General features: G+C 36.5%; 1 protein-coding gene across 1 annotated transcript; it reads left to right on the plus strand.

Moving 5' to 3' along the window:
* The first annotated feature begins 32269 nt into the window (after positions 1 to 32269).
* Positions 32270 to 33477, plus strand: LOC116105337 (nitronate monooxygenase-like). The gene is made up of 3 exons (XM_031391770.1): positions 32270 to 32440; positions 32585 to 32797; positions 32999 to 33477. The coding sequence occupies exons 1-3, from the start codon at positions 32306 to 32308 to the stop codon at positions 33074 to 33076; spliced, it is 426 nt and encodes a 141-aa protein (XP_031247630.1). The 5' UTR covers positions 32270 to 32305; the 3' UTR covers positions 33077 to 33477.
* Positions 33478 to 72089: the final 38612 nt, after the last annotated feature.

A 72089-nucleotide genomic window follows, 5' to 3' on the forward strand; every position in this document is an offset into this window, starting at 1 on the left:
ACTGTATTCAACTCATCCTTTTCGCCGATCTCATCCCAATGTAGTGGAGACCTATATCGTCTACCATACAAACCCTCGTAAGGTGCCATCTTAATTATAGACTGATAACTATTATTGTAGGCAAACTCCACCAAAGGTAAATTTCATGCCATGACATTCTATAATCCATGCAGTAGGCTCTCAACTATTTCAAGCACATGATTTGTTCTCTCTGTTTGGCCATCTATCTGAGGATGATAGGCAGTACTGAATGTCAAACGGGTATCCAAATTCCTCTGTAAATCATCCAAAAAGCTAAAACAAACTTGGAATCTCTATCTAACACATTGTCTTGGGCACACCATGCAACCTGACTATCTCCTTAATATAAATCTGAGCCAACTGATCTGTAGTAGTGTTCTCCTTTATTGGAAGGAAATGGGGTGACTTGGTTAACCTATCCTGTAACGCCCCACTTGAGGTATGCAGCTAATGTTCTTATTTTGCTCTTATTTGAGTCGGTGTATTATTAGTATTGTTTGGTTGGCCCTTAGTTGAATGGAGATATTGGTTTGGTTAAGTGTTTGCCCTGGAAATATGAGGAATTGGCAAAAATTTGGGTTACAGGCTTCGCCAGGGCAAAGAAGAAGCTTTGCCATGGCGAGAAGAGGTGTTTTGGCCCGAGGTGAGTTGCTGGAGTGTTTCGCCGCGGCGAGGGTCGGCTAAAAAATTTATGGAAGTTTAGATATTTTCTTCCCTAAAGGCAATTTGACCATTCTAACCTAATTAGTGGGAAACGTTGGAGTAAAATGTAAGGAACTTTCATGGAAATATGTGGTATGAGGTGTGATTGTGATGAATTACAGGATATAGATGGAATTCCCAAGGAAGAGTAAGGGCAATATGGGAATGCTGCCCATAAGTTGAGTTTAAAGGATTTAAGTAATTGCAAACCTTTCATCTTCTTCTCCACTGCCATTCTCTTTCCTACTTCCTCAACTCTTCTTTCATTAGTCAAGGATTTTCAGAGTGCTTTTGGAGTGATTGGAGTAGAAAATCAAGCTAAGGCATCCGAAGGTAAGGATTCTTGCTTTGGATGTGAGGTTTGTGTATTTGTATATAAAGTTGTATGGTTTTATTGTTAAAGGGTAGAGAAAAGTTAAGTAAGCAAAGGAAAGGAAATACTAGTGAGAGTTCTCCATTACAAGGTAAGTAAAATCCCCACCCAAGTTGAGATTTGAGAACTTTCTGAGTAGAGATTTAATAGCAATTATGTACGCATTGTATATGCTATGAAATTGAGATTAATATCCATGTTGTGATTGAATACACTTCATTTAAGAGAAGTGTTGATATGTGATGAGAAGATGTGGTTGGATGAGGATTTGAAGGTTTTGAGTAAACCTTTTTAGAAGTGTTATTCCTTGGCAGGATTTATAGCTATGTGAGGGAGTATTCTCCATTTGGGATGGTTAGAGAAAGGAATAGAGCTATTGTTATGTAAGTCTTTAATGCACTTGAGTTGTTTGATGAAATGCCTAAGAGAGGTTTAGTTAGAGTAGTAAGCTAAATTCTTGCAATATTGCATGTTGAATCTCATAAGTGCATTAGGGGAAATGAACCATCCATATGCATTAATTGTGCATTGAGGAGTGACTTAAGAAAGAGTAGAAAACTTTGTGAATGAACTACTCTAAGAGTAGAGAGAATGAGAAGTGCTAGTGCTAGAGGAGAGTGAATGAGAAAAGCACTAAAAACGGGTAGGTGCTTTGTGATCTCCACCCGATAGCTATGAGAAACGGGTTGACGCTTTGTGATCTCCACCCGATAGTTATGAGAAACAGGTTGATGCTTTGTGATCTCCACACAAAAGTCACAAAGAGTGGGTTAGTGCTATGTGAACTCCACCCGGCCGTGCCTCCGGTAAGATGAGGCCATGACATATAGTAGAGGTTAATAAAAAGAAAGCTGTGTGAAAGAGAAACAAAAACAGAAATAGTGTAAGGAAAGAATTAAGAGAAATAGTTACGGGGATAGACAAGTAGAGGACTTACTTACTGAGCATTATTTTGTGCTCACCCCATTATTTTTCTTTTGTGGTTGCAAGATCTAGGTGACGTTGCAGTCAGTTGGGCGTCGGCAAGCGAGGAGCAATAGCCACACTGTCCCCTGTTTTGAATGGCATTTTGTAAATGATACTCTTTTGTACAAAGAATGTATATACATAATACAAGAAAATTTTTGGGCCCATTTACTTTTATTATTGTACATGTATTTTATTAGTATACAGCAGTTATTACATATCCACAATCACCCATATAGCATTATAACCTCTCTGTACTCTGGGGAGACCTATAATAAAATCCATTGAAATGCTCTCTTGCTTCCATTCTGGAACACTAAGCGGCTGAAGCAACCCTGATGGCCTTTGATGTTCTACTTTCACCTGTTGGCAAACCAGGTACTTAGCTACAAAATCCACAATATCTTTCTTCATACCTGGCCACCAATAGCCTTTCTTTAAATCTTGATACATCTCGGTTGCTCCAGGATGAGCAGTGTATGGTGTGTCATGAGCCTCTGCAAGAATTTTCTTCCTCAACTCATCACTTGGAGGAATACATAACCTATTTCTGAAATAGAGCACACCATCCTTTAAATAAAACTCTGATGTCTTGCCCTCATACACTTGCTAAACTATTCTCTGACACCACTCATCGGCCACTTGCTTTTCTTTAACTTCTTTCAATAAAGTAGACTAGATCTCTAACCTGGCAATCCATCCCGGGATTACTTCAATCTGCTCTCTACACAACTCTGCTAATAACTCTTTCTGCTTAGTGAGCCGGGACAAATAAGCTTTTCTACTTAGGGCATTGGCTACTACATTGGCTTTCCCCGGTTGATACTTAATCTCACACTCATAATCTTTAACCAGCTCTAACCACCTTCTTTGTCTCATATTCAGCTCCTTCTGAGTGAAAACGTACTTTAGACTCTTATGATCAGTGTAGATATTACTCTTGGCACCATAAAGGTAATGCCTCAAAATCTTTAACGCGAAGACCACGGCTGCCAACTCTAAGTCATGCGTAGGGTATCTCATTTCATACTCTTTTAATTGCCGAGAGGCATAAGCTATCACCCTACCTAACTGCATTAACACAGCACCAAGTCCTTGCAAAGAGGCATCTGTGTAAATATCATAGTCTACACCTTCTTGTGGTAACACTAACACAGGAGCTGTCGTTAACCTCTTCTTCAACTCTTGAAAACTCTCCTCACATGCTTTTGACCATGTAAAAGGAGTTCTCTGTTTGGTAAGAGCTGTCAATGGTTTAGCCAATTGGGCGAACCCTGCTACAAATCGCCGGTAGTAACCTGCTAGGCCCAAGAAACTTCTAACCTCTTTCACGGTCTTCAGCCTCTGCCACTCAAGGATTGCCTTGACTTTACTCGGATCTACTGAAATCCCTTCCTTAGACATAGTATGGCCCAAAAATAATTCTTGATCCAGCCAAAACTCACACTTGGAAAACTTAGCATACAGCTTCTTTTCCCTCAATTGTTGCAACACTAATCTCAAGTGTTCCTCATGCTCTTCTCTCGACTTAGAATAAACCAGAATATCATCTATGAAAACCACTATAAACTGATCCAAACAATCATGGAAGACCTGATTCATCAGGTCAATAAATACTACTGGGGCATTTGTCAAACCAAAAGGCATCACTACAAATTCATAATGCCCAGTCTTTGCTACATCTTGATCGGCCACTCTTACTTGATGGTACCCTGACCTCAAATCAATTTTAGAAAACACTGCAGCTCCTTTTAACTAATCAAACAAATCATCAATGCGAGGTAATGGGTACTTGTTCTTCACTGTCACTTTATTCAACTCTCTATAATCAATACACATTCGTAGTGACCCATCTTTCTTCTTCACAAACAAAATTGGAGCTCCCCAGGGAGAATGACTCGGTCGTATAAAGCCTTTCTCCAAAAGCTCTTGGAGTTGCTTCTTTCATTCCTGAAGCTTTGCTAGGGCCATTCGATAAGGGGCTTTGGATATTGGTGTTGTTCCTAGTGCTAGTTCGATACTAAACCCAACCTCCCTTTCTGGGGGCAAACCCAGTAACTTTTTTAGAAACACATCTAGAAACTCTCGAACTACTGGCACCCTCTGAATCTCGGGCTGGGGAACATCACCACTCTGAACTACATGGGCAATATATCCCGAACATCCCTTTTTCAACATCTTTCTAGCCTTCACGCTACTAATCAACATGCTCAACTGATAGCCCTCTCCAAAACTAAATTTATCTCCATTATCGAGATTAAATCTTGCTTTCTTTTTTCAACAATCAATCTCTACTCCATTCCTCCCTAGGAAATCCATACCCAATATGACATCAAAGTCGAGCATCTTAAACACTATTAGATCCACTGCTAATTCTCGTCCATGGATCACTACCAACTCTCCTGATAACATCTCATGGGTCACAACACTAATTCCATTGGGTAACTCTATCTTAATGGGTTGAGTCACTCTCGTAGGTTTCAAACCTAACCTCTCAATCATCCTATATGATATAAAAGAATGAGTGGCTCCTGAATCAATTAAAACATACAAAGGAATAGAATGAAATAATAACTGAGTAACGGCTGATGGACTGGCCTCTGCTTCACCCTGTGCCACTGTAAACACTCTAGCATTTGTAGTACCTCCAGAACTCTATGCGGGTGGTAGAAGAGGAGCTTTACAATCTCTCATCAAATGCCCTGGCTGTCGGCATCTATAACATACCCTCTGGTCTCTCATACACTCTCCTGAGTGGTTCTTCCCACATTTAGGGCAAAAAGGAAACCCTTCCATCCGGGGTCGCTTATTCTTCCACTCTCTTCTATTCTGTCTAAACTGAAACTTTTTCTTCTGATTTTTCATTTCTTTACCTTTCACACCCTCGAATTTCTATTTTTGTGGGGTGGTGGGTGGCTCACTTGTTCCTCCTGTCGAAGAACCTACGAAGGGAATTTTGTTTTCAAAGATTTCCGCCCTCATTGCTCGCCTCAAGGCCTCACTACAGGTTCGAGAGGGATCAAAACTAGTCATTATATCCTGAGCTATCTCCAGCTTCAACCCATGTACAAACTTATCTCTTCTCAATGCCAGAGTACTAACTATTCCGGGTGCAAACCTTGCAAGGGAGTTAAATTTCACTGAGTACTCCTTCACGGTACTAGATCCCTGCTGCAAGCTAATAAATTCTTGGACCTTCTGATGAACTTGGTCCTCTGTTCTATATTCGGCCTCAAACTCTTACCTGAACGCTTCCCAAGTCATCGTTGCCACATCATGAGTTTCTTCCATTAATTCCCACCAAATTCGAGCATCACCACAAAATAAGAAACTCGCATACCGGATCTTCTCCCGGTATATTATAGGGAATAAACCTGTTGTTCGCTCTACGGACCTAAACCATTCTTCGGCTATTACTAGGTCCGTAGTACCCTTAAACTCTGAGGGTTGATGTTGACTGGGAAGACCATAAATTGGTTCAACTCTGTTCTGTACTGGGGGAGGTACCAGTTGTTCTCTTCCTACATTCGTAGCTGGTGGTACCTGCACGGGGGTTACAACTCTCCCTTGGGTTTCAGCCATAACTTGCTGTATAATCCCCCAAACTCTAGCTTCATCCAAGGGATGGGACATAGCTTCTGGTGGGTTAGAAGATTCTCCCTCATTCATCACACCTTTACCACGCTTTCGGGTACTACACCTCATCTACAAAACAACATTTTATCAATTCGAGAAACACTTATAGTAAGGAAAGAATTAACTCACACAGTTGGTTATCGGATGTCGTGGTGATGAGAATAGTACACTGTCAAATCCCAAAATATTTGCTCTGATACCAAAAATGTAGTGACTGCTTTATACTAGAATACTCAGAAAAATATATCAAGTAGAATATATGTACAATAGCAAAAGTAAATGGGCCCCAAAATTTTCTTTTATTAGATATAAACATTATTTATACAAAACAGAATATCCTTTACAAAATGATATTAAAACAGTGGACAGTGAAGCTATTGCTCCTCGCTTGCCGATGCCCATCTGACTGCGTTCTCACCTAGATCCTGCAACCACAAAGAAAACAATGGGGTGAGCACAAAACAATGCTCAGTAAGAAAACCCTCTACTCGACTGTCTCCGTAATCCTTTCTCTTAATTCTTTCCTTACACTCTTTCTCATCGCATTTATTTTCTCTTTCACACAGCTCTCTTAACTTCTGTTATATGTCACAGCCTAATCTTACCAGAGGCATGGCCGGGTGGAGTTCACACAGCACCAACCCACTCTTCATGACTTTCGGGTGGAGATCACAAAGCACCAACCCTTTTTCATAACTATCGGGTGGAGATCACAAAGCACCAACCCGTTCTTAGTGCTCTTCTCATTCTCTCTACTATTCACACAATTCTCTACTCTTTCTCAAACTAGTTTTCATAGTGTAGCTTAATACTTAGAGTAGGTTAGTCACAAAGTTCTCTACTCTTTCTTAAACTACTTCTCAAATGCACAATTAATGCATATGGATGGTTCATGTTCATTAATGCACTTAGGAAATGCCAATATGCAATGGTACAAAAATTAAGGTTCACAACTCATGCTCATACTTCTCTTAGGCATTTCATCAAACAACTAGTGTGCATACTTACACTCCACTTTATTTATAAGTCTATCCCTCTCTTGAACCATCCAAAATGGGAGAAAACTCTCTCACCAAGCTATAATCCCTGCCATAACTTAACACTTCCAAAAAGATTTCTCAATCTCCCCCGATTTCATCACAAACTACATTCTCCTCACACATCACACTTCTCAATTGAAGTGTATTTAACAACCACAAAATAACTACTCATCTCATCACAAGTTCTCAATAACATAACATATATCATGCATAAATAAATCACTACTCAAAGGATTTCTCAAATATCAACTTGGATTGGGATTTACTTACCTTGTGATGGTGTGATTCCACTAACACTTCTCTTTTCCTTTGGTAGATGTCTTTTCTCTACACCTTTAAACCATAACACATTAAGACCTCAACACCTTTATAGGTAAATTTCACATATAGAGCAAGGATTCTTACCTTAGGATGCCTTAGATCAATTCTCTACCAAGATCCAACTAAAAACCCTCAAAAATCCTTGAAAGCTTGAAGGAAGAATTGAGAGGAAATTGAGAATGGAAGAGGCGGTGGAAGAAGAGTGAATGAAGGGTTTACTAAACTTAACCCCTTTTTAGCTCAAAATATCTTCATTCATTCCCATTTTACCCTTGCTGTTCCTTAGGCCATCCTTGTCCTTTAAATCATTACAATCACACCCCCATTCTAGCATATTCTTCATAAAATTCTCTTACATTTTACTCCCCACTTTTCTTGCTAATTAAGGGTAGAAAGGTCATTGTGGCCCAAAGGAAGAATTCTCTAGAAACTTATTAAAATTTTTCAAATGACCCGTCGCTGCGGCGAAGAACTTCCCGTTGCCCCAACGAAAACTTACAGAAACAACTCACAACTCTCATGCCAACGTCGCCGCGACAAAGACTGAATTTCAATAATTCATCAAGTCTCAACCAAAATCAGGGCAAACACTTAACCAAATTAACTCATCAATCCAACTAAGGGCCAACCAATGGAAAATCACAACATGAAGCTCAAATGAGAACAAATCAATAAACATTCAATCAATACAACACAATTGAACTACGTACCTTAAGTGGGGCGTTATAGGAAAACCTAGAGGTGGCAGTTTCACTACATTTTGATTGCTCCATGAAACATTCAGGTGATTCTGCCAACCAGGGTTATAAGTACTGGAGTAGGGATTATTTTGTTGTTGCCTGTGAAAATTACCAACATAATTAGCACTTTTAGTAGAATTAGCAAATGGATTACCTACCTGACATTCATTGCTAGGATGGTCTCCTCCATATAGATCACAACTCATGCTCTTTACTTGCATGACTAGGGCACTCATATAATCAATCTTTTTGTTTAATGGTTCCAGTTGAGCAAAAATTGTTGTGATTGCATCCACTCCATATAATCCTGCAACCTTCCTTTGTGGCATTCTGTCAGACTGCCACTGGTAACTGTTCGAAGCCATCTCATCCAATAATTCATACGCTTCTTCTGGTGTCTTCTTCATTAAAGTGCCTTTTGAAGCTGCATCAATCATAAAACGGTTAGCAGGAATTAAACCATTATAAAAAGTTTATACCTGTAACAAAACTTGTAATCCATGATGTAGCCTCAACAAGTCTCTGTAATTTTCTCATGCTTTGTTATAACGACTCTCTATCTATCTGCATAAAATTAGTGATATCGTTACATATCCTTGAAGTTTTAGAAGGAGGAAAATACTTAGCTAGAAAAGGCTGAGCCAATGCATCCTAAGTTGTAATAGATTCTATTGGTAAAGAATTTAGCCAATTCTTGGCTTTATCTCTCAATGAAAAAGGGAACAGTCTCAATGTAATTGCATCATCTATGTCACCCTTCTGCTTGAATGTATCTCATATCTCCAAGAAATTTCCAATGTGAGCATTTGGATGATTGTGGGCTAAACCACTAAATTGGCAGGCTGACTGAATCATTTGAATAATTGTAGATTTGATTTCAAAGTTATTTGCTGCAATGTCTAGCCTCTTAATGCTAAAAGCAGTGCCACTCAATGACGGCATCACATAATCCATCAAAGAATGTGGGGCTGCAGCTTTTGTGAGATCCTCCAAAAGTGGAGAAATCACTTGATTATTATTATTGTTGTCGTATGTCATGTTCCTTGCTTGCCATCTTCTAAATGCTCCTGGTGTTCTCTCAATTTTTGGATTAAAAAGTTCAAGAATCTCTAATCCTTGCTAGTGTGTCATAAACTAGAAAATCTGAAAACAAGAGAACTTGAAAAAAAAATTATATATATAAAAAAATGGAACAAGATCTAAAGTAAAGCTAAACTAATGATTTCAATATTGCCTAATTGTAATCCCCGACAATGGCACCAAAAACTTGTTTTGTCGTTTGAAACAACTACTAGCAAGTGCACTAGTCTCAAGTAATATAGTGTAACAAAGTACAGGTTATCGTACCCAAGGGATTGTGTAAACAAGCACTGAAATGTTAATTAATCTTAACATTATCTAGATAATCAAAACTTAGAATGGTGATCTTTAAAACTAAAAATATTAAAAGCTAAAATATTAGAAACGAACAATTGCAAGAAAACTAAACTTAAGAACTCAATGAGAAAAAACGGCTGAGACTTCAGGCTCATCTATAACTTCTCTACACCCTCAAATTACTATGGTTAATGAATTTATGTAATTAATGTGACAACAGGATTTCCTAGGTTAACCAATATTCTTTCTCAAGCAATATTAATTTTACTTCTATCTCACAAGCTAGATATCTCTATGTAGATTTAATGAAATAGACAAGCATTAAACTTTATGAAATCCTTTAGCTTTCAGCACAAGTAATCCTGCCTATGACTATTGTATGTATCAATTCATATATCTCTATATCCAATTAATCCATGGCCTATATTACTAGAGCACTCATGTGATATCTCCTCTCGATCTCATTCACACAAAACAATTCTATCAGAAATTGATCAGGTTCCTAATAGCATTAAGCACATAATATAAGCTCATAATTAGAAAAATAATTCAATGACCATAGAGCAAAAGATTGATCACATATCCATAAATAGACTAACCCTAGTCTTAGCCTAAGAAAATTAGTTCATAGTAAAAGAAATAAGAGCAAAGTTCAATAAATAAATCATATTGAAAAATTAAAGACAAACTCTGTGATGAATTTCGTTCTTGATTCTCCTTTTCCTTTTATTACACAATGTCTCTCCAAAAATAGGCAAAATTCAGCCCCCAAACAAGTAATCTCAATGACACTTAAATACCCAAAAGAGTCCTAAGCAAACAAGGAAAGAAAAACTTAAAAAAAAAAAAAAAAAAACCTAAAAGTGTCTGACATGGCCTTGGCTATGTCCAAATGTACGTCACCACGGCCTAGGCCATGGTGCTTCTTGTCCTCAATATTTTATCCTCATTCCACCACCATGGCTGTGGTAAACCACCAAGGCATGGCCATGGCCTTCAAAATTGTCAACTCATCTCAATTTCTTCAGCTTTTAAATCCCAATTTCATTTTAACGCCCCAATCTACTCAATTAAAGCCTGAAAATCACAAAAATTCTCCAAATCAATAGCTATCATAAACTTAACAAAAACTAATCATCAAAACAAAGAAAACAAATGAGAAATTAACTAAATGGCTATAAAAACAAGCATAAAAACGCTAAATTTGTGCAACTTATCAAAGGAGAAGAATTTTTAAAGCAAAAAATTATGCACTTTCATCGTTGAACCAATCAGGTTTGGCTAGCACATCAAGTTGCTTGGTGATGGACGTCCTGTCTTCATGTGGGTACTGAAAGTTCATTCATATCTTGGAGTGGAAGCAATTCAAATCAATTTGAAGGAGCCTCCAAATGTTGGTATGAAACTATTTTAATTGTTTAATATATATTTCACATGTAAACAATGTAAAACGAGCATATGGATCTTAGGGTTCTAGGTTGTGGATCAGGAAAATTTTTGTACTCCGCTTCATTCATTCGATCCGTAAACTTGTAGTTAGACGTTGGTGTAAGCTACCCAATTTCAGATAGTAAATGGGTTAGTCCAGTCCAAGTTGTTCCTAAGAAATCCGGCATCACCGTAGTGAAGAATGAGGATAACGACTTGGTTCCCTCTCGAATCCAAACAGGATGGCGAATGTGCATTGACTATCGCAAGCTTAACGCCACAACACACAAAGATCACTTTCCTCTTCCATTTATTGATCAAATGTTTGAACGTTTAGAGGGTCAATCTTACTATTGTTTTCTTGATGAATTTTTTGGTTATAATGAAATTGTGATTGCTCCCGAAGATCAAGAGAAGACAACGTTTGCATCTCCCTTTGGCACTTTTTCCTATAGACGCATGCCATTTGGCCTTGCAATGCTCTCGCCAACTTTCAAAGGTGCATGGTAAGTATTTTCTCTAAGTACATGGAGAGCATTGTAGAGGTATTTATAGATGATTTTAGTGTTTATGGGAACTCATTTGATAATTGCTTGAGTAATCTAACTTTAGTTCTTAGAAGGTGCATAGAAACTAATCTTGTGTTAAATTGGGGAAAACGCCATTTTATGGTAAATCAAGGGATAGTTTTACAGAATGTTATTTCATCTAGGGGGATTGAAGTTGATAAAGCAAAAATAGATCTTGTTCGTTCTTTACCACCTCCCACTTGTGTGAGAGAGGTACATTCTTTTCTTGGACATGCAGGATTTTATAGAAGATTTATCAAGGATTTCCCTAAGATTGCAAGACCCCTATGTCGGTTGTTACAAAAAGAGGTCGTGTTTGAGTTCGATGAAGAGTGAGTGATATTTGCACTAATAAATGTACAAATAATATGTAATCTTACGAATTAAATTCCAACATAAAATTTGACATAGGTAAAACCTTTCAGCAAATTTAATTACACTATAAGATTACAAAAGTACCATTTCATCATAAAATGATGAAATTGTACTTTTACTTAATCATCATTAATTTTTCTTCTAACTGTGTGATCCGTAGTCTCCTTATCATATTAGCAGTGGGTAATATCGTGATTAACACTGTAAAACCCCCCTCCAGTTAGGTATCCTCTGAATATCCCTCAATGAGAATCTCGAGGATACATGTCTGGAAAACGAGTTGTATTTAGAAAAAATATTTGTGTAAGGATAATAATAGTAATATCCAATACATGCATACAAAATGTCATGTAGGATCCAAACATATAATTCCAAAACTTTAAGAATTTATCCATAAAATACACATTCGAAACATATTTATAGTGTGGACTATTCCAAAGGTGTTTCACAAATATTTATCTTTTACATTATTTACATCAAGATAAAAACATCAAGATGACAATAAATCATCTCCCCTCACGTNTTACTTACCTTGAATTTGAGCAACTCCAACACTATACTCTCTCTTTGGTAGAATTCTCTCCTTCTCAAACCCTAAGCATACACAACCATAAGAATTCAAAACTTTAAAATTTAATCTCACTTCTTGGTGCAAGAATCTTCCTTTGGATGCTTAGGATTCAAAATCTATCAAAAGTTAGCCAAAATCCTATGAATTTCCTTGGAAATTTAATGATGAAATTTGAGAGAATTTAGGTAGAGAATGGCTTGAATGGAGGGTAGAGTGGCTAGGGTTTCTCTTCTTCAACTCTTAATATCATAAAATAATATATATTAGATTCCCGTTTTACCCTTGCACTTTCTAAAAATTCCATCTATGTCCTTTAGTCAATTACAAGAATGCCCTCATTTTTATTATCTTCTCCATGTTATTCTATTTCTTTTCACTCCCCACTTTTTCAACTAATTATGAGTGAAAAGACCATTTTACTCCTAATGAAGGTTTAAGGAATTTTCTTCACACTTGTTTAAGATAACTTTAATAAAATTCAAGTAAGGGTATTAGGGCATAAATAAAGCTACATACCTTGATGTGGGCGCTACACTTTCCCAACGGAATTTTGTTCTCTGCTTTTTTGGGAATCTGTTTTAGTCCCTATCACCCTAATCCTAGCCCCTTCTTTTGTTTGTTGGGGGATCTTGTTGCCTTTCAAGGGCTCTTCTTGGTAAGTTGCCGACTAAGGCTATTAGCGAGCTTTCAACTTGTTGGTGTTTGGAGGCCATTTGGTAGAACTTGGTCAAGCTCACATGATCTTCGCTTTGGAGCTCTTTCCACAATTCTGTCTGTGACCTTATACCTGTTATAAGCAAAGCTTAAATTGGCTCCTCAAGTGCATCCGCGACCTTGTTAGAGTAGGTGCCCTAGAGCCAACCAATTATTGTAGAATTGACTCTTTGTAATAATGTTCAGTGATCAATAAAAGGCATTTTATTCTATATCGCATAAATCATTTTTGTATATATTGATATATGTCCTTAGAATGGTAGAAACATGACGAGGGTATCAAGTGTTTCAAATCTTGATAGTGAGAACCCTTGTTAGGAAACGATCTGGTTGCACAACAAAAAACAAAAATTTTACAACCATGGATCATTCCTTAATACCCAAAATCAGGGCACAGAAATTACAGTTTATGTTTTACATCAAGAATCTGCAGAAAAGTAAATCTAAAGTTTAGATTCGTACCCACGTTGGAGGCTCCACCAATATTGTCTCTGAACATGTTTGCTACCGATCCAAGTGTAGGATTGAACCGTAGAAGTCCACACGAAGATAATCACAAGGAACCAATGAGGGATTTTCTAGATCCTACTTGGCCTTAATAAATCAAGAAGAAAAAGAAATATTTGATTTTTCAATCAAACAATGAAAGTGGCGTGGGAGAGAGTGTTTTGTGTTGTGCGTTTTCCTTTTAATCAAATGAACTAATAAAAAATCACCCTCTTAATTTCACACACACATTCTCTTTTATAGGCAAACTAAGTTGCCCTATTCCCACATGGAATGGGCTTGGGCTCCAACCCAAACACCCTATGTTGCCAAACACTCCCAATTAGATATTTTAATTTAATTCATCATTATCTCAATTAAAATCAATTAATATTTAATTAATATTTAATTAACATTTAACAATAATGATGATTTAATTAAATATGTGCGAACACACCTTTAAACGTAATTTCACTTATTTAATTTTTCAAACAAATTAAATAAAGGCTACAACCCCAGCAAATTTAATTGCACTTTGAAATTACCAAAATACCCTTTTGCCCAAAAAGATGAAAACACCCTTCTTTCTTCTTGCCTTTTAAATTGTCTTCTATGAGTGTGACCCATAGGCTCCTCATCATACCGACAGTGTATAGTATCGTGATTAACATGTGAGAGCCCCCTCATCTTGGACCATGGGCTATCCTAGTTTTGGCCTACTGCGGTCTCATGGGCTTTCCACATGCGCCCCCTCATCTTGGGCCCTTGGTCCAAGATGAGGGGGCTCTCACATAACACCAATTAATCATCTCACTAATACACAGACCAAGATTGGCCCCTAGCAAGGCATCATGGCCACTCGATAGATTCGGATTCAGCAAAATAGCTACCTGTCAACGATATGGTTATCGTACAATTTGATCCTTTCATCATACTGTATCTCGACGAGATGAAGGCATAGAAATAGTGTCAACCTCCGATCACTCTCGATATTATGTATTTAGTTGAAATCAAAATTTAATGATTCTTATTTCTGTGAATTCCTCTCTGTCTTGGACTTTAAGGGAAAATAGTGAAATAAAAAAACCCAAGTAAATTCCTAATGGGTATCCTTTACTGGTTTTTTATTGCTGTACACAGTATTTTGGATAGTAGAAGGTTAAAGTCTTCATCAACCTTTAGTAAATTAGAGACGTTGTTGCATTTAATGCACTTCTAAAAAGCTGCAAAACCTAGAAGAACTACTGTTCTAACATCCGGAACGGGCATTCTTGACACCAACGGTCACTTTACTTTGAAATCTAGGGTTTGGAATGGTCGTTACCCTATCGCAAATGGGAGTTCCTTTATCACAAATAGGCGTACCATCTTGGACCTCTTAATGTCCAAAAAATTCAAAACCTTGAATGACTTCTTAGAATGGCGTCGTTCCTTTCTGGAACGGATTGAAGAATTTTGAGAATGGCCATTCATCGGTGTCGTTCTTGATTCAATTGAAGTTTACATAACCTTGACTTGAGCTCAAAAATTCTAAGTCCAAAATCCTGACTTCACCTTGGAACTGGCATTCCTCTCATAGACCAGTGTTCCTCTTCTTATCACAAAAGGTGTCAATGTTCCAAAGCTATGGACGAGGTGATGGAACAACATCGTTCATGTGGAACGGGCTGAATGAATGGTCATTCTTCTTGGTTGTTCTTTCTTACATCATAAGTGATGTCTAACTCGTAGGTTTGTGTTAGCCTCTTTTGGATAAGTTCTTATATGTCTAGAACGGCTTGTTGGAACGGTCATTCAGTTTGGTCGTTCCACTTTCGACTTGAATTTGCTTGAATGAATTTTTTCTTCACTTTGGACAGAACTATGAATGTACATGAGGAACGATGTCGTTCCAAAATGGAATGGCTTGACTGGAAATTATTTACTAGAAAAACTGAATTGAAGAGGCGTTCCATCTGCGTGGACTGTCATTTCACCTGGAAAATCTGCATTTTTGTTTTGGTAATAACTTATGTCATACCTTTGCACCTTGTTAGTTCATTAACCCTCTTTTTCATTAATTTTACAAAATCCTCAAATGAAGGAACAACGATGGAGAGAAAAAGAACAAGGACAAAGGCTGGATCAAGTTCTAGGCCTACAAGTCAATCGGATGAACTTTTTGAGAGAGTGACGTTTCATTTTGAGGAGAAATTCAAACGGTTGAGTAATCAATTGTGTGAGGTAGTCAATGACCTTCACCAACTTAAAGACTACTTACCAAACTAGCCACCACCTTTACCTAGGCCTTAGAGTCTTAGGATTTATTTCATTTGATGTTTACTCTTACTTTATATTTTGCACACGATGATACATTTTGTGTACTTTTAGTACATTTGACTTTTATTATTGTTTAAACTTTTGATTCTCATGACTATGAATGAATGGTTTATCTTCTTTAAATTTCTTTTCATCATATTATGTTGATATTGAATATGAATATGAATATGCTGGTCAATTTTGATACTTCGTCTTATTTTTGTTTGATGACAAAAAGAGGGAGAAGTATTGAGTTTGTTTGATTGGTGTTTGTGTTGAGTTGATGAAATGAAGCTTTTAGAACTGTTTGTGTTCATTTTGTATGTTGAGAAGTTGTTAAGGAAGTTTGTGGATGAAAAATGTTCATTTGAAGTGTTTGTATTGATGAATGATTTGTATGTGTTGAGGCATTTTTGCGCTTATTTTGATATGTGTATGGAATGCTTGTTGTGAGGGGGAGCTTTCACACATAAAATGGAAGTCACTTTTGTTTTAAATTTGTTGAAAGGCTATGCTTATTGTTAAGGGGAGTTCTTGCATTTTCTTGTTTATTTTTGTTAAATTCAATTTTTGCTTAGTTTTGTTATCAATCAAAAAGGGGGAGATTGTTGAGCCCTCATGTGTTTTGATGTACGAAAATTAATCAAAAGAATGTTTAAAGACTAACAAATGTGCAAAAGTATGACATAAGTCATAACCGAAAATGAAATTGCAGTTTTCTAGGTGAAATGATTGTTCACGTAGATAGAACGTCCGTTCCAATTAGTTGTTTCTGAGAAATATCTCCCAATCAATCCACTCCAAGTTGGAATGACATCATTCCATGATGCCATTCATCACTCTGCCCAAAAGGAAGCAATCTTTCAGTCAAGTTGTTCCAAGTTGAACAACCGTCCAGTCAAGCCATTCCGAACATTTGTAAAGACTTAGGCGAAAAGGCTGAAACACACATCTGAAGAAGAAACAACCAAACTGAACAACCGTTCTTCAAGATCGTTCCACATGAATGATTTAGTTCCATCACATCGTTCATCGCCCTTGAATCTTGACACAATTCTACAATTTGAGAAGAAACACCCATTCCACAAGAGGAATGTTCGTTCCACATCAAATCAAGACTTTATACTTAGAATATTCGAGCTCAAGTCAAGGTTTTGGAAAAGCAAAGAGTCAGACGTCCAAACAACCTCGACAAACACCCGTTCCTAGCGTTCATCAAGCCATTCCAAGAAGGAATGGCACCATTCTAGAAAGTCATTCAATGTTTTAGAATTTCTAGACTTTAAGATATCTAAGATGGATAGCCCATTCACAATAGGGGAATGTCTATTTGCGATAAGAGAATGACCATTCCATACCCTAAAATTCAAAGAAAAGTGACGGTTGATATTAGGAACGCCGGTTCTCGATAATCGAACATTCATTCTTTTGAGTTTTCAGTTTCGTAGGAAGCTGCAACAGTGCATTAAATGAAGCAACAACTCTAATTTGTTTCAAGGGTTATGAAAACGTAAAGTTATTGCTAGAGAGAGAGGGAGAGAAGTGTGAAAATCAATCATCATTCTTGCAAACCCTAGAGCTCAACCTTGAACAAAAATTTACTCTCTCATTTGTACTAAAACTTATATCCTTAGAGGAAAACAAAAACCCATTTGTGTGTACCAACCTAGCTTAGAGGCAATCATTCACAAAAACATTTGATTTATCTTTATGAGCGAAATACTATAAATCTAGAGGCGAAATCCTGTAATTATAAAGGCGAAATCCTGTCAAACTATTGTATTAATGAAATCCGATTCTCTTGGAACTTCAAGGAGGTTGCCTTGAAGAAGTGGATGTAGGAGGCTCTTGATCAAAGCATCAAACCACTATAAATCTATGATATTTCTCTTCTCTCAACTCATTTATTACTTGTTGCTTATTTATTGCTTTTTATTATTGTCATGTATTGCTCGTAGCATTTAGGTAGTTGAGAATTTTATTATTCCGCATTAATTTCTATTAACTCATAATCATCCCCATCCCCCTCCGGGAGTATTTTCCATGTTAGGGTTTTACAACCTTGTTTAGGTCTATAAAGTCAACGCATGTCTACAACTTGTCATTCGAATTCTTCACTAAGACAGGTTTGGCAACCTACTATCAGTACTAGGCTTTTCGAATAAACTTGATGGACAACAACTTGTCTACCTCTTTTTTAGCACCTCATAATGCTCTGCATCCATTGCCCTTCACATCTAGAGAACAGGGTGCACTTCGAGATCATCATTTAGCCTATGAAAAATTACTTCAAGACTAATCCTAACCATGTCCATGTGAGTCCATAGAAAGACATCCAGATTCTGCTTCAAGAAATTGACCAACTGTCTGGCTAGCTGGCCGTTGAGGTCACCTCCTATTTTTAGTATGCAAGTAGGCTCACGTTCATCAATTGGGACTTTGACTAGTTTCTCTACTAGCCCGCTAATAGATTCTTCTTTGCACTCTTAAGGATCAAGAATATCCTTAACAAGAACAGGTTATGGCTCTCCCTTTTTTATCATCATCATCTGTGATCAATTGTTCTTCAAGGCAATTAGACTTGCTTTGTTGTAACATTGCCAGGATTCAGTCTGCGATCCCTTTACTACCCTAACTCCATGAAACTTCATCATCTGGTGATAGATGGATGTGATTGCCTTCAAAACACAAAAGAGAGGCCTCTCCATCATTGCGTTGATGGCAGACGGGCAATCCACAACCACAAAATCTGCCATTTCTATCACATTGCTTCTTTCGCTGAGTGTGACTGGTACGGTGATCATTCCTTTGGGGAAGACGTGATCCCCTGTGAATCCACATAAAGGTATGATAGCCATTTTCAGATCTACATCCTTGAATATCACTTTCTCGAATGCAGACTGGTAGAGGATGTTAACTACAATGTCATTATCCACCAGTGTCCTGTGGACCTCATATTTCCTATCCTGGCAATAATGACAAGTGCATTTTTATTAGGGTGATGTACTCATCTCACGTCTCCCTCTACAAACATAAACGTCTCAACTTCTCCTCTTGGATACTTCGCTAGTCGTAGCTTGAGGATAAGCACACTAGCAAAAGGCTCATACCTCGCTTCTTTCGCATAAAAGTCTTGGGAGAATATAGAACTACCTCCAACATGCAATCCTCCAAAAATCGTTCTGATTACATTGACCTCTTCTTGGGGATTCTGTCGCAGCTCATCATTGCCATTTCGCTTCGCTGGTCGCTGACTAATTCTTTCAAATGACCCCTTGGGATGAGATCTTCGATTGCATCCTTGAGGGCTCGACACTCATCATTGTTATTTTCGATGTCTCGATGGTAGCAACACTACTTTTTAGGATCACGCCTGTTACATTTCCCTTTTAGATCTTTTGGTTTTGGAAGCAATCCCACGTCATTAGAAATTGTTAAGAGATACCATAGAACCGACTAAAGGAGTATAGTCGCTATAATGAGGAAACGATGCGAGTGTCTTCCTGGACTCTACTTGCTATTTCTTTGGTGTCTTCCTCTTGTCCCTATTATCCCTTCTATCTTGGTTGTCTCTTCTCTTTGCTCCCGAATTGTTGTCAATTCAAAGATGAGCACTGGTTGAGGCCTTGGAGTCATTATACCTCAAGGTGGCCACAAAATTCTCTATCCGTAGATGTTTTTAGGCCATCTTGTAAAACCGGGCGAAGGACACCTAGTCCTCAACTTGAAGCTTTTCCATAGGTCTGTCTGTGGCTGAACACCAGTAATGGTGAGTGCCCAGATTGATTCCTCAGGAGCATTGGCTACCCTATTCAACCCAAAGTTGAATCTTTCTAGATAAGACTTCAGTGTCTCATCCCTTTCTTGTCGGATGTTGCTCATGTAACTTAAGGGCATTGAAAACTTCATGTTTGCTTGAAAATGCCTAAGGAATTTTGAACTAAACATTTTCCAAGAGGATATGGATCTTGTGGGGAGCAATTTAAGCCATCTCTTTGCTCTTGCAGTCAGAGTGAAAGCCAAATAGCAGTATGTGGCAAGATTAGAGACCTGGTGTAACTTCATCAAGTTGTTGAAGGCATCTAGGTGATCCTAGGGATTGCCATTCACATCAAAAGCCTCCATGTCGAGCATTTTAAACCTTGATGGGAGAGGTGCACAAAGCACCATGGTAGATAATTGAGATTCTCCATGTCTGGTTTCATGCTCGTCTTGTTATGCCCGATGCTTGTCAAGGGCTTTTTGTAACTCATCCAACTACTAGCCTGCTGGATGGCTTCTTTTTGCGACCTTGATATGGGCTTTTCGATTATATCATGGTGCATTTATGTGGTCATAGAGTTCTTCACTTGGGGTAGATCGTTGTGCTCGTCTCATTCTCTCGAACGCGCTTGGAAGCGTGTTGTTGCCCAAGAAGAGCAAATTGTCAACGTGAGATGGGCTATCATCAGTACCTTGTTTGCAGGTGCCTTCACAATGTGAGTTATACTCAACACATCGATTATCAACACCACCACCGAGCTTTGGATTATTGGTGTCTTTGCAGCATGAGTTATGCTCAGCAAGCCAGTTATCAACATCGCGAGCGAGCTTTCGGCATGGGTTATTGGTAACACACATAGGAGAGCTTAGGATCCCAAGCCTAGATGCATCCTGATTGTGACCAAGGTGGTTGGGTCCCTGGTGCCACCACTTGGACAACACCCTACTATTCTAAGGCTAAGGTCCTTAGTGCCACCACTAGGACGGTGTCCAAATGATGTACTAGCATTTGGAGCACGAAAATAAGCATCCCAATGGCATTAATTATTTACAGATCCCTTTGAGGGGCAATTGGCCTTTTTTTTTTTTTTATCCTAGTACTACCCTTAGACAGCTTTTAGAAACCTCATTGGCTCGGCTGGTGACAACCTTGTTCTTTGAGTTGGCTCTAGTACCGCGAGTCATGGTGGATATCACACAAGCTTGGTAAATAGAATAAGATATACCAAAAAATTTGAAGAGCTCTATAGAGGCGCTTCCGCTATTGTCAAAATGTTGATGTTGTAATTTGCATCAACGAGAAGTACATATGATCCCAGTGGGGTCCATGTAGGAGTTTGTATGAAACCCATGATTTTGATGTTGGATCAACAGATAAATAAGAAACCAAACAACAATACAAGGAAAATATTTTTAAAGTGATTCAAATGCTTGATAAGTGCTTGAATATACACTTATACTTAGTGGTTTATAGGTATCGTTTGTGGGAAATTAGGATTAATTTGCATGAATTAACTTTATTGTTTCATAAATGCACTTTTCAGGATCATGGGTATTTTTGTTGTATTTTCAGGGAATAAAGTGTAAAAATAATATTTGGATAAGATACGATGTTTGCGAGAGAATTTGTGACGATTGGAAACAAACAGATTGAGAATCGGAGTTGAATTGAAGAAGTTATGGCGATTTGAAGTTGAAGTGAAATCTTGGAAAACGCTCTAGTTTTGCACATGCGTCAGTGATTCAACAGTAACTAAATCTGTAGATATTGTATCAAAATTATTCTTGAACTTTTGGAAAGATGATTTAAAGGCTACATTCATATGTTTACCACTTTCCAAATTCCATCGTTATCATGCTCAAAAATCACCATATCTGGAGTGCTGAACAATGATGCAAGGTTAGAAGAGGAATTAAACTATGCCGCAGAACACTTAGTCCAAAATCAACCATGCCGCAACACTGTGTTGTAGTACACTTAGTCCAGAATCAACCATGCCACAACACAGTGTCGGGGCACAGCCACAACAACTATAAATCTTTCTTCCATTTTTTACTAGGAAAATAGGGTTTAAGGGTCCTAAACTAAATAGAATTAAAGAAAACTAAACCCTCACCCTTATAGGATATAAATAGAAGTCTTTTAGCATTATTTTTGGGGATTCTTTAGAGGAGAATATAGGGAACAAAAATACTCAATAATGTAGAGATTAAGAGAGATTGAAAGAGGCTTGGAGAGAAGAATTGGGGAAGATCATCATCAACTCCGTTGTGCTACCCAAGATTTCCTAAGTTTATCTTATCTCTTGTTGTTATTTTGTTATTCATTACTATGATTATGTTTTTATCCTTCTCCATGAGTAACTAATTCTTTTGTGATTAAGGGTGATTTCAAAGCCCTAGACATATCTTGTGATTTTTAAAATCTGCATCTTTTTATCTTTTGATCCCCCTTGGTTATGTGATTATTTCTCTGTGAATAGGGTTTAGATAGATTGTCTTAATTGTTTAAGTGTGCAATTAAATAGTTAGGATTAATTTATTAATGCCAATTTAGGTTGTTTAGTACGGAATCGCTTTATTAACCTAAATAACTAGTGGTAAAGTGTATGCCTGTAAAAACTCTCTCTAGCTAGTATACTTTGGGAAATTATAATATGAAATCACTAAATATGTCATAGAAAACATATATGTATATAAGTATAAGATAGTGGGCCCAAAACTAACTTTACTTTCATATACAAATTCTCTACATAAAGTAAGAAGGTCATATACATAAACTCACAATACAATTAGATAGTAGTGCCATTCTCCTTCACTTCTTGACGTTCCATCCGACCGCATCTCATCTATTACCTGCAAAAACAGTGAAATCAACAGAGTGAGCATTAATTACTCAGTAAGTAAATCCATTATGCTACTCTTCTTCCTCCGTTCCTCGTATTCTGAATTTCTTTCCTTACATCAACCTTCTCAATTCTTCTCTGCTCTTTCTACGATTCTAGTTTCTCACTTACTGATATGTAAGCACAAAAGCATAAACTTTTTCTATGCAATGCATTTTCTTTTCTGTTTTTCTGTTTTCTTATTCTATTTTCTATTCCTCATTTTGTTTTCTGTTTCCTTTCTATTTTCTTTCTTTTTCTGTGTTTCTTTCTTTTTTTGTTTTTCTTCTTCTGTTTCAATTCTCTCTTTTCTGTTTCTCTTTTTTCTTTTTTGTTTCTCTTATTTTCTGTTTCTTTCTTGCTTTTCTATTCTTTCTTTCTTTTCTTTCCTTTTCTTTTCCTTCTTTCTTTTCTTTTCTATTCTTTCTTTGCCGATCGGACTTGGTTGAGGCATGGATTCGGAACCTTGGTCATGTGAGTATATTCTCAAATTCTTTCTTGCTTACAATCATCATCCACATGCACTTCTTATAGACTATACAAATTCTTCTTTCTTATTCTTAGGCCGCTCACTGAAGGTGGCATGCATGCGGGGTTATTGTTCTTCTCTTTCACTCACGGGTCCCCCATCGCAACAACCTTTTCTTCTCTTATCTTTCTTTTAGGAATTAGTATTCAATTTCTTTTCTTTTCTTTAATAATGGAATCTATAATGAATTTTCTTTTCTTTCTTTCTCTTTATTCCTTAGTGTTCTATGCATGTAGATGGGCTTATTCTTGTTATTCTTTCTAAATTCAAATGTTTAAAGGCAAAAAGGCACATGTCATACTCTACTTTCTCTACCATCTATAAACTCATATCAAGATAACATGCAATCATATTCATACATGCCCTTCACTTTGAAATTTCATCAAACAATTTGTATGCACAAGCAAAACACCAAGTTGATTACACCTCCATAACAATCTCTAACCACCAAAATTTGGGGCAAAGCCTGGCCAGGAAATCACACTCCATAATTCTACTCAAATTCTTTCATAATTCATCCAAACTTCCACCAATCACCATATACACAAGTACTACTTCTCATGGTTGACTCCTCACCATCATTCAACATCAACCCCATCAATAATGCTCAACATACAACACATACATACATGTAAGAATTTCTCTACACAATTATTGCTCAAATCATAACTAGGGCTGGATTTACTTACCTTGAATTTGAGTAATTCCAACACTATAATCTCTCTTTGGAAGAATTCCTCTTCCTCTTAAACCCTAAGCATATAAAACTATAAGAATTCAACACTTTAAAAATTTAATCTCACATCTTATTGCAAGAATCTTACCCTTGGATGCTTAGGATTGAAAATCTATCAAAATCTAGCCAAAATCCTATGAATTTCCTTGGAAATTTAGTGAAGAAATTTGAGAGAATGTGGGGTGAAAGTGGCGTGAATAAAGGGTGGAGTGGCTAGGGTTTTCACTCTTGAACCCTTAATATCACATAATATTATTTATAGATTCTCATTTTACCCTTGCACTTTCTATAAAATTCCATCTTTGCCCTTTAGTCAATTACAATAATGCTCATTTCCATTGCATTCTTCATGTAATTCTACTTCTTTTCACTCCCCACACTTTCAACTAATTATGGGTGGAATGACCATTTTGCCCTTAAGCAAGTTTTCTAGAATTTTCTCAAAAATTCCAGCGAGTTCTTTGCCTTGGCGAAATTTTTGCTTTGCCTTGGCAAAAAATTCCAGAGAATTCTTTGCCTCGGCGAACCTTTTTCTTTGCCTCGGCGAAGTCTAGAATTTTAGACACACAAGTTTGGGTAGAAAGTTCATTACTGCGGCAACAAAATTCCTTTGCCGCGGCGAAAAGTGAAAATGTCAATTTTTTTTCTTTCACCTTGGAATAATTAATACTAAGGACATTAAAACATAAATAGAGCTATGTACCTCGATGTGGGAGTTACAATTCTCCCGCCTTATAGGAATTTCGTCCTCGAAATTCAAACGAACAATTCAGGGTAACGGTTCTGCATATCTTGCTCTACCTCCCGTGTAGCTTCTTCTACTTTATGATTCCTCCATAGGACTTTTACTAATGGAATACTCTTGTTTTGGAGCTCTTTAATCTTTATATCAAATATTTGTATTAGACGCTCCTCATAAACGAGATTCTCTTCTAAGTCCACTTCTTCTAATTTTAGTATATGGGAGGGATCGCTAACATACCTTCGAAGCATCGAGACATGGAATACATTGTGCACCCTGTCCATACTAGGTGGTAGCGCCAACTTATAAGCTACCTTTCCAACTCATTGCAATACTGCAAAAGGGCCAATGTATCTAGGCGCTAATTTTCCTTTGCCGCCAAAACGTAGTACCCACTTATAGGGTGAAACTTTAATAAACACTTTATCACCCACTTCAAATTCTACATCTTTTCTTTTTAAATCTACATAGCTTTTCTATCTGTCTTGGGCTTGCTTCATTCTAGTTCAGATCAACTTGATGTCTTCTATCATTTTCTGAGTTATCTCTGGCCCAAAAGCTGTATTCAAAACATCTTTCTCTCCTACCTCATCCCAATGCAGTGGAGATCTACACTGTCTACCATACAGGACTTCATAAGGAGCCATCTTAATTGTAGACTGATAACTGTTATTATAGGCAAACTCCACCAAAGGTAACATCTCATGCCAGGTCATTCTATGATCCATACAACACGCTCTCAGCATGTCCTCAAATACTTGATTCTTTCACTCAGTTTGGCCATCTGTCTGAGGATGGTATGTTGTACTAAATGCTAACCTAGTACCCAAGTTTCTTTGTAGACTAGTCCAAAAAGCTGAAACAAATCTGGAATCTCTATCAGACACTATTGTCTTGGGAAACCCATGGAGTCTAACTATTCCCTTAACGTAAATCTGGGCCAACTGATCTGAGGTGGTACTATCCTTTATTGGAAGAAAATGGGCTAATTTAGTTAATCTATCTACTATCACCCATATCGCATTATACCCCTTTTGAACTCTTGGAAGGCTTATGATAAAATCCATTGATATACTTTCCTATTTCCATTCAGGAATGTCGAGTGGCTGAAGCAAACCTGATGGCCTTTGGTGTTCTGTTTTCACCTATTGACAAACTAGGCACTTAGCCACATAATCTCCAATATCTCTCTTCATACCCGGCCACCAATAATTCTTCTTTAAGTCTTGATACATCTTGGTTGCTCCAGAATGAGCAGTGTATGGTGTATCATGAGCCTTCGTAAGAATTTTCTTCTTCAACTCAGTATCTTAGGGAATGCATATGCGATTCTGGAAACAGAGGACACCATCTAACAGGTGGAATTATGGTATCTTGCCCTCAAGCACTTGCTGACTTATTTTCTGAGACCAGTCATCGATAACTTGTTTTTCTTTAATCTCTTCCAGTAAAGTAGGCTGAATTTCTTACCTGGCAATCCTTCCCGGTATTACTTCTATTTGTTCCTTACACAATTCTTCCAATAATTCTTTATGTCTTGTGAGTCAGGACATATACGCTTTTCTACTCAAGGCATCAGCTAATACATTGGCCTTTCTAGGCTAATACTTAATTTCACAATCATAATCTTTGACCAGCTCTAACCATCTCCTTTGTCTCATATTCAGCTCCCTCTGGGTGAAGAAATACTTTAAACTCTTATGATCAGTATAAATATTACTCTTAGCACCATACAGGCAATGCCTCCATATCTTTAATTCAAAGACTATAGTTGCCAACTATAAATCATGTGTAGGGTATCTCATCTCATACTCTTTCAATTATCGAGAAGCATAAGCTATTACCCTACCCAACTACATCAACACAGCACCAAGTCCTTAAAGTGAGGCATCTGTATAAATATCATGGGTGGAAACACCATTTTGCCCTTAAACAAGTTTTCCAGAATTTTCTCAAAAATTCCGGCGAGTTCTTTGCCCCGACAAAATTTTTCCTTTGCCTCACTGAAAAATTCCAGAGAATTCTTTGCCCCAGCGAACCTTTTTCTTTGCCTCGGCGAAGTCTGGAATTTCTGACACACAAGTTTGTGTAGAAAGTTCATTGCCGCGGCAACAAAATTCCTTTGCCGTGGCAAAAAGTGAAAATGCCAATTTTCTTTCTTTCACCTTGGAATAAGTAATACTAAGGGCATTAAAACATAAATAGAGTTACGTACCTCGATGTGGATGTTAGAATGCCTACATACATGGGGGGTTAATCACTCAAGATAACTAAACCAACCATATGAGTTTAGCCTTGATTCGGTAGGTCTCTCGCAACTTAATGCTTTTATTACTTTGAATCTAGAGATCGTATCCTAAGTTATTTAATAAATAAGGAATTGGGTTATGACCGTGTCTAGTCCAACGACTCAGTAAGGAGAGATGAGACTTATCAACGTTTGGTATTTTCTGAGCTGATGTGATCAAGAGGGTAGAAAGTTAAAGAGTGCTTTTATTATATGTAATTTGTGTCTAGTGGTGGCGAATAAACCTTCAATCTAGTTTCTCTTATTTATCTCTTTCATGATTGTTTACGTGTTTTACTTTGTTTAATTTTAGTTTGCTAGTTTTTGTTGAGTTTTTATAATTTGTGACAAACCCCGTTAGAAGTAGATAATTAATTAAGTTCACAAATCCTCTAGGTGAAAGACTCTTACTTGCTCTTTGCTACTACACGACTTTATATTAGAATTTAGTAAGGTAAAATTAGGAGTTGCATTTGCACGCATCAATGCTAAGTGCAAATCCTACGTCCATTGTTCTTGTATAGCTATCTGTGTTTTCTTTGTGCATAGGTACACAGCTTACAAAGTATCAATAAAAAATCATATCCCTAATTTGAGTAAAAAGTAAGTTTATATACTATTACAATGGTAAACTTGTAAATAAAGTTAAGATAAACAAAATGACACATGGTGTGGTTCCACAGAATGACATGTGGTGTGAATCCATACTTCAGGTATTTACCATATGACAACATGGAAAAGGAAGAACATAGCATTATTGTTTACAATTTTAATATATGTTGTTAATTCTTTAATCAATGTTTTGCTTTTCAACTATTAATTCTGAATCGTAAACATCCATTTTAAAGAAGATTATAATCTTTTAATTTTTTTAACGTTGTTAATTTTGTAATATATTTTTTTATTGTATGATGTATAAAAAAAATCGTGTATATAATGAATATAGAAAATGTTATTTTTTTTTTTTTAATGTTTTCAAATTAGATAAATAAATATATAAGTCTTATAAACACAGGGATGAAATTAGTATTCAAAGATAGTCGATGAGATGAGAAAGTTAGAAAACTAAAACTAACATTACACTAGGGGTGGCAGTGTTAATTTTCAAAACCTAGAGGCACTGTTCATTATTTCATCATTCGTAATGAGAAAGAGAGACATGTGAGAGACTGAGAGTCGACCATCTTTTTCGCCATTCCTAATGTTTATGGGTGTATGCAGGCAAGACTGTCTCAAGAACATTTGTGACCATAGGTAAAAGTTACTTTGGGGATCTTCTAATAATATAAGCATATATTAAAAAAATTATTTCAAGTTTATTTTTCTTGCCTTTTGAGATGCAAAATCACTAGGAGAGGTGGACAATGACCGGCGGGCTAACAAGGTTAGGTTGGTGGGGGGTTTTGGAGAGCAGATGCTGGAGAAATGATGGGTGGTGAAATGGGTGATTTCCAATGCCAAGATTGACCGAAAAATACTTGAGAAGTCGCGGTCCAAAAGGTATCAGTGACCGGCGATTGGCGGAGTAAACAGATGAGGTATGATAGGGGTAGGCTGAAGGGAGGAAGATGGTGGTGTTGGGGAAGGCCAACGATGCCATTTACATGCCGAAAATGCCAAAAATGGTTGTCGCATGCGGTGGAGCTAGGTTGCGAGATTTGTAAAAAAAAATCAATCAAATCGAGGGCTATCAAGGCTAGGAAAACACTTGGAAAATGATAAATTGATGGTTCCGATCGATTTTGGTGAGAAAATCGACTGGAATTAACTCTAAACGATCGGCGACAGAAGAGAGGTGGAGATGATTTATGTGAATGTCGAATTTTGGGATTGAATTGGGGGTGAGTAATTTGAGACATATAAATGACCATTTTAGCCTTTCATTGTTAAAAGAAATTCAATGTGTTAATTTAACGGTGTGAATTAGAATATATAAAACTAGAGGTACAAACTTACTATTTCATCAAACTTTGGGTGGAAATATATGTAAAAAGTATATAATAAAATTGGGCCTTTTGGTTTTTTTGGGGGGGCCATTGGATTGGCCTAGATAAGAAATTATATACTATTTTTATTTTTGTAATATATTCAAAAAAAAAAATTATAAAAAGTTTGGCCCTTTTTGGCCCTATTTTTTGGGGCCCTAGACAGGTGCCTCACCTGCCTACCCCTTGAGCCAGTCCTACTGCTTTATTTTACGTTTTAGATTATATGTAAAAATAGATCATTTTTCAAGTTAATAACAATATTTCCCCTTAAATATAATTAAATTACAAATATTTATTGTGATTAAAGTAATAACAAAAGTTTTCTTTTCTTACTATCAATTTTTTGATATAAAAATATATAATAAAGGGGTGTTTAAATAAATATCCATTAACTCATCTAACTAAAAATTCTAACAGCATACTAACGACTCACTAAAGTTATGGGATCTGTGTTGTTTTTGAAATCTTTAGAGAAATTTTGTTATTTGATTAAAACTTAGGGAGTTCAAAAACTTAAATTTTTTTTTTTTTTTTTATCAAAATATGATTGTTATGTGATTGATAACCTTTTCTTTTAATTCACTTAAATTCATTTAATAAATTTAAGTTGTTTTATGAAGAATAAATTAATCTCGCATATAATATATTAATTCTTTTATCTATAATATATTTGTTAAAATTATCGAATGCACCTAAAGCAACAAAAACAAAATGTTAGACATCCTTGCTTGCGCTAGCAAACATAAAGACACAAAGGCCAAATATTATAAATATTTTTTAACTCTATGTTTCATAGATGAATATTTTTTTTTTCTTTTTTGGTAATTGATAATTTTATAAAAAATAAAGAATTAAAAACTAAAGGAAAACCTTGATAAAGCTATGACAAGGGAAAGTTCACTACAAACAAAAAAAAACCAACGAAGTTTAAGCCTTTACAAGAACAACCCACTCCTTATAAAACAACAAAACAAGGAAGCCTAATCACAAGACCTCAGGAAAGCCAAATGTAAAAACAAACAAACAAAAACAACAGCTGCAGCTAGTAAAAACCCAACCCAGCCACAAAAAATTTTAGCAACAGCTCACGAAAAGTGAAAGGAAAAAGGCCAAACCAAACTACTGCCATCTGCTAGCAGCCATGGGACACAACACCCACCACAGCAGAAAAAGAAACTAGCCTCCCAATTAGGCCTGCAAACGAACCGAACACGAACGAACACTTCCGTTCGAAACTCGTTCGATAAGCATCAAGAGGAGTTCGAAATCGTGTTCGAACTCGAACGAACACAGAATGGTTGTTCAAGTTCGTTTGATTAGCAAAACGATCTGTTCGTGATCGTTTGATTAATCGTTCGATTAACTCGTAAATACATGTTCGAATAACTCATTCGAACACCTGTTTGAATAAAAAAAAATACATCAACTTTCCAATTCATGCTCTAAAAAACAAATATACACCCATTGAATTCAGCATTTGAAGAAAATGTAGCTTGAGCTGAAGATAACTATAACTGAATTTTTCTGTATTGAATGAATAAATGTACAAAAACAGAACAATTTGTTCTTTTATAGACAAATACAAAACTCACCGTTTAGTCACTACTTTTAGACTTTACAAAATTATAAGTTATCATATATATATATATATATATATATAATCATTACATAAATTATCATAAATATTTTAAATGTCTACATATATATTTTGTATCAACACTCATAAATTCATAGTGGAACGAGGGTCTATTATAATATATGATCAATACATATGTGTAATTAATTTGTTATATATATATAATGTGTAATTATGTATATACAAAATTATTATCATACATATATTAATCATAGATTAAATATGTTTAATATGTTTTTAAATTATCAAAATTATAAGTTATCATATATATATTATCATTACTGTCTACATATATATTTTGTATCAATACCTATAAATCCATAGTGGTATGAGGGTCTATTGTAATATATGATCAATACAAATGTGTGATTAATTTAGGTTTAATTAAATTATTATGTTATTAAATTTGTCATCCTATATATCACTTGATTATACAATATGTTATGTTCATAAATTTGTCATATTATATTTAATTAAGTTATTATATTATTAAAATTGTCGTACTATATATCACTTGATTATACAATATGTTATATTCATCAATTTACCATACTATATTTAATTAAATTATTATGTTATTAAATTTGTCATGCTATACATCACTTGATTATACAATATGTTATGTTCATCAATTTACTATACTATATTTATTATTTATTAATTGAAATACTATCTCATAATATTCAATTATTGATTACATTTGGAAAAATATAAAACTATTATATTATTAGATTTACTATGTTATATATCACTTGATTATACAATCTATTATGTTATTAAATTTGTCATGTTATGTATCATAATAATTTATTTATTTTTAATTAAAATACTATATAGTTATATATTTAATTATTGATGACATTTGAAAAAAAAAATTCAAACATATTATATATATAAGAAAGCATCATAATATTTTATTATAGATTACCATTAAAAAAAAAAAATCATCCAAACTAAACCAAGCATAATATAAAAAAGAAAAAAAATATATAAATATATATAATAATGTATACCATGTTTTTCGAACATAAACGAACGAATAATCGAACATATTATTCGCGAACGGATGGATCAGTCAGTCGAACGTATTATGTTCGCGAACATAATCGAACGAACGTCCTATATTCGAACTCGAATCGAACATATTATCGAACGAATATCAAACTGTTCGCGAATAGTTTCTTATCGAGTCGAGTCGAACAGTTATCGAACGAACAGATCGGTTCGTTTGCAGCCGTACTCCCAATAAGGCCAAAACCTAACTGTTGCCATCTGCCAGTGGCCATGGGACACATCACCCACCACAGCAGAAAAAAACCAGCCTCCCAACTCATAGCAGCCCTCAACCCCTCCACCTACTTGCACTTGCACCTCTCCAGTTCACGGATGAACAATTGTTGCCCCTAATTTAAGCAACAATGTCTCAAATATTTTTAAAGGGTTGATTTTTAATTTTATTTGCCCTAATAAATAGTTAAGTTTCAAGGGTCATAACGATTTTATTAGATATTTTCCTAAAATTATCAAAAGCCCTCTCTAAAATATTATAAACCCCCTAAAAATATCAAAAAAACCAAATTAAGAGTGTATTTAATAATTTCCGAAAAGGTATTTTAAACTTATCTATCTCTAAAATAAACTCTCTTTTTTAAATTATATTTATATCTAAAGAATGAAGATAATGTTGGACTCTTGTTTTTATGGATAAAATCTTTAAAGAGTTTTTTGAAGATGCTCTAATGGTAACTAAATAAACTCTATTTTTTAAATCCAAACATGAATTTTAACATTCAAATATGCAAAGTATTTATTGTTAAACAAATTGATATTTCGATTAATTTTAAATTAATTTTGAATAAACTGATATGATATTGCATAATAATAGAAAAATAGGTATTTCAATAGGTGGAAAGATGATATTTCCAAATCAGCAGTGCCAAACTTCTTTTGCGAAATATAAGGCGTTGAAATGATATTCAGAAAGTAGCAGGCTTCAACTGAGTAGAGAAAATTGAGTTGCTCACCTCCACTTAGCTCAAGTAATATATTAATTGGTTATAAAAAGAGAACAAGAGCGACAGAGACAAAGACAGAGCCAGAGAGAGTTAACATAAAGATAATAAATGGGTTGGAAAGGGATTCTGGGTTTTGAATATGGAATTGTTCAGCGGCCATTGGGACCTTATATTTCAGGTCCAGAGCTTGTAGCTGCGGTTGCTAATGCTGGTGGGCTTGGTCTCTTAAGAGCCCCTGATTGGGTACTTCAAGTCTTTTCTCTTCCTTTTGAATATCTTCATCGTGTCTTGCAAATTATTGTTCGAAATTATATGAGTTGAGTATGGTATGCTTCAGTCTAATTTTCGAGCACTTCTATTGATTTTCTCAAACTTTTCTCTGATCAGGAATCACCAGAATACTTAAGGGAGCTAATAAGGAAGACCAGAGCATTAACGGACAAACCGTTTGCGGTTGGTGTTTTTCTGGAATTCCCCCATGAAGAAAATATAAAGGCTATATTGAAAGAGAAAGTTGCAGTTTTACAAATTTCATGGGGTGAATGTTCAAAGGAGCTTGTACACGAAGCTCATTGTGCTGGTGTAAAAGTTGTTCCCCAAGTGAGTATTGCAGCTGTTTTTATATGTCAGTCAAAATCCGTTTATTGAAATTCATATGGCATTTTGTCAATAAATTTGATAGCCCTGGTATGTAGTTAATAGGAAAGTACTCATTTATAGAGTTTATGTTGAGTATCAATCAGTCTATTCGGTTTTGTACTTACGAATTTCTCCAGATGTATTCAGTCTATTCGATTGGAGGTCGGGAGTTTCGAAGAAGCAAGAAAAACAATTGAAGCAGGTGTACATGCGATTATTGTCCAAGGACGTGAGGTATGAATTCCTTTAGGTTTCATAAGTTTAATATTGTTTCCATTTTCAATGAAATTGAAAAAAGTAATAGCTGCTACCAGCAGGATATTAATTACAATGTGATTTGATTTTGCATCCGTTACATGTTTTATGTCTGAATTTATAGGAAATAGTTTGTCTTGACTCTTTCTCTGACATTTAGATTTCTCATTTGGTTAAGGAAAGGAAACGCATATAATAGATTTGTGTTTTTTGATGGTCAAAGGGCACCCACTACCAGTCTTTTCCTTTGATGAATGAAGTGATTCTACTTCTATTTTAAGTCACAAAGACAGCCGCCTGATTGTATGATACGTAGTTGGTTGAAGTTTTGATCAAGCTGGTTGACAGATATATTCTTGGGAGGTATAAAAAGAAAACTCACTAAATATATCATAGAAAAACATATATGGATATAAGGTAGTGGGTCCAAAAATAGCATTCCGCTACTTGACGTCCCATCCGACCGCATCTCATCTACTACCTGCAAAAACAGTGAAATCAACGGGGTGAGTACTAATTGCTTAGTAAGTAAACCCACAACACTTCTATTCTTTCTCCATTACTCAGATTCTGAATTTTCTTTCCTTACACCAAGCTTCTCTATTCTTCTCTGTTTTCTATGATTCTAGTTTCTCACTTACCGATATGTAAGCACAAATATGGAAACTAACTCGGGATAGTAGAAATGGCATGATTCATATGCACACATGCATAAACTTTTCTATGCAGTGCATTTTCTCTTTTTTTATTTTTTCTGTTTTATTCTATTTTTCTTTCTTTTCTTTTCTGTTTCTATTCTTTCTTTTCTGTTTTTCTTGCTTTTCTATTCTTTCTTGCTTTTCTATTCTTTCTTTCTTTTCTTTTCTTTCTTTCTTTTCTTTTATTTCTTTGCCAATCGGACTCAGTTGAGGCATGGATTCGGAACCCTGGCCATGTGAGTGTACTGTCAAATTCTTTCTTGAGTACAGTCCTCATCCACATGCACTTTTTACAGACTGTATAAATTCTTCTTTTTTATTCTGAGGCCGCTCACTAAAGGCGGCGTGCATGCGGGGTTATTCTTCTCTGTCACTCATGGGCTTCCCATCGCAACAACCTTCTCTTCTCTTCTCTTTTTATATTTCTTTAAGTAAAATTTCATATTTGAATTGTTCTTTAATTATATTTCTTAAAACAATAATTCTACATTTAATTGTTTTTCTTTCTTTCTCTTTTTTCTTTAATGTTCTCATACATATATATGTTTATGTAAATATATTCATTCTTTGCTATTCTTTCTAAATGCAAATGCTCAAATGTATGAATGCATTATGGCATATAAAGATATCATTATGGAACTAATATTCTCTACCAACAACATTTTCATAACAAGATAATAATCTAACATACTTATATATGCACTTCACTTTGAAATTTCATCAAACACCATACATGCACATACAAACCTGAAAATTGGTTACACTTCCACATATCTCTTAAGTCACCAAAATTAGAGCAAACAACTCCCTAAAACCATCAATCAACCTAGCCGAATTTCATCCTCCACCTTTCTATATCCATTCTTTCATTTTTCATCCAAAATCCTATCAACTCAACACATACAAATACATCACTTCTCATCACATACCAATAAATCAATTCTCATCACATACTAATAAATCAATTCTCATCACATACTAATAAGTCATTTCCCATCATATACTAATAAATTACTTCTCATCACATATAATAAATTACTTCTCATAGCCATGAAATTCACATATCAAACAACCTCAATTTTCAATCCATAATTCTCATCATCCCACACAACAAATTAAAATTCCTCTCCAAAAATATTATCCAACCAAAGCTAAAGTTGGATTTACTTACCTTGAATTTGAGCAACTCCAACACTATAATCTCTCTTTGGTAGAATTCCCTTTCCTTTTAAACCCTAAGCATATAAAACCATAAGAATTCAAAACTTTAAAATTAAATCTCACATCTTGGTGCAAGAATCTTACCTTTGGATGCTTAGGATTGAAAATCTATCAAAATTTAGCCAAAATTCTATGAATTTCCTTGAAATTAGTGGAAGAAAAATTGAGAGAATTTGGGATGAAGGTGGCATGAACAATGGGTGTAGTGGCTAGTGTTTCAACTCTTGAACTCTTATTACTACATAATAATATATATAGTTTCCCATTTTACCCTTGCACTTTCTAGAAATTCCATCTATGTCCCTTAGCCAATTACAAAAATGCCCTCATTTTTATTAACTTCTCCATATTATTCTACTTCTTTTCACTCACTACTTTTTCAATTAATTATGAGTGAAAATATCATTTTACTCCTAATGAAGTTTTCAGGAATTTTCTTCAAACTTGTTCAAAATAACTTTAACAAAATTCAACTAAGGGTATTAAGGCATAAATAAAACTACGTACCTTAATGTGGGGGTTACAACGAGATATCATCAAAATATCAATCACATCGATCAAAAAGTAAGTACATTAAACCATAATTAAAACTAAATTCTAATATCCTGATTTTTAATAGTAATGTCACATAAAAAATATCACATAATAATACAATGCATCAATCAACAATAAATAAACATGATGATCTAATAATGATATCTTATTGGTACAGTTTTAAGGGAAACGGTAATAAATTTTTTGTTAAATATTCAAGTCAGATGTTGTGATGATGTAATAATATATCAATTAATACAAAATATATCAATGCATCAATCAACAATAAATAAACATGGGGATCTAATAATGATATCTTATTGGCACAGTTTTAAAGGAAACGGTAATAAATATTTTGTTAAATATTCAAGTAAGAAGTTGTGATGATGTGATAATATATCAATTAATATAAAATATTTATACGGTTCGACATTGGTCTTGTTTAATTGTTTATGTTTTATTAAGTATGTTAGTTTGTTAATTAAAATTTTGTTGATTCACATCAGAATATATTTTGACTTGTTTTGTTTAATTAGGAATACAAAAGAAACAGATGGAATATGAATAAAGATGTTATAACAAATAAATATGGTTGTTTAAGAAGAATAAGTTCTAACTGGCATGAGTTTAATAGAAAGGATAAGAAGAATAAATTGGAAAGGTGATAAAAATGTATATGCATGAAAATATGACATTGAATATCAAAGACATGTCTACAAAAATAATATCGATTATAAGATTAGACCATATAATATTTAGGTAGTCTTCTCAACTTGCATAAGTGATTTAATAACATCTGTGTACAATTGATATTAATAATTATATAGGTATAATTATTAATTTTATCTTAACATCTGGTCAATGACTTCTCTGAATTTGTGTTAGTATCACTTTAATATTACGTAAATTATTTATTTAAAATTTAAAAGTATTTATTTGTTTTTTGAGAATACAAAAGGTGATTTGGCAAAACGAATAAATGTCTAGTAATAAGTAAACATATTGATTGAAAAAAAGGTTAATAACTTTTTGGATAAGAGAATACAAAATGGTAGCAAACGTAATAAATATTTTGTTAAGTATTCAAGTCAGAAACGTCATGATGATATTATAATATATCGGTAACTGTGCTCCAAATGGATGTTATTGTTCAGCGTGCGATTTAATTTGATTGATAAAAAAAATGATTTATCTTAACATGGTAATGACTTTTCTGAATTTGTATTGGTATCACTTTAATATTATGTAAATTATTTATTTAAATTTTAAATTTTTTTTTTTTTTTTTTTAGAATACAAAAGGTATTTTGGGAAAACGAATAAATGTCTAGGAATAAGTAAACACATCGATCGACAAAACGTTAATAAGTTTTTGAATAAGAGAATACGAAACGGTAGCAAAAGTAATAATTATTTTGTTAAGTATTCAAGTCAAAAACGTCATGATGATATTATAATATATCGGTTGGATAGTGAATAATGGTTCAGCAACTGTGCTCCAAATGAATGTTATCGTTCGGCGTGGGATTTAATTTGGTTGGTAATAGAATGAAAGTTTTTTTTGATGTACGATAGGAATGTTTATTTATACATTTTGTTAATTTATATTATAATATATTTAAATTGATGTTTGTCAAACATGTGTAGACAATCCAATGAGTTTTAATTTGTATCTTCAGAATAAATTAAAAAGTATTTAAATTTTTACATGTGTAATAAATCATATAAGGAACTCACTAAAGAATATATTTCATACATACTATTTGGTAATCTTCGTTCCATCTTGGACATGTGATATTTTCTAGTGACATTGATATGTCCCAATGTATATGATTTTGATTCACTTTGTCGCAAATCCGAAATATTCTCCTTTTAATGAGAATTGTCACAGTTGGAGTCATGGACTTGAATACTTCCTTGCAATTTTTCAGTTTGTGGAATTGATTGATTAGTTTCACTAATTTCATTAGAATTTTTACACCTCTACTGTTGTGCATAGTGATTAGAGCAACGGCAGTCTGATACATTGCTTGCTGGTAATTTTGTTTGCAAAATGCAATAAGTAGTTGTAATCCTCTGTTTCTAGCATGTTCCACGAAGAACAAATGTGTTCCAAGCAGTAGTGAAGCATGCTTATTTTCTGCTTTTGCAAGGGTCTTCAAAATTGAAAGTCCCGCCATTGGTATTGCTAGTAGTTTGTGTCGTTGTTTGAAGATGTTTCTTCTATGTAAGACTTGCTTTACGTTTGTCTGTTTGTTTAGAGATTTGTACCTGTAAATTGTAAGGTAAATAATGGTTTTCAAACACAAGTTGCACAATAATTAAAAAAAAAAAGTGTTTTCCAAACACAAGATCCACAACAACAGCAAAAAAAGTGTAAATAATAGTTTCAACAATTGGTAATCATAATATCATACCTGTATGATCAAGAAGTTAACAATAAAAAGTGTGAAAAATATGGTTTTGTTAAATATCAATTCTAACATGTATTTTGGTTTTAATGTATTGGAAAATTGTTAAGAACTAAAGACACAAGTGATTCGGCATAATCCGTTTCAATTGTTAGGAGCAGAGGTGGAAAAATAACCCGTCCAACCCAACCTGGCCTGGCCCGCGGCTGGCTGTAAGAATTGGTAGACCCGGCCCACCAACAAGGGCGGGTCGGGTTAGGCCCGCCTCTTGGCCATAAAGGCTGGCCCAGCCTGGCCTGCCAACCCTAACCCAACAGGTTTTGGTGTGGCTCGAGCCAGGTTAGCCCATAATATTTTTTAATTTCTTTCTTTTGTGTAATTGTTTTACTTTTTAGTTAACTTTTCAAATATCAATAATTCAATTAAATTATTATTTTTTTTTTTTTTTTTGTTAACATTTCAAATATTAATTCAATTTTAATACAATAAACTGTAATATAAGAAAAATTAGATTTATTATTTATCAAAAAATAAAATAAGAAATTACAATAATTATTGCCTCGTTAAAATCCTTACCAAGAAAAACCTAATAGGACAAAAACTTGGTAAGGAAAAAAGAGTACAATAATTGACAATTAATTTACAAGTTACAATTTACAAAACAACTAATTTGGGGGTTGACTAAGACCTCCCTCATCCATATCATCTATATTACAATATTGAAATAATTATATTAAAGTATCGTCGACAACCTCATATTGATCCTGATGGCACGACCGTTCCCAATCTCGAAGACATGTGAGGACTTCAATCATTTTTGGTAAAAGTTTAGTCCTCCTTTCACTTAAAATTCTTTCACTTGCACTAAATGTTTGTTCGGATGAGACGGATGAGACAAGAACAGAGAAAACATCAAAGGCAAGTCTTGATAATACCAGAAAAATACATTTTTTTGTTTTCCAATATTATAAGACATCAAAGTTGGCTCTTTGTTGTGGATCTGCTAGTAACGCTTTGGGGGTTCCCAAATATTGGTGAAGCTCATTACTCTGTAATTGCATGGAGGACAGTACATTCATTGTTGGTACTTCTGAAAAGGAGGTTGTGCTTCGGGTTCGAGTCCTCTTCGGCCTATTAAGTGCATTCCAGGAGTCGAAGTCTTCATTTGTTTCTTCTGTTGCAACTTCCCCGGGTATTTCGCTTCTTTGCTGGTTCCCATACCTGNAATCATTTCTCAGTCTTTATATAGTTTTTAACTTTAAAAACAATTTTTGAATACCAAATATATTTTCAAATATTTAAAATATTGAGATAAAACCTTTAAAATTTTTAATTGTAACTTAGTTTTTCAAAATTATTTTTGAATCACAAACCAAACTGGCCCAAATCTCATAAAGAGATTTAAAATAAAAAATATATTTTCAAATATTTAAAATACAGAGATAAAACTTAAAATTTTTAATTGTAACTTGGTTTTTCAATTTGAATCACAAACCAAACTGGTCCAAATCTCATAGAGACATTTAAACACAAGACTATGTGGACCACCTTGCTACAATACTCTATAAAGTTATCACTTAAACTAAAAATTTAAACAGATAGGCAATGATCCACTAGTAGTATTTAAGCTCTGACAAGAGAGAAGCAAAGAGTTCATAATATGTATAGAGGCACATAAATACAACTCATTTACAAGCACATCATTTGAGGTCATCAAAGACAACTGCTAATGTGGCACATTTTAGTCAAAACACATATGGTTATTAGATAAGGCAGACATTGCAACCAACTAAAATATCATTAGTTAAACACTTCAATTGTTTTATAATAAATCTATACATACTGATTCTCAATAGCAATGCAAATGCATCATACACATTAGCTGAAAAAAGAAATATGTGATTAATTGGCACTTAAAACAAATAAATTAAAACTGCAGCAGGAATGTGTACCTTCTGTTCAGCATGGTTGAAATCTTCAAGTGTCCCGTATTCCCTCTCAAAATGCAACCAGTTGTGGCATATGTCCTAAATAACTCTGTTTTTAGGAAAAGAATATATCAACAAATCCAAAAGGCAGTACATAACAATTGAAGAAAGTCACCCTGGAGTTGTGGACCCAAAGCAATATTTTCAATATCATAAAATCAAGAAGTAAGAATTGTCAGTAACTTTAGATGATGTGGTGAGATCATCAATGAGATCATATAATATGAATGGGAGCGGGAGCAAGAGTAGAGAGTTGGGAAACCATCCGATTAAATATAGTAAGGCCAATCAAGAAAGATGAAAATAACATGGTTAACTTTATCAAACTAAACCCTAAATTGATCATAGAAAAGAGAGAACTTAGATGACTTTATGATAGGTCATATAAATTATTTACATCAATAAGTTTTATTTAACCTATAGCATATTTTGGCATGAAACTCGGAAAGTAAAGCTTGAATTAATAAACTTTTCTTCCAACATATTGGAAAAAATAAGCCAAGTGGAAAAAGATTTCAGCCTATTGTGTTTCAAAAACTACTCTGCTACCTATGGTTTAAATGTGATTGCTTCATATATGCCACAATTTCATCAGAGTATCAGTAACTCTAAAGTTTGAAGTTAAAAAAATAAACGTCATGGATTTTCAGCTAGCATGATCCCCAGAGATACTGTCATATATCATTTACGCATGATTTGGAAAAATTATTTAAAATGACATATTAAACCATTGTGATTCTGGTGCCTGAGTAACAGGTTGACCTATTGCAAGGCTACTCTAAAAATATTCTCAGCTGCAGAGGATGATTCTATGTTAAGAGTTCAAAAGATCTCCATAAATTGCCCTCCTTGATAAACAACATTTTAACCCTAGTTAGTAAATACGGGTATAGCAAAAAAAGGATACAGGAATTTTACAGGTATAATACGGCAAACAGTGAAAAATACATTTATAAAAATTTGGCCATAAAATTCGGAAATGGGAAAAATATAGTACGGGTATATACGGGTTCAATACGGTGCATTGTTAATAATACGTTTTGAAAAATACGGCAATATCAATATTAGTTTTAACACTTTTATGGACTACCTGGTTAAAATCAATATAACATTTCAAATGCAAAGTATTCAATTAACCAATAACACAAATACACAATATATAACTGATATTCAAATTATTGTCTCCAGACTCAAACACAATATTTAGCCAAGATTCAACTATAGTGTCAAATCAAACACATAAGTCATAACAAAACCAAAATTCAAATTCGAATAAGAGCTCCAACATCGTCCACTCATTGCCAGTTAAAAGTAAAGGTGTCTTGAGTCTTGACAATGGACCCAATCCATAGGGTTTGATTTGTAATTAGCTAATTGTTTTTATTATAATACCTATACCAATTTTAGAAACTAAAATTATAATCATTGAGTGGTTTTGTTTAACACCCACCTAAACTCTTTTTAAGCCCCAAAATCAATAAATTTAAATATATTTTATGTTAGAGTAGATGCCCTAGAGCCAATCAATTATTGTAGAATTGACTCTTTGTAATAATGTTCATTAATCAATAAAAGGCATTTTATTCTATATCGCGTAAATCATTATTATTGCAATATGCTAAAGAAAGAGAGAGAGGGGAAGACTGTAAGGTCGTGGAAAAATTGAAAAGAATGTTGAGAAGGGTTCTTGCCGACATTACAAGCAGATCTCTACATGAGTTTGTATAATCTTAACAAGGGGATAGGAAGGTAGAGGAGTTATAAGGGAGTTTGAGGGCCTTATGAGGAAAGTGATGTTTCGGAGGAAAAGGAGCAAACCATCACTCGGTTTTTGGGAGGATTACAAAGGGAAGCTCACAAAGTGGAATTGCAGCCTTATCATTCTTGGGGGATGTATCAAGCTAGCCAACAAGGTTGAGAAGCAACTCCAAGTCTGAAACTTTCAGCACCAAACCTATTTCAAGGGCAGCAACTCCTACAAAGGATCCCCTCTTATTCCAAACCTTATGTCAACTACAACAAAGACAAGGGCAAGGAAGAGTGAATGAAGCACCTAAGGAAAAACCGAAATTTGTGGCTCAAGGAGGCACCCAGGGGATTTGAAGACAAGAAGTGTTTTAAGTGTCATGGCTATGGACATTTCCAAGCCAATTGTCCCAACAAGAGGGTAATGTCCCTCAAGAGATACGAGATCGAAGAGGCGGTCCAAGAAGAAGAAAGTGAAGAGGAGAATCCGAGAGTGGTGATGAGATTGTTGAAGAAGCTGATGTTGGTGATGCTTGATTTTGAAAAGGTTTTGCATGCACAGTTGACTCCACCAAGAACAAAGGGGAAATTTGTTCCAAACCCGTTGCACCATCAAAGGGAAGGTATGTTCGGTTATTGTTGAGTGTGAGTTGTAACCATGTAGCTTCCACCACCCTTTTTGAAAAATTGAAGCTTCCTACCCAAACCGTAGCCACCCTTACAAACTACAATGGTTGAGCAATGGGAGCACCCTTAGTGTACCAACAAGTAGTGGTCCCTTTTTCATAGTGAGAGATATGTGGATGAAGTGTTGTGTGATGTAATACCAATGATGCTGTAATTTGTTGCTAGTAGCCTTGGCAATTTGATAGGGAAGTTGTCCATGATGGGAGGAAGAACACTTACACTTTTAGGTTCAACAAGAAAACCATTACCTAAGCCCTTACCACCCCATAAACACTTTCCCCACCTTCACCAACGAAGACCGAAAACTCACAAAAGAACCTTTTCCTCATGGCAATCAAATAGAAGGCCATCACCAAACCAAACCCTCCTAACCTTGCTTATTGCCGAGAAAGAAGTTGATGCTAGCACACCCCATCCCCTAGCCCAACCTTATTGCATGAGTATGAAGATGTTTTCCCTAATGGTTACCACCCGGGCTGCCACCTTTGAGGGAATAGAACATCATATTGATTTGCTACCGGGGCATCTTTACCAAGCAAACCAGCCTGAGATGCAATCCGGGAGAGTCCAAAGAGTTGCAACGACAAGTGGATGAGCTAATTAGTTCAAGGGTATGTGAGGGAGAGCATGATCCTTGTTCGTTCCAGCCCTCTTGGTACCAAAAAAGGATGAAGTTTTTCGGATTGTGTGGATAGTAGGGCTATCAATCCATTACCATCAAGTATAGGTTTCCCATACCGAGGCTTGATGACATGCTTGATGAGTTACATGCTCTTGCATCTTCTCCAAGATAGACTTACGGAGTGGGTACCATCAAATCCGAATGAGAAAGGGGATGAGTAAAACCCTTCAAACCAAGGGAGGGCTTTTTGAATGGATGGTCATGCCTTTCAGCCTCTCCAATGCACCAAGCACCTTCATGCGATTGATGAATGAGGTACTTAAACCTTTTTTGGGCAGATTTGTTGTTGTTTATTTTGATGACATATTATTGTATATTCATATGAGGATGATCATAAAAACCATCTTAGGCAAGTGTTTAAGTGTTGAGAAAACAAAATTATGCTAAGATGGAGAAATGTGAGTTTTTATGGAGAGGTAGTCTTCTTAGCTATGTGGTTTCGGGAGGAATTATGGTTGTCAATCCAAGGTTGAAGCAATTAAAAGCTGGCCCAACCTAAGCCATTAGTGATAAGAGCTTTCATGGTTTACTTCATTTTATAGGAGATTCGTGCCCAACTTTAGTACCCTAATGTCACCAATCACCGAGCGCTTGAAAAAGGGGATTTTGAGTGGACAAGAGAGGCAAAAGTGCATTTAAGTATTAAAAGAGCTTTCTGAAGCACCATTCTAGCTTTACCCAATTTTTCTAAGGTGTTTGAAGTGGAGTGTGATGCTAGTGGAGTAGGGATAGGTGCGGTCCTACTCAAGATAAAAGCCATTGGCATATTTTAGGAAACTCAATGATTCTAGGAAGAATATACACTTATGATAAAGAGTTTTATGCCATTATTAGAGCTTTAGATCATTGGAGTCATTATTTGAGGCCTAAACAATTTGTGTTGCATTCGGATCACCAAGCTCTCAAGTTTATCAATGGGCACACCTAAGTTGAATTCAAGGCATGCCAATGGGCTGAGTTCCTTTAATCCTTTTCATTTGTATCCAAGTAACAAGGGAGTACTAAGGTAGTTGCGGATGCATTGTTGAGGAGGTACTCCATCCTTTCCATTTTGGATGCAAGAGTACTTGGGTTTAGCATGATGAGGGAGCATTACAAAGAAGATGAACAATGGCCGAAATTATGGCTAAGTGTTCAAGGGGAGCTTTGAGGATTATTTGTTCAGAAGGGTTTTTGTTTAAGGAACCGTTTATGTAACCATAGGGAGTTTTAGAGAATTACTTGTAAGAGAAGTGCATGGTGGAGGGCTTGCGGGTCATTTTGGGGTTACCAAAACAGTGGAGATTCTTAAGGATCATTTCTTTTGGCCTAGATGTTGGGGTGTCCAAACCATAGTGGCAAGGGTGGGGGTTTGTTAAGAGGCTAAGAGTCACTTCAAGTCGGGGATGTACACTCCATGCCCATTCCTAACCAACCATGGGAAGACTTGAGCATGGATTTCATTGTGGCATGTGCCGAGAACCCAAAGGTAAAGATTCCATAATGGTTGTTGTTGATAGTTCTCTAAAATGGCACATTTCATTGCATCAATAAAACCAATGATGCATCACATGTGGCTGAATTATTTTTCAAAGAAATTGTGAGATTGCATGGTGTACAAGGAGCATAGTGTCGGATAGGGATTCAAAATTTCTTACCATTTTTGGAGGTCTTTGGGTGAGTAGATTGGGTACAAACTTTTGTTTAGCACTTCCCATCACCCCCAAACTGATGGTCAAACCGAAGTCCCCATAACCCTGAACCATCCTTAGAACCTTGGTGAGCAAGAGTTTGAGAGATTGAACAACAAGTTAGCCCATGCCGATTTTGCCTATAATAGGTCCCCTAGTGTTACCACTAACCACTCTCCTTGAAGTTCTTTACGCCTTAACCCTATCACTCCCATAGAACTTAGTATCCTACCCCTTGATATCCAATTCAGTCTTGATGCTAAAGAGAAGGCCAAGTCCATGAAGAGGCTACATGAAACAATTAGGGCTCAAATAGCAAAATCTAATGAAGCCTATAGAAAGAGAGCCAACAAACATAGACAACCATTTCCAACCGGGTGATCTTGTATGGGTTCATTTAAGAAGGAGAGATTTCCTTCCAAGGGAAAAGCAAGTTGGCACCTAGGGCCGAGGGTCCCTTTGAAGTCCTTAAGAATTGGGATAATGCATATAATTGATTTGCCCTCTGAATTTGGCATGTTTCGGCTACTTTCAACATTGGGGACTTGTCTCCATACTTACAAGATGGCATACTTTCGGATTTGAGGACAAATCCTCCTCAACCCGGGAGGATGATGAGAATCCTAGCCCACCATGCCCTCACAAATGCTAGGGATTTCAATGAGACTCAAGGACAACATGAAGATCAACATTCGCCCAACATCCCAAGCACTCAAGGAAGTTCACAAAATTGTCCAAGAGGTCTTAGGTTCCAAGGCACGGCTCAAGCCCATTTGTGGCCAAAAACGTGAACAGAAGTGGGAGCAGTTTCATTGGCCCAAGCCCAAGTTTTGGGTGTCATTTGATTCAAATTTGGAGGAAAACCCTAAATTGTTGTTAAGGACAACGGTCCTTAAATTAGGAAAAGTTTGCCCACTTGATCAGAAATGGTTATGGCTTAACTTTAACATGTGTGGTGGACTTTTGTTTATTAATTGAGTGTAATATTTTAATGTTTTCATTATGTAATATTTGCTAGGGTAAATCCCTAATTTTTGTAAAGCCTAATAAAGGCCACTTGATCATTTTGTAAAAGGACTTTTGAATATTGAATGAATAGTGTTTGTCTTGAGAAGTGTTTTCTCTTGTTTCCTTTACCCAGTTCGGCAAACTTGGTGTGGAGTGTCTTTCAAGCTGGTGGAGTTTCCTTTAGGCTTGATTGATTCCTTGGTCATCTCTTATGAAGTTGTATTCCTTTAGTTTCAAGTAAACTCATTTTCCGGATTTGTTTTGCATGGTGTGATGAATCCATTTGTGGTGCATTTGAACATAAATGACTTTGTGAAGACTGGAGTTTGATATAAGGAGTTGTTTTTAGTTATTTTGTGTTGTGAAAGTGCATGAAGGGTGATAACCATGGTCATAAGGAGTTGAAAGAAACCTAGCCTAGTTGAGTCAAAAGTGGTTGTTTTAGGGTAGTATATGAATTGAGGTTGAAGAATTCATATCATTACATTCAATAAATATAAGCGATGTATCATAATTCAGTGACATCTTTACAATGTTACGTAACAACTTGACTTAAAAGCTTAAATTGATATTAAGCATCCAACAACCATACTTAAAATTAACACATCTCATGCGTTGAACACCCACAAACATAACCATAAATATAACATAAAAATCAAATACAATTTATAATCTAAATAAGAGCCTATTTGATAAAATTTTAAATAGTGTTTAATTTTCAAAACAAGGAATATAAGGAATTTTTAGAAAATAGTTTTATTAAAATAAGTTGAAATGTTTTTGCATATAATCCAAAAAATTAGTAAACAAAAAAAAAAAAAATCACTTTGGTATCAGAGCTAAGGTTGAGGATTGAATTTGTGAAGATTGAGGTATTGATTGATGAAAAAAAAAACATTTGGAGAAGTGTTGAGTGTGTGTGTAGTTCGGCCAAACCAAACCATTGTGCATTTTTTCTCTTTTTTCTCTTTCATTGAACACTATTCAAAACACCAACACTAACCACCCACTTGACATCCCATCCAAACCAAACCAATCCCTTCCAAATTCATCTAAAACCCAAAAAAACCTAAACCCTAACCATAATTTTTTTTACACCATTTCCTAGCCTAATCCCACATTACTATTCACAGTTTACTATTCATAGGTTACTATTCAAGAATACTTACACTTAACCAAAATCACCAAAACTCATACACTTGACCTTTCCCTCCCATTTTCCAATTTTCTTTAACTTTCAAAAGTTACTGTTCATCCGAGGTTACTGTTCACAGTAGCCAAATTTCCCCCCATCTCCATGGCAAACAAGAGCACTTCCTCCCCAACTTCACCCCAACCCCCATGGGAGAGTGCCAACCTTAAAATTCATGAAGAACTTGATGATGTTAAGAAGAATATGTCTAGTATTATGGAGTTGATGGTTAGCATGTCTAAGGACATTGCTAATCTATCCCAACCAAAACCCACCTTTGAGGAATCCCTACAACCGCCCAAACGGGAAGGTCGCCCGCATTACCGTCAAAGAACCATAATTCAGACCCCACGGTATATGGAAGATTTAAGAGATAGTAGTGCATCCTCTAGTGGATCCGAGGCTCCTAGGAGGAGAAGAATTGATGATGATAGGGGTATCAAAATAGACTTGCCTGAATTTGAGGGTAGCCTAGACCCTAATGTTTTCCTAGATTGGTTGAGTGATATTGAGAGAGTGTTTGAGTTTAAGGGGTATACGGATGAAAAGAAATGTAAGGTAGCTATTCTGAAGTTTAAAGGATATGCTTCCTTGTGGTGGGAAAACCTAAATAAAAGAGAGGAGAGGGGAAGACTAGGGTAAGGTCGTGGGAAAATTGAAAGAATGTTGAGAAAGAGTTTCTGCCCGACAATTACAAGCAAGATCTTACATGAGTTTTATAATCTAGCAAGGGGATAGGAAGTAGAGGAGTAATAAGGAGTTTGAGGGCCTTATGATGAAAGTGATGTTCTGGAGAAAAGGAGCAACCATCACTCGGTTTTGGGAGGATTACAAGGGAAATAGCTCCCAAAGTGGAATTGCAGCCTTATCATTCTTTGGGATGTATGCAAGCTAGCCAACAAGGTTGAGAAGCAACTCCAAAGTCTGAAACTTTCAGCACCAAAACCATATTTCAAGGGCCAACTCCTACAAAGGATCCCCATCTATTCCAAACCTTATGTCAACTACAACAAAGACAAGGCAAGGAAAGAGTGAATGAAGCACCTAAGAGAAACCGAAATTTGTGGCTCAAGAGGCACCCGAGGATTTGAAAACAAGAATTGTTTAGAGGTCATGGCTGGACATTTCCAAGCCAATTGTCCCAACAAGAGGGTAATGTCCCTCAAAGAGATACAAGAGATCGAAGAGCGGTCCAAGAAGAAAGTGGAGAAAGAATCCGAGTGGTGATGAGATGTTGAAGAGCTATGTTGGTGATGCATTGATTTTGAAAAAGGTTTTGCTGCACAAGTTGACTCCACCGAAGAACAAAGGGGAAATTTGTTCCAAACCCGTTGCACCATCAAAGGGAGGTATGTTCGGTTATTGTTGATAGTGGGAGTTGTACCATGTAGCTTCCACCACCCTTGTTGAAAAATTGAAGCTTCCTACCCAAAACCGTAGCCACCCTTACAAACTACAATGGTTGAGCAATGGGAGCACCCTTATGTTACCACAGTAGTGGTCCCTTTTCCATAGGTAAGAGATAGTGGATGAAGTGTTGTGTGATGTAATACCATGGTGCTTGTAATTTGTTGCTAGGTAGGCCTTGGCAATTTGATAGGGAAGTTGTCCATGATGGGAGGAAGAACACTTACACTTTTAGGTTCAACAAGAAAACCATTACCTTAAGCCCTTACCCACCCCATCAACACTTTCCCCACCTCACCAACGAAGACCGAAAACTCACAAAAGAACCTTTTCCTCAATGGCATCAAATAGAAAAGGCCATCACCAAACACAAACCCATCCTAACCTTCCTTATTCCGAGAGGAGAGAAGTTGATGCTAGCACCACCCATCCCCTAGCCCAACCTTTATGCATGAGTATGAAATGTTTTCCCTAATGATTACCACCCGGCTGCCACCTTTGAGGGGAATAGAACATCATATTGATTTGCTACCCGGGCATCTTTACCAAGCAAACCAGCCTGAGATGCAATCCGGGAGAGTCCAAGAGTTGCAACGACAAGTGGATGAGCTAATTAGTCAGGGTATGTTGAGGAGAGCATGAGTCCTTGTTCGGTTCCAGCCTCTTGGTACCAAAAAAGATGGAAGTTTTCGGTGTGTGTGGATAGTAGGGCTATCATAACAACCATCAAGTATAGGTTTCCCATACCGAGGCTTGATGACATGCTTGATGAGTTACATGGCTCTTGCATCTTCTCCAAGATGACTTACGGAGTGGGTACCATCAAATCCGAATGAGAGAAGGGATGAGTGGAAAACAGCCTTCAAAACCAGGAGGGCTTTTTGAATGGATGTTCATGCCTTTCAGCCTCTCCAATGCCACCAGCACCTTCATGGCGATTGATGAATGAGGTACTTAAACCTTTTTGGGCAGATTGTTGTTGTTTATTTTGATGACATATAGTGTTATTCAAGTGAGGTGATCATAAAAACCATCTTAGGCAAGTGTTTAAGTGTTGAGAAAACAAAAATATATCTAAGATGGAGAAATGTGAGTTTTTTATGGAGAGGTAGTCTTCTTAGGCTATGTGTTTCGGGAGAGGGAATTATGGTTGTCATCCAAGGTTGAAGCAATTAAAAGCTGGCCCGAACCTAATCCATTAGTGAAGTAAGAAGCTTTCATGGTTTAGCTTCATTTTTAGGAGTTCGTGCCCAACTTTAGTACCCTAATGTCACCAATCACCGAGCGCTTGAAAAAGGGGAATTTTGAGGGGACAGAGAGGCAAAGATCATTGAAGTGATTAAAAGGAAGCTTTCTGAGCACCAATTCTAGCTTACCCAATTTTTCTAAGGTGTTTGAAGTGGAGTGTGATGCTAGTGGAGTAGGTAGGTGCGTCCTTACTCAAGATAAAACCATTGGCATATTTTAGTGAGAACTCAATGATTCTAGGAAGAGATATAGCACTTATGATAAAGAGTTTATGCCATTATTAGAGCTTAGATCATTGGAGTCATTATTTGAGGCCTAACAATTTGTGTTGCAGGCGATCACCAAGCTCTCAAGTTTATCAATGGGCAACCTAAGTTGAATTCAAGGCATGCCGAATGGGCTGAGTTCCTAATCCTTTTCATTTGTATCCAAGTACAAGCAAGGAGTACTAATGTAGTTGCGGATGCATTGTTGAGGAGGTCTCCATCCTTTCCATTTTGGATGCAAGAGTACTTGGGTTTAGCATGATGAGGGAGCATTAAACAAGAAGATACAAATGCCGAAATTATGGCTAAGTGTTCAAAGGGGAGCTTTGAGGATATGTGGTTCAAGAAGGGTTTTTGTTTAGGGAAACCGGTTATGTATACCATAAGGGAGTTTTAGAGAATTACTTAAGAGAAGTGCATGGTGGAGGGCTTGTTCATTTTGGGGTTACCAAAACATGGAGATTCTTAAGGATCATTTCTTTTGGCCTAAGATGATTGGGTGTCCAAACCATAGTGGCAAGGGTGGGGTTTGTTAGAGGCTAAGAGTCACTTCAAGTCGGGGATGTACACTCCTTGCCCATTCCTAACCAACCATGGGAAGACTTGAGCATGGATTTCATTGTGGCATTGCCGAGAACCCAAAGAGGTGATTCCTAATGGTTGTTGTTGATAATTCTCTAAAATGGCACTTTCATTGCGCATAAAACCAATGATGCATCACATGTGGCTGAATTATTTTTCAAAGAAATTGTGAGATTGCATGTTGTACCAGGGCTATTGTCGGTAGGGATTCAAAATTCTTAGCCATTTTTGGAGGTCTTTGTGGGTAGATTGGTACCAACTTTTGTTTAGCACTTCCCATCACCCCAAACTGATGGTCAAACCGAAGTCACCAATAGAACCCGGGAACCATCCTAACCTTGGTGAGCAAGGTTTGGAGATTGGGAACACAAGTTAGCCCATGCCGAATTTGCCTATATAGGTCCCCTAGTTACCACTAACCACTCTCCTTTTGAAGTTCTTTACGCCTTAACCCTATCACTCCCATAGAACTTAGTATCCTACCCCTTGATATCCATTCAGTCTTGATGCTAAAGAGAAGGCCAAGTCCATGAAGAGGCTACATGAAACAATTAGGCTCAAATAGCAAAATCTAATGAAGCCTATAGAAAGAAGCCAACAAACATAGGAAACCACCATTTTCCAACCGGTGATCTTGTATGGGTTCATTTAGAAGAGGAGATTTCCTTCCAAAGAAAAGCAAGTTGGCACTAGGGCCGATGGTCCCTTTGAAGTCCTTAAGAGAATTGGGGATAATCATATAAAATTGATTTGCCCTCTGATTTGGCAATGTTTCGGCTACTTTCAACATTGGGGACTTGTCTCCATACTTACAAGATGGCATACTTTCGGATTTGAGGACAAATCCCCTCAACCCGGGGAGGATGATGAAATCCTAGCCCACCATGCCCATCACAAATGCTAGGGATTTCAATGAAGACTCAAGGACAACATGAAGATCAACATTCGGCCCAAGCATCCCAAGCACTCAAGGAAGTTCACAAAATTGTCCAAGAGGTCTTAAGGTTCCAAGGCACGGCTCAAGCCCAATTTTGTGCCAAAAACGTGACAAGAAAGTGGGACAAGTTTCATTGGCCCAAGCCCAATTTTGGGTGTCATTTGATTCAAAATTTGGAGGAAAACCCTAAAAATTGTTGTTAAGGACAACGGTCCTTAAATTAGGGAAAAGTTGCCCACTTGATCAGTAATGGTTATGGCTTAACTTTACATGTGTGGTGGACTTTTTTATTAATTTGAGTGTAATATTTTAATGTTTTCATTATAATATTTGCTAGGGTAAATCCCTAATTTTTGTAAAGCCTATATAAAGCCCACTTGATCATTTGTAAAAGGACTTTTGAATATTGAATGAATAGTGTTTGTCTTGAAAAAGTGTTTTCTCTTGTTTCCTTTACCCAAGTCGTCGGCAAACTTGGTGGTGGAGTGTCTTTCAAGCTGGTGGAGTTTCCTTTAGGCTTGATTGATTCCTTGGTCATCTCTTATGTAAGTTGTATTCCTTTAGTTTCAGTAAACTCATTTTCCGGATTTTGTTTTGCATGGTGTGTATGAATCCATTTGTGGTGCATTTGAACTAATATGACTTTGTGAATGACTGGAGTTTGATATAAGGAGTTGTTTTTAGTTATTTGATGGTTGTGAAAGTGCATGAAGGGTGATACCGAATGGTCATAAGGAGTTGAAGAAACCTAGCCTAGGTTGAGTCAAAAGTGGTTGTTTTTAGGGTGTATAAGTTATAGAGTTGTTATGACGGATGTTAGAATTCACTTATTAACCTTCAATAAATACTAACTATGTATCTAATGCAGTGACATCTTCATAACTTGTTACTAACAACTTGACTTAAAAGCTTAAGATAGTTAAGCATCCACACCATACTTAAATTTAACACATCTCATGCGTTGAACACCCACACATAACATAAATATAACATAATACAAATAAAATTTAAATCTAATAAAACCATATATAAATTTTAATAGTGTTTAATTTCTCAAAAACAAGGAATATAAGAATTTTTTGAAATTAGGTTTATTAAAATAAGTTGAAATGTTTTTGCATATAATCCAAAAATAGTAAAACAAAAAAAAAAAATCATTTCTCAGTCTTTATATAGTTTTTAACTTTAAAAACATTTTTGAATACCAAATATATTTCAAATATTTAAAATATTGAGATAAACCTTTAAAATTTTTAATTGTAACTTAGTTTTTCAAATTATTTTTGAATCACAAACCAAACTGGCCAAATCTCATAAAGAGATTTAAAATAAAAAATATATTTTCAAATATTTAAAATACAGAGATAAAACTTAAAATTTTTAATTGTAACTTGGTTTTTCAATTGAATCACAAACCAAACTGTCCAAATCTCATAGAGACATTTAAACACAAGACTATGTGGACCACCTTGCTACAATACTCTATAAAGTTATCACTTAAACTAAAAATTTAACAGATAGGCAATGATCCACAGTAGTATTTAAGCTCTGACAAGAGAGAAGCAAAGAGTTCATAATATGTATAGAGGCACATAAATACAACTCATTTACAGCCACATCATTTGAGGTCATCAAAGACAACTAAGCTATTGGCACATTTATGTAGCCAACACATATGTTATTATATAAGGCAGACATTGCAACCACTAAAATATATTAGTTAAACACTTCATTGTTTTATAATAATAAATCTATACATACTGATTTCTCAATAGCAATGCAAATGCATCATACACATTAGCTGAAAAAAAAATATGTGATTAATTGGCACTTAAAACAAATAATAAAACTGCAGCAGGAATGTGTACCTTCTGTTCAGTCATGTGTTGAAAAATCTTCAGTGCCCTGACTTTATTCCCCTCGCTCAAATGCAACCAGCGTTTGGCATATGTCCCTAAATAACCTCTGTTTTTAGGAAAAGACTATATCAGCAATCATCCAAAAGGCATACATCAATGGAAGAAAGTCACCCTGGAGTTGTGTGACGCCTCAAAGCAATATTTCAATATCCTAAATCAAGAAGTTTCTTGCAACTTAGATGATTGTGTGTCCAATGATCCAGATAAGCGCAATGGAGGCCGCCGCTAACGTCTCGGGCCACACAGATCTCAGATAGGGCCAGATGTAACATGCTTGAGGTGGCAAACCCATCCCTGCCATCAAAGTAAGGCCTATCTAGTCTGGTCACAAGTGCGCACCGAAATATAGGCATAGCCAATCAAGAAAGATATCAAAATTCCACGGCTTATACCTTATCACACTAAACCCTGTGAGCTCAAGCAACAGAGCCTTCCAGATGAACTTAATCAGTCATATACAATGTTTCATCCAAAGATTTATGAGATACTTACTCAGCTTTGTCGTCTCTGGTCTAAACTCAGGACAGTAAAATTGGTCGGGAAGGACAAACGCGTACTCCCAAATCAGTTCGCAGAATGATTCTAATGTAGAGTGGAAAACACGACGGCCTCTATATCTCCACATCACCAGTAGATGCAAGTCAATCTACAGTGTGCCAACGGATCCTTACAAAGTTGGCCATAACACGTTTGTCAGCAGCACAGGTATATGTACCTAACATACAGGGATAAGGTAGAAGATCACCATGATTAGTTTGAACATTCCTAGAGATCTTACCTGTTATAGAGCACTTGCCTAGATCCTAGTTAGTAATACTACATGGTAAATGTATTAACCAAAAAAGATAAGGAACCATAAAATTTCGGCAACATGTGAGGAAATACAACTAGTATGTACGGGTAGAACGGGTCAATACGGTCATTGTATAATACTTTTGAAAAAACGCACATATCAATATTAGTTTAACACTTTTAGGGACTACCTGGTTAAAATCATATACATCTTCAAATGCAAGTATTCAATTAACCAATAACAAATACACATATTATACGATAGTCAAATTATTGTCTCCAGACTCAAACACAAATTTAGCCAAGATTCACTATAGTTCAAATCAACACATAAGTCATACAAAACCAAAATTCAAATTCGAATAAGAGCTCCAACATCGTCCACTCATTGCCAGTTAAAAGTAAAGTGTCTTGGTCTTGACAAGGACCCAATCCATAGGTTTTGATTTGAATTAGCTAATTGTTTTTATTATAATACCTATACCATTTTAGAAACTAATTATAATCTGAGTGGTTTTGTTTAACACCCACCTAACTCTTTTTAAGCCCCAAAATCAATAAATTTAAATATATTTTATGTTAGAGTAGATGCCCTAGAGCCCAATCTATATTGTGAATTGACTCTTTGTAATATGTTCATTAATCAATAAAAGGCATTTTATTCTATATCGCGTAAATCATTATTATTGCATATGATTGATAATGTCCTTAGGATGGTAGAATCGTGACGGGGTATCAAGTGTTTCAAATCTTGATAGTGAGAACCCTATGAGCACATATGGTGGCCATTCTAGAAACGTCTGTAGCCCCAATATTATTCTGAAGTAAGGCACAGATAATATGGTAAGGCTATCATAGTGTTGAACACCCTGTTGAAAGGCATGACTGATCTCACTTGTCAAGGTTGTTTGTTGACAACCTTTGCAACACATGGGTGCTTGCTGTAGGCAGATACACCGCAGCAAGTTCATTGGACTGACCCACCAGAGGATTCCATATGGATGGTACCCCAGTGTCTATGGAACAAATCCTCTAACGAATGGTGTTGCATGTGTTCCTTAGACTTGAGATCACCGGAGCGCCTTGTGCACCGATGGTGTAGTTTGACACTAGCCTGACGCAGTTCTTTTCAAAGCTGTCATACGGTGGTGATTGGCTGCATCAAGGAGTGTATAAAGACTAGGTGGATTGACAGAGGATTCATCACTCTCGGTACGGTAAGTTATCTCACAGAGCAATTCAGTATATGGCAATCACTAAAACTGTGGCCACAGTAGGATTGATTTGTTGCTCTATCTAGTTTATATACGGGTTATTGGTCCAGAAACTAATACATATATCGAGAGTAATCGAGGTTGACACATTTCTATGCCTTCATCTCGTCAAGATAACGGATGATGAAAGTCGAATTGTACAGTAACCAATCGTTGACAGGTAGCTACTTTGTTGAATCCGAATCTATCGGGTGGCCATGATGCCTTGCTAGGCCTAATCTTGGTCTGTGTATAAGTGAGACGATTAATTGGTATTAATCGTGATACTACACTACCGGAATGTTGAGGAGCCTATGGTTCACACACATAGAAGATATTAAGAGCCAAAAAGAAAGAAGGGCGTTTTCATCTTTTTGGGCGAAAGGGTATTTTGGTAATTCACAGTGCAATTAAATTTGCTAAGGTCGTACCTTTATTTAATTTGTTAGAAAAATTAAATAATTGAAATTCTGTTTAAATGTGTTCGCATATATTTTAAAGTGCATTAACTTCGATTTTAACTGAGATAATGATAAATTAAATTAAAATATCTAATTGGGAGTGTTTGGCAAATTTGGGGGTGTTTGGGTTTGAGCCCAAGCCCATTCCATATGGGAATAGGGCAACTAAAATAACACTATAAAAGAAAAGGTTTTAGTTGAAAATGATAAGTGTTATTTTTATTATTTCATTTTTCATTGAAGAGAGAAAACCTCCAGCCCCAAATACTCTCCCATGCCAGTTTTTGGTTTTTGCCTAAATCAAACACCTTTTGTTTTCTTCTTGATTTCTTAAGGCCAAGGAGGATCTAGCAAATCCTTCTTTGGTTCTTGTTGATTGTCTTTGTGTGGACCTCTACAGTTCAATCTTACACTTGGATCGGTAGCAAACACGTTCAGAGACAATATTGGTGGAGCCTCCAAACGTGGGTATGGTTTCTTAAACCTTGAACTGATTTTTCTGTAGATTTGATTATTTTATATAAACTGTGATTTTTGTACCCGGATCTTGGTTCTAAGGAATGATCCATAGAGTTTATCTTTTTGTTTTCCGCTACGTAACTGGGTCGTTTACTAACATTTTATTTTATTCCAAAATTGACCTTTTTCTAGTCTTTTATTTTTAACCTCTCTAGTTTCCTAATCTTTTTTATTTATCTTCTTTCTCATTTATTTAATCATGATTAATAAACAATAGATTTGTTCAAAAACATTTCCTTCTTTATTTGTTTTCCTTTTTTTATCTGTTTATTTTTCGGAAGTGAATTAAATTTTACTCCAATATACTTGTGCTATAGAAAAGTTATAAAAACTCACAAAATAACAAAACGAAGGTTGGATAAAATATTTCAGGGAAAAAAAAATAGAAAAAGGATAATTTTAAAATAAAATTAAAATCTATTTCTTTATAATTAAAATTATTTCTTGTTTCTGGAAAAGAATATTCTTCTAACATTTTCTATTGAGCTGCAAAGCAACCCATCAAGCAAAAGTCGATGGATGAATAAGAAGAAGTCAATCGTCCACTAGTCTCCTCCGACCACCGAACTTTCACTTCACATTCAGACACTGTTTTGCAACTCAATTCAACCTTCGATCCCCTTGACTCACTCGATTCAATTCGCTCTTCCCTCATTTGCCGCCATGCCTTCAATATAAGGGTCCTCCTCTGCGTGGACCCCATACCCGTCTCCTCCAACCTCTTGTCTCTCCTTCCAGCCTTGGAACTCATTGTGGGCTCTGTGGTCAGCGTTGACCACATCGACCTCCCCGAGTGCCGCCAACGTGGAATTACTGTTACTAATGCTAGCGTTGCATTTTCCGAGGATGTCGCTGACTTAGCAGTTGGCCTTTTGATCAATGTTTTACGAAAAATTTTTGTTGGTGACCGCTTCCTTCGAGAAGAGAAGAGATTCAACCAATGAGATTCAAAGAGAAGAGAACAAGTGTTAAGTGTGTACCTTGAAGTCCCGAACTTGATGTTGAAGCCTGAAAGAAGAGAACAAGAGATGAAGAAAAGCTGACAAAGTGAAGAACTGAGGAAGAAAAGCTGAAAAAGAACTGAACTGAGGAACAAGAACTGAAGAAGAACCGAAGAAGAGAGATCTGTTTTAATTTTTAACCCACTAAAACGAAATTGTTTTGGGGGTGAGCTTTTGCTTTTTTTTTTTTTTTTTTTTTTCAATAATTCGTGTATTCTTCGCGAATTATACGGGAAGCCTTATTATACGCATATAATTTGGAAAATTTTACAAAATATGTATACATGAGTTTTATACGTGAATTATATGGCTGTCCGTACAATTCGCGTATAATACGTGTTTTTACTAACTAGGATTTTAACAACCTTGACTTAAGCCATTTGTTCGGTTTCAACTTCCATCAACAACAAAAAGAGAATAAAGATCATCATGCCCTGATTAGACTCATCAGAAGATACTTGTACATTGCCATTTCCCATCTTGCTTGGGGAAATAATCAAGCAACATATTTCACAAACACTATTGTTTCATGGTATCAGAGTCAGGTTGGTCTTGGCCTCCTTCTTCTTCTAAATCCATCTATTTTAGAAACCCTAAAACATATCTTTAAAGGAGGCACTCTTCTTTGCTTTTGGGGAGTTTATTTCTCGATTCTCCTGGTTCGTCGACATCTTCTAGTTCTTCTCAGGCGATCGATTTCCTCTAGTTGTTCCTTCTTGCTGGTGGTTCAACTCTGACAGAGGGTGTTTCTATTGTTTTGGATTTATGTCTCACTTCTCTTGATTACAATGGCAGAAGCATCAAAATTAGGTGATATCAAACCATTATTCTCTTCTATTTCTAGTTCTCTAACAAGTACTACAGTTAAGCTTTAGGGTAGTAGTAATTATGGGTCATGGGTTGCTTCAGTAGAGTTATGGTTTATAAGGCAAGGTTATGATGATCACTTAAGTAAAACATCCACTAATATTTCTACTACTGAAAGGGCTAGTTGGGTTAAAGTTGATGCTCAGTTATGTAGTCTCCTTTGGCACTCTTTAGACCCTAAACTGCTTAATTTGTTTCAATCTTGTAAAACTTGCTGTAAGGTCTAGACCAAAGCCAAAAATTTGTATACGAATGATGTGCAAAGAATATATAGAGTTGTTTCTGATATTGTCCACCTTCAACAAAATAGTCAAGATATGGAGAGCTATTTAGGGTAGATAGAGACTTTAAAAGATCAATTTGATTCCCTTATGCCAGTATCTGATAGTACCATTGAATAAGAGAGACAACGTGACAAATTCTTTATGGTCCTAGCCTTAATTAGACTACAATCTGACCTTAGTTCTGTTTGAGATCAAATTTTAGCTAGCCCTACCATACCATCTTTGGAAGATGTATCTGCTTGATTATTGCGTCTTTCTTTAAACCTAGGCGATACTAATGAGGTTGAGACATCTGTATTAGCTGTTCAAGTAGGAAATCAGCAAGGACAGAGTGATTCTGGAAAGGGAAAAGGAAAGGGGCCTAGACCACATTGCACCTATTGTGACAAGAACGACCACAATCGAGACACTTGTTGGGCTTTGCATGGGAGGCCACCACGTCAATCTTCTAATCGATCCACCGTTCATGTGGCTCAAGCAACTGGAGATGGACTCATTCCCTTACTCGATGCTAAAGACCAACAACCCAACTCCATTAGATTGTTTGAGGCTGATTACAATGAGTATCTTCAATATCAAGCTGTCAAGCAATAGTCATCCTCATCTGGGGCCTCCCAAACTGGTAATTCCTTTGCCTATCTAAGCTGGACCTCCTCTACTGGCCCATGAATTTTGGATTCAGAGCATTCGACCACATTTCTGGTAATAAAAATCTTTTATCTCAAATTACCTCTTCTCCCACTTTATCAAAAAATGACTCTTGCTAATGGTTCACAGACTATGGTCAAAGGGAAAGAAGAAGCTCAACCACTTCCATTTCTTTAAACTCAATCTTATTCGCCTTTGAATGTCCATATAATCTGATTTCTATTAGTAAGTTAACCAAATATCATAACTGTTCTGTCACCTTTTTCGCTGACTCTATTGTGGTGCAGGATCGGAACACAGGTCAGACGATTGGAACAAGACATGAATCACATGGACTGTATCACCTCTCCAATCCAAATCCGCCAGTTGCCTTCACCTCCGCTGCATCTATCGACATTCTTCATAGCCACCTTGGTCATCCAAGTCTTGCCAAATTTCAGAAATTAGTACCTAGTCTGTCTACATTATCTTCTTTTAATTGTGATTCATGTCAACTTGGAAAATAAACTAGAGCATCCTTTCCCAAGCGAGTCATTAATAGGACCATCTCAATGTTTGATATTATTCACATAGACATCTGAGGTCCTAGTCGTGTCGGTTCAACTTTGGATTTATATTATTTTATTACTTTTATAGATGACTATTCTTGTTATACTTTGGTATTTTTAATGAAAACTCGTTCTAAGTTTTTTTCTATCTTTCAAAACTTTTGTGCTGAGATTTGTTATCAATTTGGTGTTTCCATTAAGATTTTGCATAGTGATAATGCTAGGGAATATCTATCTTCTCTCTTTACTAAGTTTATGTCTTCTCAGGGTATTATTCACCAGACCTCATGTGCCTATACTCCTTAGTAGAATGGGGTTGCCGAATGCAAAAATCTTCATCTTATTGAAACAACCCATACCTTACTTATACATCATCATGTTCCTCTTCGGTTTTGGAGGAATGCAGTTCTCACTGCCTGTTACTTGATTAACCATATGCCTTCTTCTGTCTTGCAACATAAGAGTCCTCACTCTATTCTGTTTCTTGGTTAGGACCCATATCTAATACATTTACGGGTGTTTGGTTGCATTTGCTTTTCTCATGATCACACTTCAGGCAAAGAAAAATTACAGCCTAAATCTGTTAAGTGTATCTTCTTAGGATATTCTCGTCTCAAGAAAGGTTACTGTTTGCTATGACCCAACCACCAACAAATATTTTGTTTCTGCATATGTAACTTTCTTTAAGACATCTCCATACTTTTCTGAAAATATCGTCAATAGCAATCTTATCCCTGCCACCTTACCTATCCCCATCCCTCCTTCCACGTCGATAGATAGTCCTCCTCTCCATGTTATTCTTGTCGTCCTCGTCCTCCTACTAATCCCAATGTCAAACTTGTTCCTGGACAGGGGGATCCACTAGAAGACCCTTGCAAGGTATTGAAAATTGGTTGGTAAGCTGAATTATCTCACAATCACAAGACCAGATATCTCTTTTGCAGTTAGTGTGGTTAGCCAATTTCTCCAAGCCCCATGTAGTGGTCATTGGGATGCAACAGTTCGCATTCTCAAATATATTAAAAGAGCTCCAAGGCAAGGCTTGCTATATGAAAATAGGGGTAATTCGCAAATTGTTGGGCATTCTGATGCTGATTGGCTAGGGTCTCCATTAGATGGATGATCTACTTCTAGGTACTGTACCATGATTGGAGGTAATCTAATATCTTGGAAGAGTAAGAAGCAAGATGTAGTAGATAGATCAAGTGCAGAGGCAAAATATCAGGCTATGGCTCTCGCGACTTGTGAGCTCATCTGGTTGAAACAACTTCTTCAAGAATTTGGGTGTAGTGAAGTGAAGTGAAACTAATATGCGACAATCAAGCTGCTCTGCATATTGCCTCAAATCCAGTCTTTCACGAAAGAACAAAGCATATAAAGGTTGATTGTCATTTTATCCGATAGAAGATTGAATCTAGATGCATTGTCACCAGTTTTGTCAACTCAAATGACCAGTGATGAGACTAAATCAACCTTAGCAAGTGCACTAGTCGTGTTCAAGTAATAAAGCGATGAGTTTGAGTATCGTCCCACAAAGATCAAAGTGAATATTTGTAATTTCTTAAAACTACCTACACGTTATTTGAGAAAACAAAATCTTAGTGTGTAAAAGTAACGGATTAAAAATAACTAAATTAAACAAATAAACAATGTGAAGAACTTTGTAGTATTAATGAAGTTAGGATATAGATTTCCCCCTAATTGTGCTTGACAACTACTCTTAATACATGTTTGTGCTATGAATTGGTAGGATTCTTCTAAGGCCAATCACCCTTAATCAGGCATAATATTCAACTTAATACAGATCCCTATTCAGTTGCTCTGAAATTAAGAAGTGTAAATTCATCAATCCCTTACGACTAATTCGCCCTATTAGGTTATGAATTAGATGGACCACAAATTAATCCTAGAATCTCTATTCGATTACTTCCAGTTTTAATATGTTATGCAATGTTATTCCAATCAAACAATTATGACTATGAATTAAGCAATAAACCCTAACTTCTCTATTTGAAACATCGTTAAGGTAATTGAATCAATCCAACATTCATAAAGCATTAAACCTAAACTCTTGCACAAATTCATAAACATAAATCTGGTATTAAGAATAAAAATTATTCAAAACATAATTAGGATTTCATCCTCCCCTAACAAAAGAGATTTACTCCATCCTAAGAACAAAGAAATAACTAGAGAAGAAGGAAAACATATTCAGACTTGAAAAGAAATAAAAATCAAAGTCTTAAATCCGATCTTCAGTCTTCAAGCCTCAAGAATGCGCCTTTTCCTCTCAAAAATATGCAAAATTTCTCCATTGACAACTGATCTCAATTATACTTAAATACCCAAAAGAGTCCTAAGTGAAAAAAGAAAGAAAAACTGATAAAAACGCCCTAATAGTTTCTGCCACAACCTTGGCCATGGCCAAATTTAAGTCACCACAGCCTAGGCCGTGGTGTTTCCCAGTCTCTTTGTTTTCTCTTTGTTCCACCACCATGGCCATGGTGAACTACCAAGGCATGGTTGTGGCCTTTAAGAATGTTAGGTAATCTCAACTTCTTTAAGCTTTAAGTCCCAATTTCATTCCAATACTCCAATCTACTCAATCAAAGCCTAAAAAAAACACAAAAGTTATCCAAATCAATAGGTAACCATTCATATCTCAAACTTAACAAAACCAAACATCAAAACAAAGGAAACAAATGAGAAGTTAACTAAACTAACATCAAAACAACCCTAAAAACACTCAAATCATGCACGTTATAAACTAGCTAGCAGATGTTCTTACTAAGTCTCTTTGAGGTTCCCGAATCGGATACATTTGTAACAAGCTTAGAATGAAATTGGTCAAAGAATAGCTTGGTTTTGGCCTTTAGTAATATATCAAATCATTGTGATAAATAAATGGCGAAGAAATGGTTATGAGAGATTTAAATAATGTTGAAAGGTTTATAATAATGAAAATACTTGTAAGTTATAAAAAATCATTTGTAAAAGCAAGAACATATGAACTTTTTGCAGGATGTAAAGTCAGCTTATTGTAAACATGTAACAACTGCTGAAAACTAGTACAATGCATGCATAATTACAATATAAAATTGGGCCCCAAAATTTCTTTTCATTATAATTCATATGTCTTTTATACACAAAGATTACTGTTTACAAAAATGCATTTTAAAAGACAAAACAAGGGAAACAGTGTGTTAGGAAACGACCCGGTTGCGGCGCGGAAAACAAAAAATTTACAACCACGGATCGTTCCTTAGAACCCAAAATCAAGGCACAGATTTTACAGTTATGCATAATAAGAATCTGCAGAAAAATATAAATCCAAAGGTTTAGATTCATACCCACGTTTGGAGGCTCCACCAATGTTGTCTCTGAGTGTTTGCTACCGATCCAAGTGTAGGATCGAACCGTAGAGGTCCACACGAAGACAATCAACAAGAAACAAGGAGGGATTGCTAGATCCTCCTTGGCCTTAAGAAATCAAGAAGAAATCAGTGTTTGATTTTTCAATCAAAAGATAAGTGGCGTGGGAGTGAGTGTAAAAGGGCTGTTGTGTGTGTTTTCAAAGGCAAAATCAATTAATTAATAAAACAACAAACACTATTCCTTTTATAGGCAAACCAAGTTGCCCTATTCCCACATGGAATGGGCTTGGGCTCCAACCCAAACACTCCATGTTGCCAAACATCCCCAATTGATATTTTAATTTAATTCATCATTATCTTAATTTAAATCAATTAATATTCAATAACATTTAATCAATAATGATGATTTAATTAAATATGTCGACACAACATTTAACCTGAATTTCACTTATTTAATTTTTAACAAATTAAATAAAAGGCTACGACCTCAGCAAATTTAATTGCACTATGAATTACCCAATACCCTTTTGCCTAAAAAGACGAAAACGCCCTGTTTCTTCTTGGCTCTTAAATTATCTTCTATGTGTGTGACCCATAGGCTCCTCATCATAACGATAGTGATAGTATCGCGATTAACACCAATTAATGCTCTCCTAATACACAGACCCAGTTGGCCCCTAGCAAGGCATCATGGCCACCCGATAGATTCGGATTCAGCAAAGTAGCTACCTGGCAACGATATGGTTACTGTACAATATGATCCTTTCATCATACGTTATCCGACGAGACGAAGGCATAGAAATAGTGTCAACCTGGTTACTCTCGAATTATATATTAGTTTCTGGACAATGACCCGTATATAATTGGTATAGAGCAACAACCAATCCCACTGTGGCCACGTTTCAGTGTCATTGCCATATACTGAATTGCGTCGTGAGATAACTTCTCCCGTACCGGGAGTGATGAATCCTTTGTCAATCCACCATAGTCTTGATAAACTCCTGATATAGCCAATCACCACCGTGTTGACAGCTCTGAATAGAACTGCGTTAGGCTGTGTCAAACTGTACCAATCGGGCACAAGACACTCCGGTGATCAAGTTAAGGATCACATGACACCATCGTTAGAGGATTTGTTTCCATAGACACTGGGTACATCCATATGGAATCCCTGGTGGGTCAGTCCAGTGAACTTGCTTCGGTATATCCGCCTAAACAAGCACTCATGTGTTGCACCAGGTTGTCACCAAACAACCTTGACAAGTGAGATCAGTCACCGCCTTTCGACAGGGTCGTTCAACACTATGATAGCCTTACCGTATTATCTGGGCCCTTACTTCAGAATAATACTGGGGCTACGGACGTTTCTAGAATGGCCACCATATGTGCTCATAGGGTTCCACTATCAAGATTGAAACACTTGATCCCTCGTCACGGTTTACATTCTAAGGACATATATCATACTATTGCAATAATAATGATTTACGCGATATAGAATAAAATGCCTTTTATTATTGATAATGAAATTATACAAGAGGAATTTACAATAATTGATTGGCTCTAGGGCATCTACTCTAACAATCTCCCACTTGACTATAGCCAATCATTCATGTATTTATACCAAATGATTTCAAGTGCCTTTATTGCTTTGCTGCGACAGAGCTTTGTCAGTGGATCTGCGAGATTGTCGTCAGTATGCACTTTACTAATCTGCAGTCTTTCCTCTCAACTATCTCTCTGACGAGATGGAATCGTCTGAGTATGTGTCTGGACTTCTGATGAGACCGTGGTTCCCTAGCTTGAGCAATTGCTCCATTGTGCACAATAGATGTTATAGGATCAACAATCGTAGGAACCACACCAAGTTCAATGACGAACTTTTAATCCAGACGCCTCCTTGGCCGCATTTGACAATGCAATATACTCAGCCTCCATTGTAGAGTCCGCTACAGTGCTTTGCTTGGAGCTTTCCAGCTCACTGCACCGCCATTGAGACAAAATACAAACTGATTGTGATCGATAATTCTTTGTCCGTTTGGAAACTAGCATCACTGTATTCTTACAGTGAGCTCATCTTCCCCTCCATAAAACAAGAACATATCCTAGTCCTCTTCAAGTACTTAGATATTCTTGACAGCCATCCAGTGACGCTCACCTGGATCCGATTGATATCGCTACAAGTGCTCAAAGCACATGAGACATCAATCGAGTACATAGCATGGCATACATGATGGATCCAATTGCTGATGCATATGGGATCTCTTCATCCTATCTCTCTCATCATGTGTTTTAGGACACAATTCCTTAGAGAGATAAACACATGTGACATCGGAAGAATCCTTTCTTGGATTTCTCCATACTGAATCGTTTCAGTACTTTGTCAATATATGCACTCTGACTTAGGCCAAGCAACCTATGCGATCTATCATGAAGATCTATACCAAGGATGTAGGCTGCTTCCCCTAAGTCTTTCATGGAGAAGCACTTGGAACCAAGTCTTTAACGACTGCAAGTTCGGTATATCATCCCGATCAGAAGTAGTTATCGACATACAACACTAGGAATGCTACTGCGCTCCCACTCACTTTCTTGTAACACAGGGCTCACTTCGTTCTTGATAAAACCGAATTCTTTTACGGCCTCATCAAAACGAATGTTCCAGCTCTTGAAGCTTGCTTGAGTCCATAAATGGATCTCTGAACTGCATATCTTATTAGCTTGACATTAAGAACGAAACATAGGTTGTGTCATATACACATTCCTAAGGTTTCCGTTCAGGAAAGCAGTTTTGACATCCATTTGCCAAATCTCATAGTCATGATATGCAGCATTGCAAGCATAATCCGGATGGATTTAATCATGGCAACCGGCGAAAAGGTTTCTTCATAGTCAATGCCATGAATTTGTTTGAAACCTTTGGCAACCAGCCGTGCTTTATAAGTATTCACGTTGCCATCCATGTCAGTCTTCTTCTTGAAGACCCATTTACACCCTATAGGTTTTATCCCTTTAGGTGGTTCCACCAGAGATCACACTGGTTCTGGTACATGGAGTCCATCTCAGATTTCATGGCTTCAAGCCATTTAATGGAATCTGGATCCGATATAGTGGCTCGTAGGTTTGGGTTCATCGTCTTGATAGAATAGTACATCACCATGTGAGTCACGAGATAACCGTATCTCTCAGGTCATGGCGTACCTCCCAGATCTACGTAGCTCCTGTGCTACCTGAGGCGGTTCACTTTGATCAAAACAAATGTGGAGTAACCTCCTCATTATGCTCAACCACTCCTTGGGGCACATATCCTGTCCTTCGTCTAGCATATCTTGTGGTTCTAGAACTTCATCGAGTTCTATTTTTCTCCCACTAGTACTTCTTAGAAAATGTTCATTTAGGAAGACACCAGATCAGCAACAAAAATTTGCGCTTCTTCTGGGTGGTAGAAATAGTATCCTTTGGTCTCTTTGGATACCCACAAATATACATTTACAGGATTTGGGCCCAGCTTGTTCGAAGTCAATTCTTAACATAAGCTTCGCAACCCAAATCCTAGATAGACAAGTTGGGCTTTCGCCACTCCATAGCTCATATGGAGTTTATCTACAGACTTTGATGGCACACGGTTTAAAACGTGAGTCGCAGTCTCTAGGGCATAACCCCAGAACGATGCAGGTAAATCACTAAAACTCATCATGGACCTAACCATGTCAAGTAAGGTCCTATTCCTCCTTTCTGACACTCCATGTGTTGGGGTGTATAAGGAGGGGTGAGTGTGTGATACATCCCATTCTTCAGGTACTCAGAAAACCCCGAGCTTAAGTATTCACCTCCCGATCCGACCGAAGAGCTTTAATACTTTGCCCAACATATTCTGACTTCATTCCTGAATTCCGAATTTATCAAAGGCTTAGATTTATGTCTCATTAGGTAGACATAACCAATCTATGAAATCATCAGTAAATGTGAATGAAGTATGAATATCCACCTCTGGCTTCAACTGTTGTGGACCACATAATCACTATGGATGATGCCTAACAGTTCAGTCCCCTTTCACTTTGCCTGTGAAAGGAGACTTGGTCATCTTGCCTAAAAGGCATGACCGCATACCTCAAATGACTGGAAGTCAAAAGGGGCCAAAACTCCATCCCTTTGAAGTTTTGCAATGCGAGTCTTATTAACATGACACAATCTACAATGCCAGAGATATGTCTGGTTTTGATCGCTATGCTTAGCTTTCTTGGTTTCTATATTGAGAATATCTTATTGTTTAAATCAAGAACATATAATCCATTATATAACCTTGCAATTCCAAATAGAATACCATTCAAACTAAAGGCAAACAATCCATTGATAACTCAAATGATACCCCATATTATCCACAAACGGATACTGAAATAATATTTCTAGAAATAGAAGGTACGTGATAACAGTTAGTAGTTCCAACAATAAGCCCGTAGGCAAAGATAAACAATAAGTCCTACAGCTAATGCAGCCACATGTGCTCATTTCCAACTCGTAGGTCCACCTCTCCCTTGGCGAGCATCTACTTGCCTTAGTCCCTGCAATCAGTACCTGTGAGTACCACATCCTGTGTCCATGACCCCAGATGTTGAGGGAGAGAAGTTAATCTCAATCAGAAGTACCTGAAGTCGTAGCCTCTGACTTCTTCTTTGCTTGCGAGGAAAGTTGCAGTGTTTCCTCCAGTGGCCAGGTTGCCACAAAAGAAGCAGACTACCTTGCCTTTCCTATGCCACTCTCAGGCCAAGAGCAACCTGTCCTTTGGGCTTGGGCTTGGGTTTGGCCTTGGCCTTACCCTGCCGTTACCCTTTGCTTTACTGGCAGCAAACCAGTAAAACAGGCTTGGACTTTTTCAAGTCCTACTCTGCAGTCTCGCATGTTCAGAAGTTCTGACGGGTTCTCCATCGTGTTCATATTGAAATTCATTATGAAAGAGCATAGTCAGGCAAGGATTGCAGAATTAAATCATTTGTAATTCTGCATCCAAGCCACATCCCAAAGTCTCAAGCCTCTCAATGTGCCGATCATCTTGAGCACTGAGGACCAACTTGGGCACCCTCAGTCAGACGACTCCCAAAACAGTGCTTTCGACACCTTGTACTCTCATGTCGAGCCTTGTTTCATAAAGCTCTGAGGTGTAGAATATGGAAGAAGCATCCATATTCTCATGCTGCTTTTGCAGCATAGGTGTCATCGATGCTAACATCAAGCATTGTACGCTATCAGCATCATCAAGGAACTTTTGATAAGTTTCCTAATTTCCTGAGTGGCATCAGGATCAGGCTCAGCCATGTATGGCTTTCAAGGATATACAATTTCTTTTCAGACTTAAGTAAATCCGAAGATTACGATACCAGTCTGAGAAATTGGATCATCCAACCTGTTTTCTTTTTCGATTATCGGTCGCAGGTTCATAATGCTCATTTTCGGGGAATTACAATTGCAGAAAAGATAAAGTTATTATAAAGTTCATTATTATTTAATAAGGTCTTTATTAAACGAAGCTCCCACTATTTTACTCAAGCAATAGCCCTCAATATAACTCGGGAAAGCCTGTTGTTTCCTAGTGGACCGAGATCCCATCCTGCCCATTTCAACCTTCGCTTTGGCGAACAAGCCAAAATGGGTTGATTAGGTAGGCCAACAAACTTAATTACACCAATTGATAGCTCCCACTATCAACCTCAAATGTGGAAAAAGCCAACAAGCCAATCACACAATTCAATGGCTCCAACCATTGTCCTCAAGTGTGATTCTCAGTATCAGTAGAGTGGACACTACATGTCAATGTACACTAATATGTGTACTGCTTTACATGCCTATGACGGTTTATCAACCTCGCTTTGGGAACAAGCAAAACCGTCATTTTAAGTCGACCCATCACATTAGGAAAACTCCAAGAATTTTAACCTCCCATGGTAGAAGGTACCCTCGCTTGGCGAACAAGGTTTCGACGAATAGTGGTTTGATTAAAACCATGGTGATGGAAGGCACAGGTGACTTAAATCTTAGTTGAGGGGTTTGTTATTAATGTCTCATCAGATTATTATCTTGTTAGAATGACATTGTTGGGATGTTATTCAACATTCAACCTTAGCATGCATTCTAAACAAAATAAAACGTGCCGGTACATGGCCTAACTAAAACCGATCTCCTCGAGCCTAGAGGGATCGGTGGGTCACCTAGGGATCCTGTAATAAATATCTTGAGTCTTCAAGTATGGTTGCCTAGTCCTTCGCTTCGTCTCCAGGTACATTACATAAACATCATTCTAAATTTACAATTAATATTAACTAATTTTACATCAACAAATTTAGAAACCTCGATTTACATTCGAGGGGAATGAGATGAGAAAAGAATGTACATTAAGAAGAACAGAGAAGGCAGGACACGCAGGCCCTATTTAAAATATTACAGCCTACATACCCAAAATAATTTAAAACATTACCCTTAGGTCTAAGGCTCATGTACCGCGCACCATGCAATATACAAACAAGTACAAAGCATACATTTCAAAAAACAATCAATTTTTGAATTGGGTGGGTTAATTAATTAATTACCCTCTTAAATGTGCAGAATGTACATTGGCTTTATAGGTATTAAAAACATCAGATTAGTCCCTTTGCAAAAATACAGAATTGGGAAAACTACAGCCTTCGCCGCGGCGAAGGTTTTATCTTCGCCGCGGCGAGGCTTACAGTATGCAATTCCTTGCTGCATACTTCGCCGTGGCGAAGGTTTTATCTCGCCCGGCGAGGATTTAATTAGGTCTAGCCGCATAGACTTCGCCGCGGCGAAGGTTTATCTTTGCCGCAGCGAAACTGTCCAGAGGTCCTCGCCACGGCGAAACCTGGAAATCCCCAATTCGACAGTTCGCGTTTTTTTGCAGTTTTGTGTATAAACACAATCCAAATCAAATCAAACGCACATCGTTCAAACCAGGATATTAACCAACCAATATAACATTCATCAACACAATTTTAAACCAGTTTATCATTTGAATCAATTATTCAACAGTGGATTTACAGATTTTTCAGATTTTTTAAAAACTGGGTTTTTTCATGGCAGATTCAAGGCAGCAGTTATCAACAAATACATGTACCAACCATTCAATAACTGTAAATCTAGTACCCTAGGCTCTGATACCACTGTTAGGAAACGACCGGTGCGCAGCGGAAAACAAAAATTTTTCAACCAAGGATCGTTCCTTAGAACCCAAAATCAAGGCACAGATTTTACAGTTTATGCATAATAAGAATCTGCAGAAAAATATAAATCCAAAGGTTTAGATTCATACCACGTTTGGAGGCTCCACCAATGTTGTCTTGAATGTGTTTGCTACCGATACAGTGTAGGATCGAACCGTAGAGGTCCACACGAAGACAATCAACAAGAACCAAGGGGGATTTGCTAGATCCTCCTTGGCCTTAGAAATCAAGAAGAAAATCAGTGTTGATTTTTCAATCAAAAATGAAAGTGGCGTGGGAGTGAGTGTAAAAGGGCTGTGTGTGTGTTTTCAAAGGCAAAATCAATTAATTATATAAACAACACAAACACTATTCCTTTTATAGGCAAACCAAGTTGCCCTATTCCCACATGGAATGGGCTTGGGCTCCAACCAAAAACCCCATGTTGCCAAACACTCCCAATTTGATATTTAATTTAATCATCATTATCAATAAAATCAATTAATATTCAATTAACATTTAATCAATAATGATGATTTAATTAAATATGTGCGAACACACATTAACCGTAATTTCACTATATTTAATTTTAACAAAATTAAATAAAAGGCTACGACCTCAGCAAATTTAATTGCACTATGAAATTACCAAAATACCCTTTTGCCTAAAAAGACGAAAACGCCGTTTCTTCTTGGTTTAAATTATCTTCTATGTGTGTGACCCATAGGCTCTCATCATACCGATAGTGTATGTACGCGATTAACACCAATTAATCGTTCTACTATACACAGACCAAGATTGGCCCTAGCAAGGCATCATGGCACCCGATAGATTCGGATCAGCAAAGTAGCTACCTGTCAACGATATGGTTACGGTACAATATGATCTCTCATCATCGTTATCTCAACGAGACGAAGGCATAGAAATAGTGTCAACTTCGGTTACTCTCGATATTATATATTCAGTTTCTGGACCAATGACCCGTATTATATCTGGATAAAGCAACAACTCAATCCCACTGTGGGCACAGTTTCAGTGTCATTGCCATATACTGAATTGCACGTGAGATACTCTCCCGTACCGGGAGTGATGAATCCTTTGTCAATCCACCATGTCTTGATACACTCTTGATATAGCAATCACCACCGTATTGACAGCTCTGAATAGAACTGGTTAGGCTAGTGTCAAACGTACCAATCGGTGCACAAGAACACTCCGGTGATTAAGTCTAAGGCTACATGCCCCACCATTCGTTAGAGGATTTGTTCCATAGACACTGGGGGTACCATCCATATGAAATCCTCTGGTGGGTCAGTCCAGTGAACTGCTGCGGTATATCCGCCTAACAAGCACTCATGGTTGCACCAGGTTGTCACCAAACAACCTTGACAAGTGAGTCAGTCATGCTTTCGACAGGGTCGTTCAACACTATGAAGCTTAAGTATTATCTTTGCCCTTACTTCAGAATAATACTGGGCTACGGACGTTTCTAGAAGGCCACCATATGTGCTATAGGGTTCTCACTATCAAGATTTGAAACACTTGATACCCTCGTCACGATTCTACCATTCTAAGGACATATACATACATATTGCAATAATAATGATTTACGCGATATAGAATAAAATGCCTTTATTATTGAAATGAAAATTATTACAAAGAGTCAATTCTACAATAATTGATTGGCTCTAGGGCATCTACTCTAACACAGTGTAGCTATTCTCTTCGCTTGTCGACGCCCCTCCGACTGCGTCATCACCCAGAACCTGCATCCAAAAGGAAAATAAAGGGTTGGCACAAATAATGCTCAGTAAGAAAAACCTCTATCGTCTGTCCCCGTAAGAATAACTC

This window comes from Pistacia vera, unplaced genomic scaffold, assembly GCF_008641045.1.
Source record: "Pistacia vera cultivar Batoury unplaced genomic scaffold, PisVer_v2 Contig498, whole genome shotgun sequence".
Lineage (NCBI taxonomy): Eukaryota > Viridiplantae > Streptophyta > Magnoliopsida > Sapindales > Anacardiaceae > Pistacia > Pistacia vera.

Excerpts from the sequence above, each read along its gene's own strand:
- LOC116105337 (XM_031391770.1), top strand. The coding sequence starts at position 32,306 with ATGGGTTGGAAAGGGATTCTGGGTTTTGAATATGGAATTGTTCAGCGG. Across the intron at positions 32,441-32,584 it reads TCTTAAGAGCCCCTGATTGG|GAATCACCAGAATACTTAAG; the intron begins GTACTTCAAGTC and ends TTCTCTGATCAG. Across the intron at positions 32,798-32,998 it reads GTGTAAAAGTTGTTCCCCAA|GTCGGGAGTTTCGAAGAAGC; the intron begins GTGAGTATTGCA and ends ATTCGATTGGAG.